This window comes from Pan troglodytes, chromosome 17, assembly GCF_028858775.2.
Source record: "Pan troglodytes isolate AG18354 chromosome 17, NHGRI_mPanTro3-v2.0_pri, whole genome shotgun sequence".
NCBI classification, from domain to species: Eukaryota; Metazoa; Chordata; class Mammalia; order Primates; family Hominidae; genus Pan; species Pan troglodytes.
The window spans coordinates 41,943,652-42,004,599 of NC_072415.2; the positions used below are offsets into that span (position 1 = coordinate 41,943,652).

At 39.3% G+C, this 60,948-nt stretch overlaps 1 protein-coding gene and 1 pseudogene across 1 annotated transcript; one reads left to right on the top strand and one right to left on the bottom strand.

Moving 5' to 3' along the window:
• The first annotated feature begins 21,444 nt into the window (after positions 1-21,444).
• On the top strand, positions 21,445-54,459 carry MEP1B (meprin A subunit beta). The gene is made up of 15 exons (XM_523904.5): positions 21,445-21,798; positions 23,487-23,505; positions 24,319-24,363; positions 24,447-24,490; positions 27,083-27,161; positions 34,536-34,653; positions 35,817-35,995; positions 38,893-39,111; positions 39,762-39,914; positions 42,147-42,362; positions 44,757-45,200; positions 46,723-46,902; positions 48,647-48,773; positions 49,417-49,621; positions 51,902-54,459. Exons 1-15 carry the CDS (start codon positions 21,736-21,738, stop codon positions 51,914-51,916), a joined length of 2,106 nt encoding a protein of 701 aa, XP_523904.3. The 5' UTR covers positions 21,445-21,735; the 3' UTR covers positions 51,917-54,459.
• Positions 27,654-29,129, bottom strand: LOC107969465 (clustered mitochondria protein homolog; annotated as a pseudogene).
• Positions 54,460-60,948: the final 6,489 nt, after the last annotated feature.

Sequence of the window (60,948 nt, forward strand, 5' to 3'; positions counted from 1 at the left end):
CTAAAATGAAGAAATATTCAATAGAGCCAAATTCAGCATAATGGATGATTAAGAAAGAGATTGAAAAGTATCTTCTTTGCAGAGCAATTGGAAAAGTTACAGCAGATTTTCTCCGAGATGCTACTTTCTCTGATGTTTTATTCTCAAATACTTTGGCCATGTTCTGTTATAGCCATCTTGATGTAATTAATTTTCCAACAGCCATCCCTTTTGGCCTTTTGGCAGTGGGATCTTGATTTTTTGCGGTGGTTTTTGTTTTTGAGACAGAATCTCACTCTGTCACCCAGGCTAGAGTGCAGTGCTATGATCTCGGCTCACTGCAACCTCTGCCTCCAGGGTTCAAGCAATTCTCCTGCCTCAGCCCCCGGAGTAGCTGGGATTACAGGTGCGCGCCACCGCACCCAGCTAATTTTTATATTTTTAGTGGAGATGGGGTTTCACTATGTTGGCCAGGCTAATCTTGAACTCCTGACCTCAAGTGATGCACCTGTCTTGGCCTCCCAAATTGCTGGGATTACAGATGTGTGTCCCGCACCCAGCCTGGCAGTGGGATCTTAAAGGACAGGGCTGTTAAAAACTTGTACCCTTGGCATGGGCAAGGACTTCATGTCTAAAACACCAAAAGCAATGGCAACAAAAGCCAAAATTGACAAATGGGATCTAATTAAACTAAAGAGCTTCTGCACAGCAAAAGAAACTACCAACAGAGTGAACAGGCAACCCACAGAATGGGAGAAAATTTTTGCAATCTACTCATCTGACAAAGGGCTAATATCCAGAATCTACAAAGAGCTCAAACAAATTTACAAGAAAAAAACAAACAACCCCATCAACAAGTGGGTGAAGGGTATGAACAGACACTTCTCAAAAGACGACATTTATGCAGCCAACAGACACATGAAAAAATGCTCATCATCACTGGCCATCAGAGAAATGCAAATCAAAACCACAATGAGATACCATCTCACACCTGTTGGAATGGCAATCATTAAAAAGTCAGGAAACAACAGGTGCTGGAGAGGATGTGGAGAAATAGGAACACTTTTACACTGTTGGTGGGACTGTAAACTAGTTCAACCATTGTGGAAGACAGTGTGGCGATTCCTCAGGGATCTAGAACTAGAAATACCATTTGACCCAGCCATCCCATTACTGGGTATATACCCAAAAGATTATAAATCATGCTGCTATAAAGACACATGCACACGTATGTTTATTGCAGCACTATTCACAATAGCAAAGACCTGGAACCAACCCAAATGTCCATCAATGATAGACTGGATTCAGAAAACGTGGCACATATACACCATGGAATACTATGCAGCCATAAAAAAGGATGAGTTCATGTCCTTTGTAGGGACATGGATGAAGCTGGAAACCATCATTCTCAGCAAACTATTGCAAGGACAAAAAACCAAATATCGCATGTTCTCACTCATAGGTGGGAATTGAACAATGAGAACACTTGGACACAGGAGGGGGACATCACACACCGGGGCCTGTTATGGGGTGGGAGGGGGAGGGATAGCATTAGGAGATATACCTAATGCTAAATGACGAGTTAATAGGTGCAGCACACCAACATGGCACATGTATACATATGTAACAAACCTGCACGTTGTGCACATGTACCCTAGAACTTAAAGTATAATAATAAAACAAAACAAAACAAAACAAACAAACAAACAAAAACAAACTTGTACCCTTGGTGCCCAGGTCAGTGCTCGGCACTTGAAGACACACAGCACCATGTTTGATCAACAATTAAATTACAAAGAGATTTAAAACATTTTAGACATCCCAGCCATTTGTTTCAGGCTTTTCTTAGTTTGTCCCATTGTTTTTCATGGAAACTTATCAGAAATTGAAATATTATAATACCAACTGTATCCTTCAGTTCTCCAAAATTCTGATTTTAGAACCAGAAATAAATGTTAAGTCACAGTTTATAATGAGACAAGTCAGATTTTGGATTAAGGGAAGGTTGATTTGAGGCCCAAATAAATCTTTAGTTGGGAAATGCCACTGCATAATTGATAACTAGCCTAGATTTCTTTTATTTATTTATTTTCTTAGAAGGTTGTGTTTTACAGGATCGTTAATCCTGAAAGGTCCTTTTTTTTCCCCCCTCTCAGAAAGAAACATTTAATAGGGACTTACGAATAGAAGTCATGTCTCAGGTAGACCTGAGGCTAATCCTGAACTTTGATTACTATGCCCACCATTCACTAAATTATGCTCTTGTGGTCTAAGAAAAATGTCATCTGACTGGAGATTCCTCCTCTGAGCACATCGTATAAAATAGCTCCCCTCCTCAGCCTTGCTACCTACTTTGCTTGAGTTCTATTTCTTCACCGCACTTATGACTCCCTGAAATTGTGTTCCGTGGTAATTGGTAATTGTCTTCTCTCCCACGGGAATGTAAGCTCCACGAGGGAAGAGGCTTTATCTGTTTAGTTTACTGCCTCATCCCCAGGATTGAGAACAACACCGGCATAAAACAGGTAAAGGAAATAAGTTAAATGGATGATTATGAGCTTTCTAGAGCAATAAGTTGATTTGTTCTTTTTATTAGGCATATTATCCTTTTAGAATCAGTTTCCAAAAACTGGTAAAGACAAGAACATGAGTGCTGAGTATGAGGCCTGCTTAGTGCATGACACTAGCCCATTCCCCAAGTTAGCCCCTTTCTCCTTTTCGTAAAGTTAAATAGATGGGTCTTGGCTGTGCCCCAACCCTTCCCTGCCCCACTCCTCCCCACTCTCCCCAGGCCTCCCTCTCATCTTCTCCTCTCCCCTGTCTCCACTGGCTCCTGCTTTGCTGCCAGCATGCCAAGGCTAGGTCTAAGCTTTGTTAGAACCTGCTGCTCCCTTAGTTACCACCCTACCTTTCTCCTTTCTCTCACTCCCCAAATCCTAAATCATGAGGATAGTGCTGACAACACTCTTTTCTTTCCATCAATTCCTCCCTGAAACTTTTACAATCTGGCTCCTATTCCTAGATATTTCTGGAACCTCCTTCTTATGTAACTATCCTAAATGGTCTCTGCATCCCATCTATATTAGTCTGTTCTTATGCTGCTATAAAGAACTGCCTGAGACTGGGCAATTTATAAAGGAAAGAAGTTGAATTGACTCACAGTTCCAGAGTGCTTGGGAGGCCTCAGGAAACTTAGAATCATAGCAGAAAGGGAAGCAAACACGTCCTTTTTCACGCGGCAGCAGGAGAGAGAAATGAGTACCTAGTGAAGGGGGAAGCCCCTTATATAACCATCAGATCTTGCGAGAACTCACTGACTATTATGAGAACAGGATTGGGGAAACTGCCCCCATGATTCAATTATCTCCACCTGGTCCCTCCCACAGCACGTGGGGAATTATGGGAACTACAATTCAAGATGAGATTTGGGTGGGGGCACAGCCAAACCATATCACTATCTTAACCTTTTGGAACCCATTTGCTAAACAGGCAGCAGAGTAATCAACCTAAAAGGAACACCTGATCATGAGAGTTTCCTACTTAAAAACTGCAGAGGCTTCCCATCTTTTTTAGGATCAAGTTCAAGCCTCTTTCGAATGGCATCCTCAGCTGACATGGCTGGCTCCTGACCGCTCTGCCCCCCTCATCTCTCAACATTTCTCTGCTGGGCATTGATTGGGTTCTTTGTCTGAATCCATTGTTTCATTCATGCATGCAGCAACTCTTTCTTTACTGTGATTCCTTTGCTCTGGGTGCCCTCTGTCTAAAATGTCTGAATTTCTTCTCTCATCTCCATCCAGCTTACTCCAGTTGATGGTTTAATACCCTGGTCTTTTAATTTTTTTGAAATAATGAAGGATCTAGATGTCCCAATGTCATCAGTTGACAACCCATCATTTCTCTACTGATTTTCAGTGTCACCTCCAGCATGTGGTAGATTCTTACATTTGGGTCTCGTTTGGGGCCTTATATTATTTAATATTCTATTAATATATCCATTCTTGTGTTGTTACTATTTTTATTATTATAAATTTCAAATGACTTTTAATATCTAATGTGAGGGAAGGCAAGCCTCTCCACCTTTTTCCTGCATAGCTACTAATATCCACCACCCCATCTGTCAATTTTTTTTTCTTTTTTGAGACTTTTTTTTCAATTTTTTTCTTTTTTTTATTTTCCTGAGTCTCACTCTGTTGCCCAGGCTGGAGTGCAGTGGCATGATCTCAGTTCACTGCAACCTCCACTTCCCAGGTTCAAGTGATTCTTGTGCCTCAGCCTCTCGAGTAGCTGGGATTACAGGCACACACCACCATGCCTGGCTAATTTTTATATTTTTAGTAGAGACAGGGTTTCACCATGTTGGCCAAGCTGCTCTCGAAATCCTGACCTCAAGTGATCCACCTGCCTTGGCCTCCTAGAGTACTGGGATTACAGATGTGAGCCACCGTGCCTAGCTATATCAGTCAATTTTTTTTTTCAAATTTTCTTGACTATTTTCAGATGCTTACTTTTCCGAGTGAGCGCTAGAATCTCCTTTTTCACATTTCTCCTTCTTCAAAACAAAAAAGGGATTTAGATTGAAACTACTATAATTATAAATAATTTTATAAAGTATCATTTTATTGTTATAAAGTCAAAAAGAGGAAAATGGAGGAGCTAGCAATTGTTCACCTATAATTTGTGTAGCCCTTACCATTAATTTGTTCTGTGCGTTGGTTTTTGATAAGGTAAAATTGTTGATAAAATGATGTATTATCAAGAAAATTTGTCCAAGACTTAAAAATTGGCTAAACAGAATGCACGGTAACCTTTCAGTGGAGTTCTGTGCACTGTCCAGAGAATGTTATCTGATTTTATAGGGATGGGTACCTTTGATTGTCTCCTAATGACTAGGGCAGAATTGAACTTGCAGGAAACTGGTAGTCACGGCAAACAATTCTTGTCAACAGAAACGCAAATGCTTTTGTCGGGTAGAGATATAATTGATTTCTGCCGTGTAGAAAGATAACCCCAAATGCTACATTTCATTTTCTTACGTAATATTAATAAGTTTTACAACCATTAGCATATGCATTTCAGCATTCCTAATTGCCTCTCTATATATGACTGTTGTTCAAATTTTCTCTTAAACTGGTTCTTACATCTTACTGGTTTCTTTCTTGATTAATTGAATACAATCTTTGACATACATACATTTTATATTTGCATGAGGGTCATAATATGAGCTTCTAAAATATTATATTGTAATAGTATTGTACCTTAACAAAACTATGTGAGAAATGTGATTAAACCAAATTCCTTTGCCTACACTCTTTAAAGAAATTCTTCTAGAAATGTAATATATGCTTATAAAGCAATTCAACAGTACAGAAGCCACCATGCTTAGACTTACATTTCCGAAAGAACATATTGCCTAACCCCTTATTTGAAAACAAGAACAACAGACATGCTAAACTTCTCAGACAATTTAATCATAAACAGATAAAATTTATGACAACGTTGCATAAATAGGGAAAGGCCTTTGGGAGGCAAATTGAAAGATTTATGCTCAGTAGGAGTATTTTATAGAAAAAGAGAATATTTATATAATCCTTGTTAGATTAAATACAGAAATTTTACAAGTTGGTCAAAAGCAGCTGACAGTAACACAGGGGGCAGGGAACTAGATTCCCACAACAAATCTTAGTCCTATTAAACCTCCTCAGGGCTGGGCGCAGTGGCTCACACCCGTAATCCCAGCACTTTGGGAGGCCGAGGCAGGTGGATCACCTGTCAGGAGTTCCAGACCAGCCTGGCCAACATGGTGAAACCCTGTCTCTGCTAAAACCACACACACACACACACACACACACACACACACACACACACACGAAAAAATAGCTAAGTGTGGTGGCGGGTGCCTGTAATCCCAGCTATTTGGGATGCTGAGGCAGGAGAATCACTTGAATCCGGGAGGCGGAGGTTGCAGTGAGCCGAGATCGCACCACTGTACTCCAGCCTAGGCAAAAGAGTGAGACTTGGTCTCAAACAAACAAACAAACAAAAAAACAAATAAACCTCCTTAGAAAATGGCTTATGAGTTTTATCAGGATGCTAATTTCTTCCCAGGAAGAAGTTCTTTCCAAATCTAGGCTTTGGGACAATTTTGTTTGCACAGATCTTACATTTTAGTGTAAGCGTGAGGAAGAACATCAACGTTTTGATTTTTCCCTGTCTTTGGTGCCTTTAAATAAATGTATCAAATTTCAAATATTTTTCAATTTTTTTTCATTTCTTTTAATTTTTAATTTTTGATATGTAGAGATGGGATCTCGCTATGTTCCCCAGACAGGTCTTGAACTCCTGGGCTCAAGTGATCTTCCCACCTCGGCCTCCCGAAGTGCTGGGATTACAGGAGCGAGCCACCATGCCTGGCTTTTTTCACTAAACTGGGTCTTCTTTACTGTTCTCAGAGAGTGAGATGCCCAGGAGAGGGCAGTGAGGCTGAAAGTGAGGGCTTAGAGAGGGCAGCGGGAGGATTGGGAAGCCCATGGGAGGAAAGGGGAAAGGGATGCCAATGCTGGAAATCTTCCCAAGTCCTGAACTCTGAGACTGTGCTCCTCACGGGAGCCGAGAGGACAAGTCACAACTTCTAGTCGTCATGGTTTTGCAACCTAGGAAGACTTAACCCCCTTTCCATCTTGTTTTGAAGCCCACCTTACACCCCATCAAACATATTAAAATGCAGACATTCCACATCACATAAATAGATTCTTCTTCCCATAAAATATTGGGCATATTTTTATAATTCTGCCTCTGAAAATATTTGGCTATGAGTAACTTTTAATCTTTTATAGCCTTTCTTCATAATCATGTTTACTTGAGGCTTCTTGCAAAGTGAGAAAATCTGACGTCATTTTTTTATGCAAAAATTTTATGAATATTAAATTTAATGACAGATGAGTTTGACATATTTGGTAGAATGTTTAATTAGACATTTATTGATTTCACATCTGTAGCTTTATTTTTAGGTAGGAGCAAATAATTTTTCCCCCTAAGTCTGTCTCAAGCATGTTTGTAGACAGCATTGTTCAAGCTCATTGGCCCTGGGCCCTGTTTCTATGGTTCCTAATGGATAAAACAGCTTGCTGACAGTCCCCTGACTTGATGGTTTGGGCTGCTTCCTGGAAATGTCATGAAAAAACTGCCTATCCCTTCATGAGAATTCAGGGCAATGTCTAGGCAGGGACAGCGGGGACAATTGAAAGAGGCAGCTCCCATTCTAACATTTTTGAGCCATGGACTTGTTAGTCTAATGAAGCTCATGGATTCCTCCTCAGAATAATGTTTTAAATGTGCAAAATAAAATATACATAGGATTACAAAGGAAATCAATTCTTATTGAGATACTGTTAGGAAAAAGAATAAATTTGTGATATAGTAATACACACGTTTCTTTTTTTAAGCTATTAAATGACAAGATCTAGCTGTGGGCCTAAGAACTATAGTAATTTCAAAGTAGCAATGAGTACAAATGATATTTTGAGATATAGGACCTTATTGTGACCTGATATGAAAATATTTGATGTTTCCATTGATGACAAAGTCATAGGTACTTATACTATGACTATGACTTGTTGCCTATTTTCTTTTAAAAATTTCTATTTATGTATCTATGTATCTATTATCTATCTATCTATCTATCTATCTATCTATCATCTATCTATCTATTATCTATCTATCTATCTATCTATCTATCTATCCTCTATCTATCTATTTTTAAAGCCTACAGCACACAATATTCCCAGGCTGGCTCTCATCCAAATACTAACTGGGACTGACCCTTTTTAGCTTTTGAAATCAGACGAGATTGGGTGGATTCAGGGTGGTAAGGATGTAGACGTCTATTTTCACAATGGAGAGAAATGCCACATTTTAATTACAAGCTAATGAAATTAAGGTGTAATTATTTTTTTATTTCTCAGTCTCAGAACCTGTGATTTCTATCCATGGCTGTGGGCCCCAAATTAAGATCAACGGAGGTGAAGAATGCCCCCACGTTAGTGAATTATTATGGCAAGAGGATTATAGATACCACATGACTCTCTAGCCTCAGAGATCCTGAAGCAGAGTCTATGGATCTCTCAGCCCTCAAAGACACTGTCTTGAATTCTCCTGATGTAGTATAAGTGGAACAAAAAGTAAGTGGCTTCGCTGATACAGAGTGTTAGAAATTTTCACAGGATTTCTAATCTCCTGTTCTAGGCCGAGATTATGGCTCTCAAGTCTGCTTTCTATTCTCTCACCAAATGGCCCCCAGAAAGCTCTCCTGAGCCACCCTACCTTGGAAGCTTTTAATTTCATTCTAAAATTTATGTACTTTAAAGTTCGTACTTCACAGCAAACCACCCACTAACCCACCTTCCCATCCATCCATCCATCCATCCATCCACCCACCTATCTACCCATCCACCCATCCATCTACCCATCTACCCATCCACTCATCCATCCATCCATCCATCCATCCATCTGCCCATTCACTCATATATCCATCCATCTATCCATCCATCCATCCATCCATCCATCCATCCATCCATCCATCCACCCATCTACCCATCCACTCATCCATCCATCCATCCATCCATCCACCCATCCACACATTCACTCATCCACTCATCCATCCATCCATCTACCCATCCACTCATCCATCCATCCATCCACCCATCCACACATTCACTCATCCACTCATCCATCCATCCATCCATCCATCCATCCATCCATCCATTTAGTAATGAGCCCACGCAATGAAGGTATGAATGTGTAACTTACCCCCCTTTTCAAATTCTCCCCTTGTTCATAACCTCATAGTGAGAAATATCTACATTAGTGCAAAGGATTGTGTATGATAAAGCCATCCTCAGATGTTTCTAGCATAATTGAAGCAAATCAAGTCATTGCACTATGCAGTTTTTGGGCCAATTTGTGAAAACTGGTGGTTATTCTTGGCTTCTGGTCCTCAGATCTGAAATGTCTAATACTGATGGTAAAATTGCCTATCCCACATGTAAGTGTAGTCATGATTTCCAAGCTTGTTCATTATTTCTCTTTGTTTTTCTTCTTTCCTCTCTCAGATGAAGATAGAACAGCAGCTTGTACTTCCTGTCTGTTTTGTCATAAAAAAATGATAACCTAATATTCTGTGTCTGTACGGTGGTGTTCTTTCGTGTTCTGGGCCCTGGCATACCCCTTCAGAACTCTCATCTGGTAGCTGACTCCATGGAAACACTTACCTGTGGCTTAAATTAAGACATTTGAACTGGGAAGCAAATGTTTTTCTTTCTCTTTTACTCTAACCAAAACCTGCAATGAGTCACATCTCACCCACTCCATGCTCACCTGGCCTTTCTGGCCACATGGAGCAAAGTCAACAATCAAGGCCCACCACATGCAGCAGCTGTCAAAGCAGAAGTCCTCAGTCATTGAACAGCTGAGTATTATCATAGATCCTAGGGTTCCCACAGTGCATATGTAGGGGAAGCAGCTTCTTCTCATCACCATGGTGGGGATCTGAAAACCCAGTACATGTGAAAATCTCGCCTTGACCCACTTCCCCATCCAAGGGCAGAGTTTGCAGTTCAGAATGGTGCAGCTCCCTCTCTCCCTCTCAGACCATCAGGCCCTTTGGTGACTCAGTAAACCTTGCCAAAACTAGGCTCTCTGTTCTCTTCTCTACTTGGACTGACCCAAGAGTCCATCCTCCCTTTTAAATTGGCTTCCAAGGTCCAGACATAGACTATGAGCAAGTATTTCACTGCTTGACCTTAGCACTTGGTGGATACCTTTCTTATAACTGATCAGACGAAGCCCTTACAGTCTACTTAAATGCTTGTGCCCCCTGTAAACTATTTAAAAGCAGGGATCATGTTAATTGTTTCTATGTCCCCAGTATCTAGCACAACGCCAGGATGTGGTTCTCCATAAATATTTTGAATGAATGCATGAATATGTTAATTAAAGAACACTTTAGTTTTCTCTAATAATTCCCTTTTGCATGAACTTCCTTACATACATGTCTCTGGTCCATATTGTAGTGTTTGTTCTAATTTTCAGGCACTTTACATATATAATTTTTAATATGCTAATCCTGTCCTTTTATTACTTCTATTTTATACATAAGAAAGTTGAGGCTGGGCACAGTGGCTTAGGCCTATAATCCCAGCACTTTGGGAGGCCGAGGTGGGAGAATTGCTTGAGCACAGGAGTTCAAGACCAGCTTGGGCAATATAGGGAGACCCCATCTATACAGAAGAAAAAAAGTTAGCTAATGCAAAGCTGAACTTCTCAGCTAAGGGTTCAAACCCCAGTCTTTTTTAGTGCAGCTCTATCTTCCCATCACCATGAGGCAACAGTTTCAAGTTGTGGTCCATAGACTCTTGAGTGTCCCTGAGACTCTCTCAGAGTCCACAGGTCAAAACTATTTTTACAATAATACTGACTCTTTTTGTCTTAAAAAAAAAAACTACGTTGACAACTGTACCTTGGTGCAAAAGCAGTGATAATGGTAGTCATTGTATTTTTCATCACTGTGCACTTACAGTAAAAACAATAATAACAAAAGTCTCACTTTAAAATGTCCAGATGATGCTATAAAAATTAATTTTATTAAATCTAGACCCTTGAGTACACATCTTTTTAATATTCTGCATGACAAAATGTAAAGTACACATTTGGAAGAAAAGCATTTGTGTGATTGAGTTGTGGAAAAGATGCCTTTTTCATGGCACACTATATTTACTCGAAGAACAACTGACAGACAAACTTTGGTTATCAGGCATTTGTCAGAAATGTACTTGAAAGTGAATGGAGGCCGGGTGCAGTGGCTTATGCCTGTAATCCCAACACTTTGGGAGGCTGAGGCGGGCGGATCACAAGGTCGGGAGTTTGAGACCAGCCTGACCAACATGGTGAAACCCTGTCCCTACTAAAAGTACAAAGATTAGCCGGGCATGGTGGCACACACCTGTAATCCCAGCTACTCAGGAGGCTGAGGCAGGAGAATTGCTTGAACCTGGGAGGCGGAGGTTGCAGTGAACCGAGATCACACCACTGCACTCCAGGCTGGGCAACAGAGGGAGACTTCATCTCAAAAAAAAAAAAAAAAAAAAAAAAAAAGGAAAGAAAAGAAAGTGAATGGAGTGAGCCTAAAACATCAAGAAAATCAATTGATGGTATTTATTGGCAATGAAAAAAATTAAGCTTTCAAGAGAAAGTTGGAATTTTGGAAAGCTTGTATCTGCTACTATGAACTTGACAGTTTCCCAGATACGTCTAAAGTTTTCTGATGAAATTGGTGGTGATATTAACAAAGTGATTTATCTGATAAAGTATAACTAAATGTGTCAACATTTGTAAGATCTGCATAACTCAGTGAGCCTAGATTTTCTAAAAGATGAATGATGTTAGAAAATCATGCATAGGTAAAGGATCCATTCAAATGTAAGATAGACCAATAGATTTGAATACAACAGCATATGAAATGGACTTAAAAATAACAGAATATGAAAAGTTCACTGATGTGGTTTAAGAAACTACAGCTTGTTGAGTTTGGGTGTAGTACTTAAGCAGAACAGCCACAATTACCTAAAAGGCTATTTCAGCTTTTTCAACTACATTTCTCTTTGAAGTCAACTTGAGCACAGGAGATGTGCTCTCCATCCACCCATCTACCCATGGGTGTGTGACAAGTTTTTTTTTTTTGCTTTTGTGCAGGATGTTTTCTACTGCGAGGTACAGCGAATGCTTAAACAATGCCATGGACCCCCTCCTACTTCAGGAACACATTGTAGTGGAGTCTCCACGGCAACAGTGTAGTCTTGTAGTAAGTGTGTGACCCTGTTTACTTTTTGGCCTCTTTCTGTTGTTGCACTGCAGGTAGTGTCATTTACATCCTTTGGAAAATGTTTGTTATTCTAGTAGTTTTCTCAGAAGGCACACACTGTAAAACAAAACAAAAAGTCAATGCAGTAGAGGAGAAGCAAGATGATGCACAGTGTTGGGTGCACAGAAGATGCCACCGGCTAGTGGTTAAACTTGATTAATTGAATCTTGGTGATCCTGTATCAGGGCCTATAACATGTACACCTGATACTCTCAGCTTACGTGTTTTTGTTAAAATATTGAATGGTTTTTATTTATTGGATTAATTTTTTTTCTTGGACTTTATTTTTTAGAGACTACTTATTTTAGGTTCATGGCAAAGTTGGCTGGAGGGTACAGAAATATCTCATATATCCTTCCCCCCACACATGCATGGCTTCCCCACATCAACATCCCCAACAAGCGTGGTACATTTGTTACAACTAATGAACCTACATTGACACATTGTTCTCACCCAGAGTTCATAATTTACATTAGGGTTCAGTGTTGGTGCTGTATGTTTTATTTTGACAAATGTATACTGACATGAATCCACAACTGTAATGCACAGAATAGCTTCATTCTTTTAAAAATGCTTTATGCTCTGCCTACTCATCCCTTCCTGTTCTCTGTCCCTTGGCAATCACTGAACTTGTCACTGTTTTCTTAATTGAGCCCTTTCCAGAATGCCATAGTTGGAATCACACAGTGCATAGTCTTTTCAGATTGGCTTCTTTCACTCAGTAACATACACTTCAGTTTCCTCCATGGCTTTTCATAGCCTGCTAGCTCATTACTTTTTAGGGCAGAATAACATTCCATTGTCTGGAGGTAACACAGTTTATTTATCCACTCACCTACTGAAGTACATATTGGTCACTTCCAAGTTTTGGCAATTAGGAATAAAGCTGCTATAAACATTCATGTGCAGGTTTTTGTGTGGCCATAAGTTTCCAACTCCTTTGGGTAAATACCAAGGAACACAAATGCTGGATGATATGGTAAGGATATATTTAAGAGGTGAAAGATGTATATGCTCTGACAAGAAGCCAGAGCATAATAAGGCTATGTTTAGTTTGGTAAAAAACTGCCAAACTGTCTTCCAAAGTGGCTGTACCATTTTGCTTTCCTACCAGCAATAAGTGAGAGTGCTTGTTGCTCCACATCCTCACCAGCATTTGGTGTTGTCAGTGTTTTGGATTTTGGCCATTCTAATGGCCAAATGTATCTCATCATTTGTAATGGTATCTCATCATTGTTTTGATTTTAATTTCCAAGATGACATATGATGCAGGGCATCTTTTTATATGCTCCTTCACCACCTGTATATCTTCTTTGGTGAGGTATCTGTTAAGGTCTTTGGCTCATATTTTAATTGGCTGTTTTCTTATTGTTAAGTTTCAAGAGTTTTTTTTTTTTTAATGTTGAACCAGCCTTGCATATCTGGGATGAATCCCACTTGTTTGTGGTGTATAGTTCTTTTTATACATAGTTGGGTTTGACATGCTTCATCCCTTTGCTTTTAATCTTTTTGTGTCTTTATATTTAAAGTGGGTTTCTTGGCCAGATGCAGTATCTCATACCTGTAATCCCAGCACTTCACAAGGCTGAGGGTGGGGATTGCGTGAACCCAGGAGTTGGAGACCAGCCTAGGCAACATAGTGAGACCCTGTCTCTACAAAAAAAAAAAAAAAAAATTAGCTGGGTGTGGTGGCGCATGCCTGTAATCCCAGCTACTTGGGTGGCCGAGGCAAGAGGATCGCTTGAGCCCAAAAGTTTGAGGCTGCAGTGAGCCGTGATAGTGCCACTGCACTTCAGACTGGGCCACAGAACAAGAACCTGTCTCAAGAAAAAAAAAGGTGATTTCTAATAGACAATGTATAGGTGGGTCTTGTTTTTTGATCTACTGTGACAATCTGTGTTTTTTAATTGGTGCATTTAGGCCATTGATGTTTTAAGTGATTATTTTATATATGGATTGATATCTACCATATTTGTTACTGTTTTCTGTTTGTTGCCCTTTTCTGTGTTCCTATTTTTGTCTTTCACTCTTTTCTGCCTTTTGTGGTTTTTGTTGAGCATTTTATATGATTGGATCTTCTCTCATTTCTTAGCATATCAGTTATACTGCCTTTTAAACTTTTTTTATTGGCATCCTACAGTGTGCAATATACATTTACAACTAATCTAAGTCTGCTTTTAAATGAGACTATATGGCCGGGAGCGATGGCTCACGCCTGTAATCCGAGCACTTTGGGAGGCCGAGGCTGGTGGATCATGAGGTCAGGAGATCAAGACCATCCTGGCTTACACGGTGAAACCCTGTCTCTACTAAAAATACAAAAAATTAGCCAGTCGTGGTGGCGGGCGCCTGTAGTCCCAGCTACTCGGGAGGCTGAGGCAGGAGAATGGCGTGAACCCGGGAGGCGGAGCTTGCAGTGAGCTGAGATCGCGCCACTGCACTCCAGCCTGGGCGACAGAGCGAGACTCTGTCTCAATAAATAAATAAATAAATAAATAAGTAAATAAATAAATAAATGAGACTATATGACTTCATGGGCAGTGTGAGCACCTTATAATAACAAAATAATCCCAGTTCCTCCTTCTGATCCTTATATCATTGCTGTTATTCGTTTCACTTATATATAAACATACATAAGCATATATATGTGCATACATAATCAAATACATTGCTATACCATTTTTGAGCAAACTGTTATCTGTTAGATCAATTAAAAATATGTATAATAAAAGATTTTATCTTACTTTCATTTATCCCTTCTCCCATGCTGTTCCTTTCTTTATGTAGATCTAAGTTTCTGATCTATATAATTTTCTTCCTCTCTAAAGAACTTCTTTTAATATTTCTTGCAAAGCAGGTGTAGTGGCAAAAAATTTCACCAAGTTTTGTTTGTTCAAAAAAGGCTTTATTTCTCCTTCATTTTTGAAGGATAATTTCCTAAGGTAAAGAATTCTTGGCTAGTTTTTTTTTTTCTCTCTCTCTCTCTTTCTGAACACTTTAAATATTTCTTCACTCTCTTCCTGCTTGCATAATTTCTGAGAATTCTAATGTAATTCTTATCTTTGTTTCTATATAGGTAAGATATTCTTTTTCCTCTGTCTTCTTTCAGGATTTTTTTCATTATCTTTGATTTTCTGTTGTTTGAAAATGATATGTTTGGGTATAGATTTTTGGCATTTATTCTGCTTGGTATTCTCTGAGCTTCCTGGATCTGTGTTACGGTGTTTGACACTAACTTGGGGGAAATTCTGAGTCATTGATTCACATATTTCTTCTGTTCATTTCTCTTTTTCTTCTCCTCTGGTATTCTCATTATGTGTATGTTGCATCTTTTGCAGTTGGCCCACAGTTCTTGGATATTCTGTTTTGGATTTTTTCCCTCAGTCTTTTTTTTTCTCTCTCTGCTTTTCAGTTTTGGAGGTTTCTATTGAGATATCCTCCAGTTGTGAGATTCCTTTCAGCTGTGTCCAGTCTACTAATAAATCTATGAAAGGGATTCTTCATTTCTGTTACAGTATTTTTTATTTCTAGCATTTCTTTTTGGGTCTTTGTTAGAATTTCCATCTCTCTGCTTATATTACCCATGTCCTCTTGCATGCTGTCTACTTTATTTGTTAGAGCCCTTAGCATATTAATCATAGTTGTTTTAAATTTCTGGTCTGATAATTCCAACATATCTGCCATATCTGAGTCTTGTTCCATTGCTTGCTCAGTCTCTTCAAACTGTGTTTGTGCTTTTTAGTATGCCTTGCATTTTTTTCTTGATAGCTGAACAAAATGTACCAGGTAAAAGGAATTGCTGTAACTAGGTCTTTATTAATGTGTTGGTAAGGCGTGGGAGGAAGGGAAGCATTCTATACTCTTATGATTAGATCTCAGTGTTTCAGTAAGCCTGTGCCTCTGGACTGTGAACTCCACATGTACTTCTCAGACCTCCCCACCTCACCCCCATAGGTGGGGCAGGATGGCTAGAGTGGACTGGAGTTGGGTAGTTCCTCCACACGGAAGGGCAGAGTCAGATAGAATTGGGTGTTTTCCTTCCGTCAGGTGAGTTCCAGCAGGTTTTATCAGAACCTAAAGCAGAAGAACATAGTGCTTTTATGGTTTTCAGAATAGTTTCTTTCCCCTACCTTTGATGTAATCATGAGGGAATTTTTCTCTGATGTTCACTGTGAAGACTTGATGAGGCTCCTGGAGGTAAAACTTGGAAAAGCATACCCTCCACCCCTTCCCCATGACAGGTCCCCCTGGAGTTTTTATCACTCAGATTTGTCCACAATGACCCTCCAGGAACTTGTCAGTTACAGTTCAGGTTTCCTTAACCCAGTGATGGTTCCTTACGGCAGATTCTGCTCTGTTGTGATTCTGGGTATTCACCTGTTGGTCTCTCCCACTTTAGCAACAGCATTTTGTCCTCTAACCTAACTTTTATAAATCTAAGAAGAATTGGTTATTTTTCAGCTTGTTCATATTTTCACTTATTGTTAGGGCAGAGTGGTGACTTCTTACATGCCAGACTGGAAACTGGAAATCCCATGAATGGCTTTTTAAACCATGTTAGTGTTGGGTACACACAATCCCATCCTTGGGAAACACAAGAAAAGAAGCAAAAAAAGTAACCGTGATGGTTAATTTTATGTGTCAACTAAGTTAGGTTATGCTACCCAGATGTTTGGTCAAACACCAGTCTAAACATAATTGCGAAGGTATTTTTTTTCTAATGATGAAATTAACGTTTAGATTACTCCATCCAGATGTGGGTGGGGCTCACCCAATCAGTTGAAAGCCTTAAGAGAGAGAAGAGTTTCATTTTCTTCCTCTAGGTCTTTAGAGGAAGAAGAAGTGAACTGCCATGGTACTGTAGCTGCAACATCAACTCCTGCCTGGGTCTTTAGCCTGCTGGCCTACCCTGCAGATTTTGGACTTGCCAGCCTCCACAATCATGTGAGCCAATCCAATCTATCTATATACACATCCTATTGGTTCTGTTTCTTTGGTAAACCTTGACTAATATAGTAACATACTACAATTTTGAAAAATGGGGTAAAAGATGGTAATTTGGGGGAGTGACTTGGGAGATCTGTGTGAAATATGTGATTTAGTCTGTCCAATACCAGGCAATGCAGATGTCTTAGGAAGATGTCTTATGAGCCCTTCCACCCCTTAGTTGCCTGAGTTCCAATTGAATTTGTGTTCTCAGCTTCGCAGGGACTTCTGTAATTACTCTATCTTCATTTTCTTCTTTTTCCTAAACCCATTTAATTTAATTGAAATTCAAATAAATACATAACTTTCTAATCTGTTAGGCAAATGTTTGTAAGATTTCATAAAGAGCTAGTATTGGGAAACTTATGACATAACTTACAAAAACTTTTTAAGAATCACATTCCTAAGAGAAATATGCTTTCCTGATGGTGCCAGGGGACCTCAGAACAGTATATAAATCCTATCATCTCAGCATTGGGTTTCCTGTTGATGATATTGCCTGGGGAAAAATGAACACCAGAGGTGGACCAATGACCAAAGGCAGAAAGGTTCCTGAGATCAGATTCCTAATGCCATGATGAAGCTTGTAAAGGCTTTCTAGGGGCAGGATACAAGTGATGAAAGCTGGAGGTATGTTAGACCAGCCAAGTGTAGCTTCTGCAGTAGAGCTTCATTGACAACCTTAGAAAAGAACAAACTGTAAAAGATATCTATTTATTGTAGGCAAAATACATTTTTTGGAAATTGGATTTCAGCCATGCCTCAATGACTTCCATGAGATTCCTAGTGAGGCTCTGCCCATGTCCTGTAATTAGGGTTCAAAACAGACTCCAACATCCTGGGAATGATTGCTTCCTGTTCTTCCTGCTTCCACTTTTCCTAACTTCAAATATGAACTGCTTGTAGCAACACAGAGAATTCACTCAGGTGTTTCAGTTACAAATCTTGGCTCATAGAAACAGCTGTGCTTAATAAATGTCTTTCCTTTTCTTTTTTTTTTTTTTTTTTTTGAGACAGAGTTTCACTCTTTTCGCCCAGTCTCGAGTACAATGGTGTGATCTCAGCTCACTGCAATCCCTGCCTCCCGGGTTCAAGCAATTCTCCTGCCTCAGCCTCCCAAGTACCGGGATTACAGGTGCCCACCACCACTCCCAGCTAATTTTTGTATTTTTAATAGAGACGGGGTTTCACCATGTTGGCCAGGTTGGTCTTGAACTCCTGACCTCAGGTGATCTGCCCCACCTTGGCCTCCCAAAGTGCTGAGATTACAGACTTGAGCCATTGTACCCAGACTGTCTTTATTTTTCTATAATCATACTTTTTTTCTTTTTCTTTTAAAATTTTTATTGATATATAATTGTTCATATTTTGGGAGTACATATGATGATCTGATACCTATATACAATGTATAATAATCAAATTAGGGTGATTAGGGTATCCATCAACTCAAACATTTATCTTTTCTTTGTGTTGGGAACATTTCAAGTAATCTTTTCTTGCTATTTAAAAATATATAATAAAGTGTTAGCTATAATTTACCTACTGTACTATCAAATACTAAATCATTTATTTTATCTAACTATACTTTTGTACCCCTTAACCAACTTCTTTTCATCTCCTCCTCCCTTCCCTTCCCTTCCTAGCCTCTGGTAACTACCAATCTACTTTCTACCTCCATGAGATAAATTTTTTTTTAGCTTCCAGATATGAGTAAGAACATTCGATATTTGTTTTTCTGTGCCTGGATTATTTCACTTATAATGACCTCCAGTTCCATTCATGTTGCTGAAAGTGTCAGATTTCTTTTTTATGGCTGAGTAATATTCTATTGTGTATACAGACCACATGTGCTTTATCCATTTATATGTTGACAAATACTTAGGTTGATTCTATATCCTGGGTATTACAAATAGTGCTGCAATAAACGTGTGAGTGCAGGTATCTCTTCAATTTACTGATTTCCCTTCTTTTGGATATATCCTCAGCAATGGAATTGCTGGATCATATGGGAGTCCTATTTTTAGTTTTTTGAGGAACCTCTATACTGTTTTCCATAATATCTCTACTACTTTACATTTTCACAGTGTACAAGACTTCCTGTTTCTCCACAACCTTTCCAGAATTTGTTATCTTTCGTTTTTTTTCTTTTATAATAGCCATTCTAACTCAGGTAAGATGATATCTTATTGTGGTTTTGATCTGCATTTCCCCGATGATTAGTGGTGCTGAGCATTTCTTCATATAGCTATTGGCAATTTGTTTGTCTTTTTTGAGAAATATCTGTTCAGGTCTTTTGCTCATTTTAAAATCAGATTATTTGTTTTTTTTGGTATTGAGTTGTTTTAGTTCTTTATATACCCTGGTTATTAATCCCTTGTCAGATGGATAGTTTGCAAACATTTTCTCCCACTCTGTGAGTTGTTTCCTCACTTTGTTGAGTGTTTCCTTTGTTGTGTAGAAGCTTTTTAGCTTAATGTAATCCCATTTGTCTGTTTTTGCTTTGGTTGCTTGTATCTTTGAGGTCTTACCCCCCAAAAATCTTTGCCCAGACCAATATCCTAGAGCATTTCTACAATGTTTTCCTTGAGTAGTTTTATAGTTTCAGGTCCTACATTTAAATCTTTGTTTGTTTGTTTGTTTCTTTGTTGGGTTTTTTTTTTTTTTTTTGAGACAGAGTCTTTCTCTGCCACCCAGGCTGGAGTGCAGTGGTGCGATCTCAGCTCACTGCAACCTCCGCCTCCTGGATTCCAGCAATTCTCCAGCCTCGGCCTCCAGAGTAGCTGGGATTACAGGTGTGCACCACCATGCCCAGCTTATTTTTGTATTTGTAGTAGAGACAGGGTTTCACCATGTTGGCCAGGCTGGTTGCGAACTCCTGACCTTGTGATCCTCTTGCCTCGGCCTCCCAAAGTGCTGGGATTCCAGGTGTGAGCCACCGTGCCCAGCCACATTTAAATCTTTAATCCATTTTGGGTTGATTTTTGTATATGATGAAAGACAGAGATCTATTTTTATTCTTCCGTATATGGATATCCAGTTTCTCAGCGCCATTTATTAAGAGATTGTCCTTTCCCCAGTGTAAATTCTTGGCATCTGGTTTCTCTGGGTTCTCTACTCTGTTCCATTGGTCTGTTATAATAATTGATATTTTAGGTTCCCATTCACATAGATGTCAAAAATTTAATTGTGGCTAATTCAGGATTCACATTTTACTTTTAGGCTTGTGCCTAACCTTAATTAACAGTCCCAATGCATTGGGAAGGTCCCTTATGATCCCTGAGGTCATCTATCCTCATAGGCATCCTCTAAAATATCAGTCCCTCTGTCTGGTCCTTATTTGTGATTCTGTGCAGCCTGCAATGGAGACATCCTTATTCCTATCCACATGGCTCTTCAGGCATGACAGCTTTTTCTGATACTTCTGTGCTTCCCTTGGCCCCAGGAGTTATTCTCCTCTTCCTAAGATGTGCCTTCTTCTGTAGAGTCCCTTTGCTTCCTTGTAGCTCTAGCCAAGAAACAGGACCATTTGATTTTGGATCCTATAATATATCTAGGGGATCTCAGGGATCAAGTGAAGAACTGACTATAACTACAGTTTTCAGTTTTCCCATTTAATTCTCATCCTACCCTCATAGGGTGGGAAGTGCTGGCTTGTACTCAAGAAGCAACCTCTCAAACTCCTTGTCTATGCTACATGTCTCTTGATAGTCTTCCTATTAGCACAAAATGGGGTGAAGGCTAAGCTGGAGAGGGGAAGGGGAAACTAGAAAAAAATTAGGTTTTTTTTTTTTTTTTTTTTTTTGAGATGGAGTGTCATTCTGTTGCCCAGGTTGGAGTGCAGTGGTGTGATCTCGGCTCACTGCAACCTCTGCCTCCCAGGTTCAAGTAATTCTCCTGCCTCAGCCTCCCAAGTAGCTGGGATTACAGACATGCACCACCACACCTGGCTAATTTTTGTATTTCTAGTAGAGATGGGGTTTCACTGTGTTGGCCAGGTTGGGCTCGAACTCCCGACCTCAGGTGGTCCACCCACCTTGACCTCCCAAACTGCTGGGATTACACGTGTGAGCCACCATGGCCAAAAATTAGTATTCAAAAAATATTATCCTGCATCTTAAGTAAGTTGAATATGAAGCCATGGGAACTGAGAGAACAGGTTGTTTTTAAAGAGAAATTATCCCAAGAAAAGAAGGAAAAAGTGAGAAAGAATTAAGAGATGGATTGGGAACATTATTTTATTAGAAAATCAGTGACCATTCCTACTTTTATGACCCATGTCCCACCAGTGTTTGCTTGATGGGAATTTTTAGGGATGAGATACATTGCTATCTTACTACTTTATATGTGAATAACCGGTGTGCCTGATTTCTAGCACATTAATGGATTTTATAACTCAATAAATTATAGGCACTCAATAATTTTTATTAAATGAGTGAATGATAAAAAGCAGTGGACATAACTGGATATATTAAAGCAGCATGGGGCTATATGAGAGGAGGAGTTTCATAAGATCAAGATTAAAAATTAATTTGATATATATATTTTTTGCTTAAGTGGTGTTTACTAGTCTTAGGGACCAGTACACATACATTAGAGAATGTATTCATTAAGAAGTCTCAGCCAGGCACTTAATTGTTGACACAGGAAAAAAAAAAAGCCAACAAACCAACTCCGCAGAGCTGTGTTAAAAATACTGGACTTTCATCCCTTGATTGGAGGTATTATTACAGCATCAAGCTGACCTGCAATATGGATCATTGAGATCAAAGGCTATAAATTATAATGTTTGCCTTTAAAGAAGTCAATTCAACCCTGAATGTCATAGTTAGCTACTTTCAACTGGAAGCTACAACATGGATTTATGGAATCTGTCTTGGTTTCTGTTCTTGGATGCTCTTCTTGTGATTTCTGGCTTGGTAAGGAAACAGTATATAGAAGATAATTTAAAAATTTTGGGGCAGTTGATATTGATTGTTAAAGAACAAGTGTTTTTTTTTTGTTTGTTTGTTTTACATCTTGAAATGTTGATCTCAAATGAGTGTTTCTTCTTGGAGATTAGGGGTGGGCAGTGTGTAGGGAGTGACAAATAGCCACACCAGAGTAGAGACATTGATATAAAGTTATGTTTTCCTTTCAGTTTCATCATTGTGTAACAAGTTTTCTTTTGATGAGATTATAAATGTGTATTTTGAAAATCATTCCATTTTTACTGCTGAATGAAATGCAGATTGCTGCACAGTAACTTGAGACATGAATGAGTGTCACAGGCACCGTCAGTACTTACAAAGTTTTATAACGTGGTATTTCTCTTATGCTTCTTCATCAGTTTAGACTAATCCTTCTACAGTTTGGACTAATCTTTTCTATCAGGTAGTTTGTATCACAAACCAACCCAAGGTTTTAAATGAAGTTTCAAATGGCTAGTGGAAAACCTTCAGTTGTTATTTTAAAATAACAATTATTATATTGGGGTGATATTCTATGAATAGGAACTAGAACATTGCATACAAGAGATACAGATGAATACATGTTAAAGTGTAATTAGGAATAAATCCTTGATAATTTTATTCTGTAGGTGCACTGGCATTCCTCTATGAGTGTATGCCTGTGTGTGGTTATAGTGTGAAACATGCAAAGCACTTGTTAATGTCAAAAATGATGGTAACCATCCATCCAGTTCATTCCCACATTTTGTTAAACGCTCCAAATGATTCTAGTATTTAGATATGTAAGCTGTATTTGAATAAAATTGTACTTTACACTTTTGTGACAATTTATTATAGCTTACAATGAGCCTTCTTTCACATTATATACTGTAACCCTCACAATACCCATGCAAAGCAGGTACTGACCATATCTTATGGATAGTCTGAGTACCTGGAAGGTGAACTGAATTACCCTTAGTTAGTAGAACCGGTAACATAACCCAGACAGTCCTATGAGCTTTTTAATTCAATCACACTAAGACATTTCTCAGGTTTACTTAGTTGTTTTTTTTTTTTTCCTTTGGACATGTAGTCTGAGTTTCATTGACCATTTGTGGAGAATCTATTTTCAGAAAAAAAATTAATCACAAAATGTACCCATTGTTTTTCTTAAATATTTGTATTGTCTTTGAAGGCAGAATTATTCTGGGAGAAACATGAATGCAAAATAACTTGATCAATGAGTCTTGAATAACATTTCTTTTTAAAGAATTGTTATAAATTACAGTATTATTTCAACATTGAGAATAAATTATTTGGTTTTTCAAACATTGCTCCATGAATGCTTTAGAAAATCGTGTGTAAAGTGAGCACTTATTTGAGAGCTAGAGTCTTATGTTCTGCCTTTCCTCCCCCCAATTTTTGAAGTTGGTTTCTTGTTTCCTTCACCTTCAAATTGATTTAACAGGCAGTTTCATTTTCCATATGAAATGAGAAGACCCTTTGGTCAAAAAGTCATCTTAAACTTCAATTTAGCCATCCTAAATACATGTCAGGAAGTAATCCATAATATTAATGACAAAACAAACAAACAATAAATGGTTAGATATAAACTGAATCCAAGAAGACCATTCCTGGGCATTATAATAATATGTTTTGTTTATGTGTTTATTTCCCAGCCAACTCCAGAAAACTTTGGTGAGTTTATTTTGAGTTTTGTTCTAGGTTATAGAGAACCTAGGACATATTTAATGCTAAACATCATACATAATTACATATGCATAATTGATGCATAATTGCATTGAACTTTGATCTAATACTGGATTCTTTTGATTTATGGAGGGACATTTTATTGTCCATGTTCCAGGGTTCATATGCCCAGCAAAGAAATAGATGGTATAGGAAAGGCCAAGCACAGTGACTGACACATAGACATCCCATAAATGCTTGCTATTATTGTTTTTGTTATTTTGTGTCAAATCAGATGGACCTAATAATAACAGTCTACTCAGTATTCACTTGCATACTCGGAGATTTGGCCATATTAGATACACCTTTGCAACTTAAAATAGTAATTCAAGTTTAACTTAAGAATTTTGCTTGAGAGTTCCAAGGTATACTACTAGCAAGTGATATACATGTATGAGTAGATTGGGCTAGTTTGACCAAATTTAATCATTTGTTTCCTATTTAATCTAGTCTTCTAGTCTTTCAAATTATGCTTAATAATATATAGAGCAACCAATTTCTTATTCCCGAAGTCATTTGACATTCAAGGAATGTCGATAGGACAGAATACATACATAAAAGCTCTTTAGAGCCCAACCTGGCTCATAGGAGATTCTCAATCAATCAATCAATCAATCAATCAATGTATGTTGAGTCTGAATCTAGTAGTCACTTACCTGAGGCCAAAAGAAACTTGCTTAGTTCTGATTATATAAATGATAAAGGTTTTCTCCTTTTATAAACATAATGTTCAATTTTTTGTTGTTGTTGTTTTAATCAAAGATGTAGATGGCGGAATGGACCAGGACATATTTGATATCAATGAAGGTTTGTGGATTTTTTTTACATAATCTCTTAAGTAGAGAGTTTGAATCCAATTTGCTAACATGAATTTTTATCTTTACTCTTAGGTTTGGGACTGGATCTTTTTGAGGGTGACATCAGACTTGATAGGGTGAGTTGAAACAGTATAAGGAAGAATCTTCCATTAACCACTGCAAGCCAAATTCAGAGTAAATGAGAAAGATTAGACAGCATGAATTTTGTTAAGCCTAACTATCTCTAAGGGTGCAGAATCATGGTGACACATTTATTCAATGAATATATTATACTCAAAGAAATGCATATAATTGTGTCTTCATCTTTCATTACTCAGATTTCTGTGTGGTTCAAGCCACCATAACTCATTACATATGTCTTAGTCTTATTGATTTGATTGATTTTCATTATTGGAGCAATATGACATTTGATTTTAAAATAGGACCTCACAGATTCAATCTAGTGGAGGCAAAATTAAACTGAATTTGTAAACATCTTCAATGAATCAGGCTTTTTACCCCAATAAATAGATTTTGTGACTTCTACCCTGGCCTTAGCTAAAAATAATGTTGCCAAGTTAAGACCCTCCCAAACCTATTCATAAAGAGTGCTGATTCTCATCTAAGTCATCATGCCACGCAGATAAACACAAGAACCTTGCAGGTAGATTAGGGGGACTAAAAAGTTCACTATCATGAAAGCACTGTTTTTTTCAGTGTTCTCTCACAGCATGGAAATAAGCACTATTTTTCAAAAGACAAGATATAGTTTATTGCCCCCTAGATTGAAAAATATTAAGAAACTTACTACTTACTATCCCTTTTGGTGATGATAGAGAGAAACTAGGATGCTTGTCTAGGAATGTGTTTAGAACATGTTATTATACTGGAGAGTGTATAAATTTGAAAAAAAGAAAGAAGGCAATTTGAGAAGATCTAGCATAGTTTAAAATATATACACCATGTGGCCTAGAAATTACCCAGTAGATCTTTTCCTGTAAAATTCTGCTCTTCCTTCCAACACAGTCCTAAGTCACTCCCTTACTTCCTATATCATAAGCACCAACATCCCTCACAGTCCTCCCACCCTCAGGAAACACAGCTGCAGTGTCCCAGGCTTAGTCCTGAGCCTACTCTTCTATCTGTGCTCTCTCTTGATCTCACCTTGGTCCAGGGATTCAAATGTCATCTCCATGCCAATGAATCCAAAGGCATATCTCTGGTCCTCTCCTTTCCCTGAGCTCCTGACTGGTCTATCCAAGCACTAATTTGCCAGCTCCACTTGAATGTCTACAAGACATCTCAAACCTAAGGTGTCCTCTGATCAGGTGAACTGTGACCTTCCCCCCAAACTGTTCCTCCCCACTCTCCTCTCTTCATAAAGTCATCCTCACAACCTGACTCTACTCAACTGAACACATAAAAACCTCGAGCGTCACCTTTGCTTCTCCTCTCTCCTTCACTCCCCATCCAGCCCGTCAGCAAGTTCTATCATTTCTAGCTCTAACATACACTGCAAATCATCCACTTTTCTCCATCACTCTAATTCAGGCCCCATCATCTCTTGCCTGGCCTTTTCCATTAGCCTCCTAATTTGTCTTTCTATTTCAGATATTGTTCCCCTATAATCTTTTCCACCTTGTTACTTGTCCTTATCTCTCACAGCAAAGTCATTTTTCAAACAGGCAGTGACTTCATTTCACCTCCTGGCTTGAAACTCTTCCACAGTTGCCTATGGGTTTAGAATCATCTCCGGATTTAGCCCCAGCCATCTAAGCCTAGCATGCCTTAGCTCCCGCTTCTGTCCTCCCCTCTCCCCTCCCCTCTCTCTCTTTTCCTCTCCTCTTATCTCATCCATGTTCTCTCTTAGACTCATCAGGCTACTGGTCTCAACACATATTCAAAACATCCCAGGCATACTCCCACCTCAGAACCAGAACAACTAATGTTCCCTCTGCCTGAAACCATCTTCCCAGGACCCCTTTCAATGCTGGCTCTGTCTTGCGATCCCTATTTCCCCTTAAATATCATCCCTTCAGAGAGGACTGTCCTGATCACTCCATCTCATGTACTCCGTCATCCCTGTGCCCTTGTTCACATCTCTCTTTCTAATTTCCTCCCTATTGCATTCATCCTGCTTAAACATTTTTTTTTTTTTACATACTCTTTCTCTCCTCCACTAGATATAAGCTCCAGGAAGCCAGAGACCTTTATTACCAAGGAATCTCTATTCTCTAGGACAATATTCAATTTGTGGACTGAGTAAATACATTAGTAAAATATTACTCATTTTCTATTATACAGTTTAAAATCCTTTAAAAATTTTTGAAAACTTTGGCCCAGCTCATGTGTGACTTTTTCTGATATTGTGAGATCCAGATTATCAAGGTCTTGCTATCACTGTTTTCTTGCAAATTTTTAATCTTTAAGTGTAGGAAACTAACCTATAAATCTACCAATATTTGTAGTTCAGTTTTCCAACAGTTATTTTTTGCATTATTCCTTCTTCAACTGTATTAACAAAATTAATGATAGAAATTAGTAATTTCTTCCTAGAAACTTTGTTATATTATGATAAAAGTAGGGCTCCACACACACACACACACACACACAATTTGTTTGTGCGAACTGGGAGAGCTTCAAACTTCATTTATTTCTAGATTAACTACAGGTTTCCTAAGTGTTTGCCTTATTTGTTTAACTAGCCCTTTTGCATTTATTTTTGACAGGCACAAATTAGAAATTCCATCATTGGAGAAAAGTATAGATGGCCTCATACCATTCCATATGTTCTAGAAGATAGCTTGGGTTAGTATGCACCTTGGAGTATTCATAACTAATGTCTATTTCTGACAAAATAGACAAAAAATATGATTATAATGTTTCAAAGGGTGGGCTTATATGGTCTTTAAGGTTTTGTTTGGTTTGCTCCTTTGTGTGGCTATGTACATTTACTTTGAAAAAAAAAATAAGCAAAAAGAACAATGAAAGTAACCTAAATGACTCTGTCTGAAATATTTACAGTGTCTTGACCAACATAGCAATGAGTTCAACCAACGTTTATGGAGAGCCTACTCTGTTATGCTAGGGACATAACGATTAGGGAGCCAGTCTTCTTTTGTGGGGGAGGGGCTCTGCATCATATATTCATTGAACCAGTGCAAAAACATCTTTTGGAGAGCAGACAGGCCAGGCCAGGGTCCCAGGAGGATGCTATGCTGGGGGTGCGGTGAGGGTGAAACATGGAAGAAGAGGGCCTTGCTTCCTCTTCCCATGGCAGGTATGCTCCTTTCTCCTAGAGTCTGGATCCCTGGTGAGTGAGGCCACTGACTGATTGTCCGTCTGCCTGTCCCTCTCTATCCCTGCAAGTTCGGGGAAGAAGGGTCATTGGCAGCCCGGGGCTGGGAACCCAGGTCCTCTGGTGCCCCAGCTGGCTTGGGCTCGGTGGCCTTGGGCTCCTTGGCCTTATCCCTGTTTCTGCTGGCCTTCTGGAGCTGGTGTCACTGCGCCACCTCGGCTTTCAGACTCTCCAAGTCTTTTTGGCTGAGAGGAATGAAGAGGATGCCATTGATGCCTTTGAACTGCTCCAAGACGCTGGCCATGCTGGGGGCTGTGAAGTTGAGGGGCGGGATGTTGTTGCTGGAGCCGTTGCGGTAGATCTCATGCATGGCGCGCCGCAGGGCCACGGCCAGCTGGGTCAGGCACTTGAGGTACTCAGAGCTCTCCTTGGTCTTCTCCTGGTCCTCGCCCAGCTGGGTCTTACGGAGGGTGTGCAGCCAGCCCTTCCTTCTGGTGCTGCAGGGCCGACCGGAAACTCAGCTTTGCTCTCATAGACCGAGGTGACGAGGTGGTGGCCAAGGGCCACCTTGAGAGCTTTGGGCCCTTGGTACTTGGTGCTGACGGCCAGCACGTTGTCCAGGAAGCACAGTGACAGGTCGTACTCCATCACCCTGTGCAGCACCCGCCTGATGTTGTCCAGCACGCCACCTCAGGGTGTCTTCCCCAAGCACCAGCGCGTGAGGTAGTGGGCGCCCTGCAGCAGGCTGAGGGCCGGGGACAGCTGCCTGCTGGTGAAGCAGTGCAGGGCCAGGTGCATGTTTTCCTGGATGGTGTTGGGGTGCTCGATGCCCATCACCCGCACGCTCATCAGCACTGCCTTCTGCTGGCTTCTCAGGGCCTCTGCGTACTTGCCCATGATGTAGTGGAGGCGGGCAAGGAGGCGCAGGCAGGCTCAGATCTCCGCGTGCACTGCTCCCTACACTTTGTTAAACAGGTGCAGGGCCTGATTGATGGGCTCACAGGGAGCCAGTCTTTATTTTAAAGCAGTGGTTTACCCTATGATCAATTATACATATGAGAAAATACATAAAATAACCAACTAAATTTGAGGAACTGGCATTGTTTTATCAACATTTTATTTTGCCAGGTCAGGAACTTAACAACCCAACATGATAAAAGAGCTTTCATCATCCTCTTTTCATACAGTAAATAATGTTATTAGTGTAGTATTAAAATGTTAAAAAGTCAGAAGAATCAAATCCAAAACTAAGAACAGCTTTTCTATAGAAGAAATTTAAATATGTTGGAAAACTCTAAACATGGTCTTCATTTTAATCTATGGACTAGTGACAATTATGTCACTGACCAGCATTAGCTTAGAAATTGCTGTTTGGGAAAAGTTTGAGTAAAAACCCTGCTATAGTTTTTTAATTTTTAATTTTATTTTTCATTTTTGTTTTTTTTTTTTTGTTTTGAGACAGAGTCTTGCTCTGGAATGCAGTGGCACAATCTCAGGCTGGAGTGCAGTGGCATAATCTCGGCTCACTGCAACTTCTACCTCCCAGGTTTTGGTGATTCTCCTGCCTCAGCTTCCCGAGTAGCTGGGATTACAGGCATGTGCTAGCACACCTGGCTAATTTTTGTATTTTTAGTAGAGACGGGCTTTCACCATGTCGTACAGGCTGGTCTCGAATTCCTGGCCTTAAGTGATCTGCCTGCCTTGGCTTCCCAAAATGCTGGGATTACAGGTATGAGCCACTGCACCCAGCCTGTTATAGTTTTTTAAAATTTCAACTTTTATTTTAGATTCAGTGGGTACGTGTGCAGGTTTGTTACATGGGTGTGTTGCATGATGCTGAAGTTAGGGGTACAAATGAACCCATCACCCAGGAGTTGAGCATAGCACCCAATAGGTGGCTTCTTCAACCCTTTTCTCCCTCCCTTTCCCCTCTTGTAGTCCCCAGTGTCTTTTGTTCTCATCTTTACATCCATGTCTATGCAATATTTAGCTCCCACTTATGGGAAAACATATGGTATTTGAAAACCCTGCTATTTTTCTTAAAGATCATGCATTTCAGTGGAGACTCACATAAATCAAAAGTGAATTATGATAGAATGGAATAAACATTATGATTAGTGATGTGTTCAAAGAGCTATGGGAGCACATTGGAGGGGCATTAAACTCAACCTGGATAGAAAAGCATATGCATTATAAGCAGAGGACACTATATAGCAGGACTGCCATGAAGATTGTGTAAGTTGTACACCGTACAACTGACATGACCTCCTGGAGCTGGTGCTGCCATGCCACCTCAGCTTTCAGATTCTCCAAGACTTTCTGACTGAGAGGAATGAATGAAGAATGCCATTAATGATGTAGAGCTGCTTCAAGAAGCTGCTCTCAGGTGGCTGGGCCAGGAAACAAGTGGAGCTGATACCAGGTTTATGTTCTTTCTGTTCACCAGGAGGCATTTGTTTCTTTGTGTGAAAGTGCTGTTCACCCATCTGGCCAGCCAGCAACTGCAGCACCTGCTCAGAGGTAGTGCCTCTTTCTAATTGGCACACAGGCACCATGTGGGCTAGTGTGGCCTCTGATAGCAAGGGAAGGGTGCTTTAGCCAGATGCATCACGATCTGCTAAGTCCTGAAGAAGGGAGAAAATCCTGAGCTGGAATTTAGATTGAGAGTGGGGAGCTAGGAAGTTGAGCAGGTAGGCGGAACCCAAATGGGGTAGGACTTGGGTCTTCCCGGTGTTAAAGAACTTGTCGTGTATACTAATAACATGGTGCCACCAAAAGTATTATTGTGGCAGTGAGATTGTTAAAATTGCAGTTTAAAATAATCACTTGGGTTGAAGTATAGAAGATGTGTCATTAGTGGGGTAAAAAGAAGGTAGGGAGACCAGTTAGCAAACTACTGAGGAAATTCAGAGAAAGAATTAAGAGATTCCTAACCAAGATAAATCTAAAAGCTATTTGGGATGCATTTGTTAGATTTAGTGATTGACTGTAAGAGGTCAAGAAGAAGGTGGGTGTAGAGAAAGAGATTCTAGTGCTCAGGATTCAGTCCTGGGTAGCTGAGGGCATGGTAATGTCTTCAACAAGAATGGAGAATTTAACCTTGAGGAGCATGAGACAGAGAAGCGCGGTGGAAATTAGTTTTTGGCATGCAGAATTTGAAATGCATCAGAGTCACTGTGGTGGAGATACCAAATAAATTGTTGGTATACGACCTGGTCATTCAAGGTCGAGAAATGTTTGGGAGTTATTAGGATGTAAGAGATGGTTGAAGCCGTGAGTATGGATGAGCATTTCACACAGTGCTTTGCATAGAGCAGGTGCTCCATAGATAACTGGATTTTATTGATTTATCCTGGAAGGTTGTGTTGAATAAGTAAGAAGATGGTCGAGAATGAAACTCAGTGCCATTTTTTGGAACTGGTATAGAAGGAAGATCTAGTGGAAGTTATTGAGAAGGGGGAATTGGCCAGAAACATAGATAAAAAACTAACAGTAGGGCAGGGAAAGCCAGGGCAGGAGTAGTTAGCGGGGTTGGAAGCCATAAAGAGCACAGGGAGCATGAGGAGAGAAAGATGTTCATTGACTTTTGGAATTAGGAACCTGAAAGATTTTGAATATACATGTTTTTTGGTTTAGTCTTTTGATTAAAAAATTTTTAAGTTCTTTTGTTTTAATTCTTCCTTTTTTTCCTTTCCTTCCTTCCTTCCTTCTTTCTTTTTTGAGACGAGTTCTCACTCTATCACCCAGGCTTCAACCTCTGCCTCTCAGGCTCAAATGATCCTCCCACCTCAGCCTCCCAAGTATCTGGGACCACAGATGCATGCCACCATGTCCAGCTAATTTTTTGTATTTTTGGTAGAGATGGGGTTTCACCAGGCAATCCACTCACCTCGGCCTCCCAAAGTGTTGGGATTACAGGCGTGAGCCACCACATCCAGCTATATTTCTTTTTTTAAAAAAATTATTCTCCTAAGTATGTTCCATGAAAGATTAGGGAGCTTTAATTTTATATATATCTTAGGCTATTTTTTTTTGCCATGTATTTAACCAAAGCCATCTAACCTTATGAGCTTTATTTATTTTTTAAACAACATAATGAATGCCTTGAGGATAAGAGCTATTTTTCATCTTGCAAATTGGAGGATTACCATAGTCTCTGGCATATTACATGTAATAACATTTTTGAAATAAATTGATAAGCATATGTATATATATAAATGAAAAATGTTAGGTAAAAATTCAGCCTAGATCCTACCATCCAAACTGTGTACATTTTTACATAGTTATAACTATGATGTCTTAAATCTTTTGTTCTAATTTTTTCACTTAATGTTATTGCATTTTTTCATATTGTATAGTCTTTATAATAGAATCAAACTTCAAATTTTTATAGAACAATTTTTTTCAATTATGTAATTTTGATTATTTCTTATTTAGAAAATACTTTTGTTTAATATTGTAGAATTCAACTTGTTTTCTATGTTCAAATTAAGAAAAGTATCCTTACGTTTCAGAAATGTATACCATCTTCAAATGACTCAGACTAAGAAAATTACTAAGCAAGGCCACTCTTACAGGTAGCAAAAGTAAATACCTATGAAGGGTTGATTTCTGGAAGGCCCTATTACTCAGATTCCAGTAGGTCAACCTGTGAAATTCTACCAGTAGGGTTGTAGTCTTTGAGCTTGAACTTCAGATGTTACCTGGCTGGTAGATGCAACTTCCCTGAAAGGAGTAATACTCATAGCAGCCGTTTATACTTTCCAGGGCCTAAGTTATAATTCCTTGCCTTAGCACCAAGGGAGAAAAGGCAGTGGGGGAGGCTGAGGGTAAAGAGTTGGGGATGGAAATGAAGGGGAAGGTGCTAGAAACCTGAAGGGGCTACTAAGGGGAAACAATCCTGAACAGCTGCTTACTGAACTCCTAGGATTGCCAGCAACTTGCCTCATTTTCCAAAGCCTGGCATGGTTCCAAGTGGAGCTTTCTGCATCTATAACGCAAGGTTAACTAAGGCCCTCAGTAAATAAAGGCATATGGAAAACAAAGATCTTATCTTGGTAAAGGGCCTCAGTGTTTATAAAGCTTTCACGTGTTACTTTATTTATTAATTCAAGAAACTATCCTCATTAAGTTTTGATAAATGGCCTAAACTAGTATGCTCTTTTACATTCTGTTTAAAACAGTGATATGGTGGTCAGTATTATCATGCCTTATTTGAAGGAAATATTACATTTGAAATAATGACCCAAATATGATACTTATAGGACAGAACATTTTGAACGTTAACAGCCATACATAGATACACACACACACACACACACACACACACGGCATACTATTTCAGGGTGTTCATAGACCTTCCCATCTCAACGTCCTCAGATTAAAAGCCCAGCTGTGAGGCTTTAAATACATATTATAGCTTCTCAGATTAAGTATGTGGTGGCAATTTATTTTGATTTCCTGTGATCCAATGTCCAATGGATCCAATTTGTAATCCTCTATTCATTAAAATGATAAAAACAATAATGATGAAAAAAGATTTTGATGACATAATATTTAGTGAAAAAATGGTAAAATGCTATGTAGATGACTTTATTTTTTATAGAAATATTAACATATGTATGTTATATATGTATTCAAAGGCAAAATGTATGGTAAGGGTGATTGATTATTCCTGGATGATAGGATTTAAAATTTTTTTATTCATATCAATTTTTAACTTATTTATAACGATAGTGTATTACTTATGTGGTATTGTAAAAGTCTGAACTTAGTGCCTTTTACAACTTATGGATTTTAGGGTCTTCCCTATGTGAATCCTGTTCTTGATCTTCTTAGACCTGCCTCAACAGAGGCATACCAAGTAATCTTCCTTGAATGTCTATGCAATGGTTACTCTAGTAGGGAGAAAGGAAATGAACATTTGACAAATGCTAATTTTACTTGGAACTTCACCTTTACTTTCTCTTACTATCCTCACAATATCCTGCAAAGTTGATTTTATTTCCTCACTTAACTGATAATAACACCAAAGCTCCAAAGGTTGATTGAATTGGCAAAAGTTTTATGTCAAAAGTGAGTGGTGAGGATAGGGAAGAACTTAGGTGTGTCTGGCTCCAAAGTCCAAGCACTTTCCCCTCTGCCATACTGTCTCCCACCTCCTGGCAGGCTCCCATCTTTCACGTCACTAGGACCTGGCCCATGTGATGCCTCTCCATGTGCATCTGATACAGCCCGTTCCTCCTGGTCACTCACAAGTTTCTTTTCCTGCATGTTGTTTCTTCCACACCTCTGCCTTCTTTGAGCTCCATATCCATATCACTCTTATATCCAGAGCATTGGCTCTTACCCCTATTTTGGGCCCTGAACTCACTTGCAGACCTCATGAAAGCTCTCTCTAGAAAATGCACTTTGCATATGTAGATATGCACACACACACACACACATACACACTTTGCATACTATTTCAGGGTGTTCATAGACTCTCCCATCTGAAGATCCTCAGATTAAAAGCCCAGCTGTGTGGCTTTAAATACATATTATGGCTTCTCAGATGAAGTATGTGATGGTGATTATTTATTTTGATTGCCTGTGATCCAATGGATATGTTCTCTGAGGTAAAGATGCATTTTTATTATTTAGTAATGCACCATTAGTGAGTGCTAGAGAAATATGAGGCCAAATAAGGGATCTGAAGAATAAGCAGATACTGTATATGATATTCAATGGGTACTGAATTCTAATTTTTGTAAAAATAAAAGACTCAACATTCATGAAGGGACTAACTCATGATAAGCAATATATTGCAGTGGCCTGCTTCCATGGAAGATTTTTCAGTGGTGATTGTTTTAATAAGCATATTTTTGTTTGTTTTCTTCCTTCAGAAATGAATGCTAAGGGAGTTATCCTCAATGCATTTGAACGTTATCGCCTTAAAACATGTATTGACTTTAAGCCTTGGGCTGGAGAAACAAACTATATATCAGTGTTCAAGGGCAGTGGGTAAGTTGCAGACTTAGTCTTCTAAGGCATCTAAGGAGAACTCTAGTGCCTGGGACATTACATTGCAGCAATCATCCTAGGCTCTGACCTTTAGGAAGGGGTGGGGACTTTCTTGCTAGTTGCTGGAGAGTAAAAAACAACTGGATCTAGTTTTTGTAGACATAGAAATTATATTCCCATACATGTAACTGCCTTTAGACAAAGTGGAAAGTGGATGGGATTGCAATGCCATCAGACCCACAACCTTGTGAATTTCAGCCCGTTTGTAATTTACATACTCTTTATCCCTTTCAAGTAAAAAACATGTGTATTTATGTGTGTCCATGTCTGTGCTTAAGCTTATTTTAACCTAACCACTCTTATTTCTTGGGTTAAGAAGGCGACAGTATTATTTGTCTTGAGCTCAGCAATTCTGAGTGGTTGCTGTCCCTGTAAAACCCTTGTTAATGGGCACAGGCATAACAAGGAGGAGCTCAAAGACTTTGAAATTCACAAGAAAAACCAGGTCTAGACCACCTTGGGGATGATTTGCTCCTATGTAATATTTGGTGTTAGGGCAAGTTCTTTAAAGATCACCTGGTCTGTAAGGTTTTTTAATATTATACAATACCTGGTATATTAGGCCATTCTTGCATTGCTGTACAGAAATACCAGAGACTCGGTAATTTATACAGAAAAGAGGTTTAACTGGCTTTCAGTTCTGCAGGCTTTATAGGAAGCATGGTGTTGACATCTGCTCAGCTTTTGGGGAGGCCTCCGGAAGCTTATAATCATAGTGGAAGGTGAGGGTGGAGCAGGCATGTCGCATGGCAAAAGCAGGAGCCAGAGAAAGAGTGGGGAGGGGGAGGTGCTACACACTTTTAAATGACCAGATCTCATGAAAACTCACTATCGCGAAGACAGCACCAAGCCATGAGTGGTTCGTCCCATGACTCAAATACCTCCCATGAGGTCCCACCTCCAGCACTGGGAATTACAGTTCAACATGAGATGTGAGTGGGGACAATTGTCCAAACTATGTCACCTGGGTTATGAGAGAAACGCACAGTGTTCAGATGTAAGAGCAAAGGTGGGTAATGAAGTCAACTAGGCAGTGGCGATTCTGCCCTGAGACCTCAGATTGTAACATCCTCTTCCCCCTTTCTTGTAAACTCTCCTGTAAGCTGCTGGTCTTCAGTAGGAAATAGGCGGGTTGGGAAGCAAGAACTTTCCATCGGGGCAAACTGTGACCGAATAGCAACAGTTCAACACGAGTTCCTCCACGCTCTGGGATTCTGGCATGAGCAGTCGCGTTCTGACCGGGATGACTATGTCAGGATAATGTGGGACAGAATTCTGTCAGGTACATTTCTCTTTTTTTCCTATGTTTTTAGTTAAGGACTGAATTTCTAAGCATGTGTCCTCTCTTGTCATCTGTGGCAACTGTTAATAATCTTAAAACTTTGATGTTTTGAGGTCTTAATTCATTCAGCTTGAACTCATTCTGAGTTATTGGAGCACTAGTATTCCAGAACCCATATGAGCTAGATATGCTCTAGAAACTGGTTTTGTGGTTCTTAAAGCATATTCAGTCCCACAATATGTTCATGAGTATTATGTGGAACGGAGTCTGTGGCCAAATTAGTTTTGCAAATCCCCAAGTCTTAGTCCATCTTGCACTGCTATAACAAAACACCACAGACTGGGTAATTTATAAAGAACTGAAATTTATTCCTCATTGTTCTGGTGGCTGGAAAGTCCAAAATCAAGGGGTGGGCATTTGATGAGGGCCTTCTTGCTGTGTCACATACCATGGCAGAGGGCAGAGGTCAAGGGAGAGTCAGAGAGAAAAAACAGGACCAAATCTGTCCTTTTACAAGGAATCCACGCCTGCAGTAGCAAACCTACTTCTGCAGCAATGGGATTAATCCATTTATGAGACGGAGCCCATGCCCTAATTACCTCTCATTAGGCCCCACCTCCCAACACTGTTGCACTGGGGATTAGGTTTCCAATACATGCTTTTGGGGGGACATATTCAAGGCATAACACCTAGGTTAAAAGAAATTAAGACTTACTTATCCTGCTATACTGCTCTGAGTGTTTATTGGGTTGACAGGAATTGTAAATCTCTAAGAAAAGGAGCATTTCCCAAAATGATTTGATCATGGTCTTCTTTTTTCTTTTTGCAGAGTAGCTTGTAGAGTATTTGGATTTATTGTTTCATGGAACAATTTTCAGTAATAGTTGAGTAGCATGAACTGTTTGTGATTTTGTGTTCAAAGTCACAAAGTCTTAATAACCATGTCTGACTAGAGCTCATGTTTTCCACATTCCACAGTGACACTCAGCTTCCTCATCTGTCCTGCCTGTGTGGGGCGACACAGAGGAAAGGGCATTGCTATTATGTCTGAGGCACTGTGAGGAGTGCCCTATACAAGGTCCCCTGACACCACACTTCTTGAAATCACAGCTCTTGCTCTTTATCCCCCGACTCTGCTTATCTCAAATGGGGTCAGGCATAGCAGCAAACTAAAAGATTTCTAGAGAAACAGCAGTGTTTAGCTTTAATCCACAGCCACACTCCTTAGGATTCCCAAAGTCTTATTTTTGATCTAAACTTCTGCTCACATTTCATAACACATCTTTATGTTTTGGAGATCAGAACCACCTTAAAGTGTCCACAGAATCATTCCATTTCAAGTTGAAATCAGTTGCCCATTAGTATAATGCTAAATGGCCTGAATGTCTTCTCTAAATATATTCATTTTTGTTTTTTATTATTATTTTAAACTGACAAATCATAATTGTATATACTTATGTGGTACAGTGATATTTTGACATGTGTACACAACGTGGAATGACTAAAACAAGCTACTTAACATAGCCATCACCTCACTTATCATTTCTATGGTGAGACATTTGAGATTTATTCTCTTAGCAATTTTGAAATATACATTATTATTAACTATAGTCATTATGCTTTATTTATTTATTTATTTTGAGACAGAATCTCGCTCTGTTGCCCAGGCTGGAGTGCAGTGGTGCGATCTTGGCTCACTGCAACCTCCACCTCCTGGGTTCAAGTGATTCTCCTGCCTCAGCCTCCCGAGTAACTGGGATTATAGGCGCCCGCCACCACACCTGGCTAATTTTTGTATTTTTAGTAGAGACAGGGTTTAAACATGTTGGCCAGGCTGGTTCATTGTGCTTTAAATACATCTACACCTATTCCAGTAACCATGAATTATGGTTAGTCAATAACTGCATGTCAATGCTTTTTAATGACTCCTTTGTAGGATAACTAGAAAGTTATCATTCCCAGGTTTCATCTCAGCATCCCTTCAAAGCCTTCTTACTTCCATCTCCATCTACTGTGGACGTCCTCAGCCTGCCATCATTGCTGGCCAATGCCCTGACTGGTTCAACAACACTTTTTTTTTTTTTTTTTTTTTTGAGACAGAGTCTTACTTTGTCACCCAGGCTGGAGTGCAGTGGCATGATCACAGCTCACTGCAGGCTCGACTTCCCAGGCTCAGGCAATCCTCCCACCTCAGCCTCCGGAGTAGCTGGGACTACAGGCATGCACCACCACGCCTGGCTAATTTTTAAAATATTTATTTTATTTTATTTTATTTGAGATGGAGTCTCATTCTGTCACCTAGGCTGGAGTGCAGTAGCGCAATCTTGGCTCACTGCAACCTCTGCCTCCTGGGTTCAAGCAATTCTCCTGCCTCTGCCTCCTGAGTAGCTGGGATTATAGGTGCACACCACCACAATGGACTGATTTTTGTATTTTTAGTAGAGACAGGGTTTCACCATGTTGGTCAGGCTGGTCTCGAACTCCTGACCTCATGATCCGCCTGCCTCGACCTCCCAAAGTGCTGGGATTACAGGCGTGAGCCACCACGCCTGGCCTTAAAATATTTATTAGAGATGAGGTCTCACTTTGTTGCCCAGGCTGGTTAGCAGCACTTTCTAGAATCCTCCTTTCCACGAGCAATTTTTACAGCCTTAGACTAAATGCCAATGTCCTAACTATGGGCTGCAATAGAACCTTAGATATGTTCAGTGTGACTGCTGGTATCACAGTTCTAAGCTTGAATATTATATTGTAAGATGGGAATAATGAAACTGTTGTTAGTTGTAGCAAAAATTGCTTGAGTTTATTATATTCTCCATTTCTAAGTGAGCAGTATTTGGAGTAAGATAAGCTGAATTTTGTGAACATCAAGTAAAGATTTTTTATTTATCCTTTAGGCAGAGAGCACAATTTTAACACCTATAGTGATGACATATCAGATTCCCTGAATGTTCCCTATGATTACACTTCAGTAATGCACTACAGTAAAACTGCATTCCAAAATGGAACAGAGCCGACAATTGTCACAAGAATCTCAGACTTTGAGGATGTGATCGGCCAACGAATGGATTTCAGTGACTCTGATCTCCTAAAGTTGAATCAACTGTATAACTGCTGTATGTGACACGTTCTTTGAAATGACTTATATTTTCCTCTGTTATGTAGGAAAAAATGATGGTCTGTGCCATTTTGTCAAGCATTGGTGGGGTTTCTGCGATTATAGAGATTTGATATTCAGGAAATAAACAGAATAGCACTCAGATCTCAATCTACAACTTGGAAGCAGCATTTTTCTTTTCACCACGTCTGGTGTTGAGATCTAAAAACAAATTGGGTCCTGTAGGAATATGCCTCAGGCAAGTTTTTAAAGCTGTTAATAATTCAAACGTCGGTCAGATTGATACTCACACTTCCTTTTAGCCAAAATGATATGTCTAGTTGTAATATGAATGGGATCAAATAATCTGGATTGTGGCTTAATGATTCGAATAACTAGGGGAGTATAGACTCAGGTTTCTACAAATTAGATAGTTTTTTTTTAAAAAAAGACTTCGGGCAGGGAGCTTATTCAGATATACAGAATTAATTACCTTCTTTGTAGGGGTTCTGCAAATAAAGAGGGATCTTTAAGCCACCATCATCCAGAATCAGCTAGATGTTCCCTGTAATACCAACCTGGCATTTCTAATACTGTGATAAGTTCAGTTTTTGTTACTTAGATTATCATGTTGTATGAGTGTCAATAATTGTTTTTTGCTTTTTGTAGCCTCTTCCTTGAGTTTTATGGACTCGTGCAGTTTTGAACTGGAAAATGTGTGTGGCATGATCCAAAGTTCAGGAGATAATGCTGACTGGCAACGGGTTTCACAGGTTCCCAGGGGGCCAGAGAGTGATCACTCCAACATGGGCCAGTGCCAAGGTAACAGGAGTGAGATATTCCTAGACTGTATACTCAGTGGCTACAGCCACATACTTCTCTATGAAAGAATGGGATTTTATCTCTAATTTCTATCAGAATTATTAATGATTATTCATTAGGTTACTACTGAGAAATAGGCCTTGCACCTGATAAAGACATTGTTAATTTCTTTGCTTTTCCTTCCTGAGTTTATTTTTCTTTCTACAAGTCAGAGCTGGGCTCTGTGATGCCTCTACCAGTGTGTTCCCATAGAAGAGTGTACCAGACTGGGCCTCCGGCAAGGCCTCTTAACTCAGGGGCAGTACTATTGTTTCCTAGAAGTTTGCAGAATACAAGAGACTCTTTCCAATGGACAGCACTAGGCTGCGAATTATTGTTTCAGAACTGTAGCTGGATGTGATTATATGCTCCTGTTACAAAAATATCTAAAAAGCAGAGTTTATTTAATTTTCTTCAGATGCGTATCCTTTTCCATTTTCATTTTGTTTTGCCTTAAGTAGTTATTTGGCTACAAGGACCAAATTTTTACGTATTTGCTTATTCTGGCAACAAATATGTAAAACTAGACTTCAGAACTTAGGGCCAGTGCTTAATAGCTCAGATGATCTAGGCAGGAATTGGAGGCCTCTAATGGCAAAAAGGTGCTTTTCCTTTTATTTTTCTTTTTAAATGCATATTTGGATAGTGGATAGTGGTCCTACTCAGACCAGAGGAAAGTAGATAGGGAGGGAGGGGGAAAAGAAGAAGAATCCAGACCAGGTAGCTCTCACTTTTTTCTGTTTTTGAAAACTAATTTCTGTGGTAAGGGAAAGGTTCCCTAATGTTGTCTCTTTCATAAATCGCCTGCTCCTAGAACCATATTTAAATGCCCAACACAATTCCCTGCATATAGTGGAAACTAAGCGAATACTTGAAATAAGGTAAAGAAAATTGGGCCGGGTGCAGTGGCTCATGCCTGTAATCCCCAGCCTTTGGGAGGCCAAGGTGGGTGGATTACCTGAGGTTGGGAGTTTGAGACCAGCTGGGCCAACATGGTGAAACCCTGTCTCTACTAAAAATGCAAAAATTAGCTGGGTGTGGTGGCGCATGTCTGTAGTCCCAGCTAGTTGGGTGACTGAGGCAGGAGAATCACTTGAACCCAGGGGGCAGAGGTTGTAGTGAGCTGAGATCATACCATTGCGTATCAGCCTGGACAACAGAGTAAGATGTTGTCTCAAAAAAAAAAAAAAAAAAGAAAGAAAATATATATACACTCAAACCAGAATTACTAGCTGTGCCTTCTTTAGAGATGGCTTAGAAGGTTAAGTATTGCAGATAATGAAAGCAGATAAGTGGGAGGTGCCTCTGAAATTATCAGGTTCAGTTATTCTCAATTTTTTCATTACAAGTATCATTTTAAAAATATTAAAATGTGAATCTCCCCAGATGGTTGCTGTAGTTACAATATCTTCTGAAAGTTGAATTTCTTTCTTCCTTTTCTTTTTTTCTTCCTTCTTTTTTTGTGACAGTTTGAAGCCAAAGAAGTTAGAAAGTGTTTAAAAAAAAAAAGGCGGGGGCGCGCAGGTCAGCCAAGGCCCTGATTTCCTGGCTGGACTCTCACCTCTGTCCGCAGTGTGTGTTCACCTCTCCAGAAAGACCTAGAAGTTCACGTTGAATTACCCTTGGGAGACACAGATGCTACAACTCTTTACCCACCCAAGTTTCAAACCCTTGTTTTGACTTAATTTCCATTTTCCTTTTTCATATTCTCAGCGGGGGAACAACCCTCTGTAGCATCTTTTTCCAATGGTAGCTCTTCCCACTTGGAGCTGGACCAGGGTTTTGGACACTTGAAAGGTGTCCCATGTAGAATCTACCTTTTAGCCCTGCTGTTTGGGCTTGACCTGCAGCCTTACAGTGGATTTTTAAAAAGTTAGCATTTGATACTTAAACTTGCTTTATCTTTATAGCTCATAACAAATGAAGATAAGCAAGGATTAGTGCCCACGGAAAACTACTATTGTAAGTAAACGTTTTATAAATAATAGAGAGGTTTGAGTTTTATACTGTTATGTCAATCTGCTAGCTTTTGCAAGTGCCAGATATGTAGCTTAGGCTTCTGTCATTTCTCCCTGGCGATTTATATATGGATGTTACTTATGCCTCGTGTAAAGAATCTAGCACCACCATTAACAAACACACATTCCTATACCCAGTATCTGTTTTTCTCTCAATTCTGCTTTTCTTTAACAGGTTCTGGTTTCTTCATGCATTTCGATAGCAGCTCTGTAAATGTGGGGGCCACAGCAGTGCTGGAAAGTAGAACGCTGTACCCTAAAAGAGGATTTCAGTGCCTGCAATTTTACTTATATAACAGTGGCAGTGAAAGTGATCAACTGAACATCTATATCAGGGAGTATTCTGCAGACAATGTGGATGGCAATTTAACCCTTGTGGAAGAAATAAAAGGTACAATGTCAACATCCTTATTGTCTGGATTCAAAATGAGGCAATCTTAGGTCTTTTCTTTAGTTAATGCAACAATTTACAATAGGGCAGGGGCTACTGAGTCACTACACTTCAACTAAGAACTAGATTCTTGTTTTAAGCTGTGGAAAGGAAGCTAGAATGAAGATTCTTTCTGAGTGCTCTGTTATGTAACACTCACTTAAGAAACTGTAGATCAGTCTCTGGCACTATGGAGGTCAGTTCTTGGCAAATAATAAAAATACAAGGCTGGGCGCAGTGGCTCACACCTGTAATCCCAGCACTTTGGGAGGCCGAGGCGGTCGGATCACCTGAGGTCACGAGTTTGAGACCAGACTGGTCAACATATAGTGAAACCTTGTCTTTACTGAAAAAATACATAAATTAGCTGGGAGTGGTGGCACACGCCTATAGTCCCAGCTACTTGGGAAGCTGAGGCAGGAGAATTGCTTGAACCCGGGAAGCGGGGGTGGCAGTTGAGCCGAGATCACGCCACTGCACTCCAGCCTGCGCGACAGAGCAAGACTCCATCTCTGAAAAAATAAATAAAATAAAATAAAATAAAAATAAAATACATAAAAATACAATGTGAACTAGCTTAGGCAAAATAGGATGGGCTCCTGGCTAAAGGTTAGTTACAGCCTGTGAGACAGATGAGGGAGACACTGGCTTGAGGGGGAATTATTAATAGATCTGTCTCTGAACATTGCTGGGGACCTCTTGTTTTATCTCAGAATGGCTTTCTTTATAAGACTGGTACTTTGGTTGTTTCACTTCCCAGCCTACATTTGACCAAATTTGCTATCAGTCTGGAAAAAGGACTCTTCCTCTAATATAAAGCTTAAAAAATAAATCCCGGTGAAGAACTGGGATGCTTATGTCTTAAGTTAAACACAGCTTCTGGAGCAATTCCTGAGTGGGAAATGGGTACCCACCCTTCATACCAATAATGTGTCAGAGAGGAGAGCCATGTTGACCACCTATGCAAGTAGATGGTTAAGGGGGTGACTGAGAAAGGGAGGGGCTGTGGGCTGGCAAATACATTACTGTCTATTCCACTTAATCATCTCATGACTTGAATGAATTGAGTAATTCAATTTGTTCCACAATTGGATCCATATTATGCAATATAGTATGCCATTTTCCTCCTGTTTTTAACAATGAGAAACAATCTGAAATACAGGCGATATTTTTCTTTGTGAACACCTGTAAGCAGTAAGGTTCTTAATCTCACTAAGCATATACACACATTATACATATATATTATTTATGTAACAATATAAAATATATAAAGAATAATTATATATAATATATATTACATATATAAAAGCCTTATATATAAGCCATATATGTTACTATAAATATTATATTTTATGTATTAATATCTAAATTAATACAAATATTGATATAATGTATCTGTAATATATATAATTGTCCAGGATTGGAAGGGGGGTCCTTTCTATTAGCAATCTGTGGGTTCGTCATTGATACAAAATAACACAAAAAGGCACTTAAGAAGCTTGCTTATTTTCTGTCATTTGGGTATGTCTAGCTTATTTTCAAGTAGCTGTGTTTCACATTAAGTGCCAACATATTTTTGTTTTAAGACTTTGTGTTAACCACTAGTTTGACATGAATTCCTCAGCTGTTGTTCATCTGGGGGCCTCTGCAGATTATTTAGTATACTGCTTCTTATTTGAGTATGTGATATAAGAAAATCAGACAGAATGGCATATCATGTGCTGCTAGCGAGGGGTATGGGCTAATAGTTGGGGAGGAAGTGCAGGTTGGAAAGAAAGGAGGTGGTACCAAATATCAGATAAATACTTACAATGCTGAGTTACTGGGAAGTGATCTAAAGAGTAGATTGCAGGATGTGGGCTTTCTAGGGTTTGGTGGATTTTGTTTAATATTACCAAAAAGTTGATTGAAGACTTTGTATGTGAGGGAAGTATTCCAATCAAACTATAAATATATTAAAGAAGCCTTTGCCTGAGTATCACAGGAATCTTGGGTAGAAGTGTTACAAGTGTTGGGTTTGCTGGCCCTTTAATGGAGAATGGCAGGTAACTCATAGGTAGGGCATGAAGTACTCATGAGCTAGATGTTGTTATTTACTCACTGATCTCTAGGAAAGGGTGATCTATTTGAGAAACAGCTAGACAAACATTCAGCTATTCCAGAGAACAGTGTGACCCCACAGAAGCACCTTGAAGTAAATAATTCTAGGCTGGAGCTTTGGCAAAACCATACTTCTGACCTGTAGAAATAAATCGGCTTTGGATGACCCTTTGTCTAAGAAGGCTAGAAATCTAATGTTGACATGTACATGATTTGAACTTCTTTGTCTTTGAAATAATAATGACTCTTTTGCAGAAATACCCACTGGGAGCTGGCAACTTTATCATGTAACATTGAAAGTGACCAAGAAGTTTAGAGTGGTGTTTGAAGGACGCAAAGGCTCTGGTGCATCACTGGGTGGTCTGTCTATTGATGACATCAATCTTTCGGAAACACGGTGCCCTCATCATATCTGGCATATAAGGAATTTCAAACAGTTCATTGGCAGCCCAAACGGAACTCTGTATAGCCCTCCATTTTACTCTTCTAAAGGTTATGCCTTTCAGATTTACTTAAATCTAGCCCATGTGACTAATGCAGGGATATATTTCCACTTGATCTCTGGAGCCAATGATGACCAATTACAGTGGCCATGTCCTTGGCAACAAGCCACAATGACACTTTTGGATCAAAATCCTGACATTCGACAGCGTATGTCCAATCAGCGGAGTATAACTACAGACCCATTTATGACCACCGGTTCGTAACTCATTTTCTTTATTGCTAATAAACAATCATTGCTCTAGGAGGGACAGATAATTTTGGGAATGAGGGATTGCATAGTTAGTTACCTAGGGAATTTTGAGCCCCAAATCTTAAGAACAGATATTTAGGGGAAAGGTTTCAAGAATTGTGGACTGAGTCTGTCAGACAGGAGCTCATCAGAAATGTCAGCAAGGACTCCAACAAATACTGACTGTATTCCTAAGAATTGATGGCCCTTCTCAAATTTCCACTTCTGTGCAAGAAGTGTTGGTTTTAGAGTCTGACATGCCTGAGTTCAAGTCCAAAGTTTGCTTCTCATTAGTTATGTAATCTTGAGCAAATAATCTCTTAGGGCCCCAGTGTCCTCAGCTGTAAAGCCAGGGCTGTAGTAATCATTCCACAGATTTGCTATGAGAATTAGTACAGGTCAAGTGTGGAAGCTGTGGAAAGGCCTGCGGTGGAGAGGCCCTCAGATGTTGGGTTCTTCTAACTCATGCTACCTTGTTCACGTCACTGGGATTGTCAAAAATAATTCAGCGTTTGAAATGGGGGTAGTTTTTGACCAGAAGGAAGGTATTGAGCAGGTGCATTCAAGTGTTGGTGGGAAGGGTATGAAAATGCATTATAATTTCTTAGTAAAAAGTTACAGAGGACTTGCTAATCATGACATCATTCCCCATCTTTCCCATCTCAAAAAGAAGCAACCCACTGAAAGCAATGATCACACTACTAATTTTAATAATTCTTTGCTTCTGAGACCCTAGTAAAGGAAAAAATGGAATTATGGCAAGCTGAATAATTTTGCCAAATGTGAATTCTATATATGAAAAACATGGACCAAATCGACATAGAAAAAAATCCAACTTAATCTCATAGGAAAACAATAATATTCACCAATGGAATTGTAGGGACTTGACATTCAGAATTTCTTCACTTTTTCCTAAAGTGTTTCTTCCTAAATGACATTAAAAACAGCTCAGGGCTCGGTAGGTCATTATCTTTTCCCAGAAGCAGTGCTTCTTGTTGTCTTCTACTTCTCAAGCACTTTGCTCTGTTAGGTGAATAATTCAGTTAATAAGATAAATCATTCTATGCTGATATTAAAAACTCTCTCAGCAACATATTGCTTTAACTGGACAATCTGTAACTTTGTAAAAGGACTCTCTTAGTAGCCTTGAAGGCTATTCTAAATTATTCTAATAGATAGGAGGGTTTCTATACTGGCCAATAAGTAAAGATATGATATTCCCAGGAATATCTGGTACCTAGGAAACTTCTGGTACCTCTCCACTCTTATTCTAGAGTGTGGTCCTCCCTGCCAGGCAATTTCATTTCCTCCAGGACAGTATAAATGAACAAGCCCCAGTGATTTGCCAGGGAATACATCACAGGTCAATAGCATCATTTAATTATTTCGAGTTCCAGCCTAATTGTGTTTCACATTGCCTGTTCTTTCCTACCACCAAAAGCTACGATGATGATAAACACACTCCATTAATATAAATTGCTTTTTCAGATAATGGAAACTATTTCTGGGACAGGCCTTCCAAAGTGGGAACAGTGGCTTTGTTCCCTAATGGAACTCAGTTTAGAAGAGGTGGGGGCTATGGAACCAGTGCCTTTATAACCCACGAAAGGCTGAAAAGCAGAGATTTTATAAAAGGAGATGATGTTTATATCCTACTGACAGTGGAAGGTATGTCAATAAAAATAATTTTATAGAAACTAGTTTTTTTTGTTGTGACCACTGATTATTTTCTGTTTTTTTTTCTGCATTCCACTTTTAGATGTATTATATAGAGATGTGGGGGGAATGGGCATGAATGGGGTTTGGGAGGAATATGAATTATTAACAATATGAAAATAATTTAATTTGAAACAGTGAGGATTCCAGAATAAAGAATTTAATGACCACCACATGAAGCTATAGTGGAAACCTTCAGGTTGGGAAATTTCTTTAGAAATAAGTTAAAATAGGCTGGGCGCAGTGGCTCATGCCTGTAATCCCAGCGCTTTGGGAGACTGAGGCGAGTGGATTACGAGGTCAGGAGATTGAGACCATCCTGGCTAACACGGTGAAACCCTGTCTCTACTAAAAACATAAAAAATTAGCTGGGTGTGGTGGCGGGCGCCTGTAGTCCCAGCTACTTGGGAGGCTGAGGCAGGAGAATGGCGTGAACCCAGGAGGCGGAGCTTGCAGTGAGCCGAGATTGCTCCACTGCACTCCAGCCTGGGTCAAAGAGCGAGATTCCGTCTCAAAAAAAAAAAAAAAGAAAAAAAAAGAAAATAAATAAGTTAAAATAGAACTATTATACTCTAGGATTCCTGAAATAAAAGTATCACACAAGCACATGAAATTAAATGACTGGAAACGTCTGTGTCTTATCTGTTTCAAAGGTACATACATGCATACATATGTGCATATATATACATATATGCATACATATATGTATATATATATACACATATCTTGACAGAAATGACATTAATCTCTTGTTAGATTAATGTTAAATTTCTTACTCCTGGCAGCCAATAAATACATTTTGCAGCAATTCTGGTGGTTTCCATTTTTTATGTGGTAGGATTTTAACTCATTTTCTATTAAAGACCCACTTGGATGTCAGTAAATCAGATTCTTGTTTGTGATGAAAGGTGGTGCAATTAAAACCCACAAAATTTTGACTCCAGTGTCCATTAGAGTAAATCTAGATGATAACTCTTGGAGAAATTATTCAGAAATAACTTTTGTTAAGAGAGAAAACATTTTATGTAGCAGAGAACAAAAATCAGTAAGCATCAGTTCTCTTTGACCATAGCGATTTCAACCAGAAGCAATAACAAATACTGCAAAGAACCTAACACTGGTTGTCAGGGCACTTGGTGTCTTGCTCCAAATCTCCACCAACTTGCTCTACCAAGCCAGAGACCTGTGACCTTGGGCAATGCCCTCAATTACTTTACATTTCTGAGTTTTGGTTTCCTTATCTGTCTCTTGAAAGTTAGTATCAGTGGCTTGTACCCTTCTGGGCTCCCACAATCCAGGCTAGCATGTGGTTGAGTTGGAGCCCCAGTAGGCTGGCCTAGTTTCCCTTTGCCTAGTTCTTATCTCGCTGCCTATGCATGTCGCTAGACTGTGCTTCAAGGATACCTGAATTTCTCACAAGCCTAAAATCTGATCATTGTTTATTCTGAAACTTAAGATTGGGCTTGGCATCATGGCTCACACCTATAATCCCAGGACTCTGAGGCCGAAGTGGAAAGACTGTCTGAGCCTGGGAGCAAAGACCAGCCTGGGCAACATTGCAAGATTCCACCTCTAAAAAAAAAAAAAAAAGAAAGAAAAAAGGAAAAAAGAAACATTAAAAGAAAAAGAAACTTAAAGATCAAATGATTATTAAACAAAAGCTGATTTCCATCCACACTCTTCCCCATCTTCCTAGACATATCTCACCTCAACTCTACACAAATCCAGCTAACACCAACCCCTAGTGTTCAAGACCTCTGCTCAAAAACCACCTGTAAAAATGATGGTGTCTGCACTGTTCGAGATGGCAAAGCTGAGTGCAGGTAAGAATGATTTGGAAGAGATCTCTCCATTCTTTGGTTAGAAATTTTATTTCCATAATGTAGGATTAATTACTAGATAGTTCTTATGAATGAAATCAGTTGATTCTCATCTCACAGCCATTCATAGAATTTTTTTTTATTCTCCTTTTGGGGCTTTGGATAACCTCAAGAACTATCTTTGTGATAGCCAACACAATTTTTTTATGAAAAAAATAGAACACTATATTCTAATTGTCTGAAAAAGTCCTCATAACAGTCCAGTCATTTTAAGTGTAGCTACCTCCATTTTCTAGATGAAGATACTGACGTTCTGAGGAGCCCTTGGCCAAGATGTGAATCTGGAGGGTGGCGGGCATGGGACACTGAGAACTAAACTTTCTCTGTCTATCTGTGCTATCAGCCTTTCCTAACTTGGAGATACTGTTTTAGTATCAGATTAGGAGGAATTCCATTTTTTCTTTCCATTGCTTATACCTGTGCTCTAGATGCTAGTCTCTCTCCAGTCCAGAGTGGGTAAAATAGTTTCATATAGCAATGACCTATTGGTGATCAAATAGACTAAAGGTGATCCACATCTTTAACTGTGAAGATTTCTGGAGTTAGATATCAACTCATAACTCTGAGTCATGCTCTCAACGTGCAGGTGCCAGTCAGGGGAAGACTGGTGGTACATGGGAGAAAGGTGTGAAAAGAGAGGCTCCACCCGAGACACCATAGTCATTGCTGTTTCATCTACTGTTGCTGTGTTCGCCTTGATGCTGATCATCACTCTTGTCAGTGTCTATTGCACCAGGAAGAAATATCGTGAAAGGATGAGCTCAAATCAACCAAATTTGACTCCGCAAAATGTAAGTTGAGGCTGATGTTTGATTATTCACAACCTATTGGTGAAATCTTATGGAGAGGAACTAGGACATTTTTTATATACTTTGGTTCTTGCCTTCTTCTTTCTGTTTCCTATGCTGGGACAACTGATATCAGATTATAAAAGTTCCTATTACTTCCACTGTAAATCAACGATTCTTAAACTGGGATTTATGGAGGTTCATTATCCTCCTGGAATTGTATCCAACATTGTGTACAGTTGTGTGTGTGGGTTTTTTTCCTGGAGTGTGGGGTGGTCTGTGACCTGAAAGGCACAACTGATTTTTGCCTGAAAGTTCAAACCTTCCTGGTAAAGGGGAGAGGTGGCCTGCAAGTGTTTTTGTTCTAAAGGTCTTGTAGTGGTGGTGAGCTGAGGCCATAGGAAGGGGATGCAGGCATGTTTGGGGAAGCTTTTTCATTAAAGAAGGTTCCAGTTCATTCTGGCTTCATGTGGAATAACTAATTCTAAGGCAAGTTTTCAAGTAAAGGATTTAAAGTCTTGCCTCAAAAAATCTCTAGAATGCTAATAGACTCCTGAAACGATCCTGTTTCCAGTGGGTCCCTTGGGAAGCTGACTCTGAGATGGATATTTGTACGCAGGAGGTTTATTGGGGAGGGCTCCTGGAGCACATATAATAGGCTGAGGGCGCTGGCCTGGGCAGAGGGTGAGGTTGGACTGTGATGTGGTTGCAGCTGAGGCCTCAGCCCATCCTTCAGGGAGCTCTGGAGTGGGGATGACTCCCTCTTAGGCACGTCCTGAATCGAGGGAGGGGGCCAGGCCTTTGTACTCCCATCACTGGAAGGGGGCTGCCCTCAAAGAGGGGGCATAAAATTGGGCAAGGCAACGGCCTTTGGGGGAGGGCATTTCTTGCATAACAGCCTTCATTCAAAGGGCAGGACAAAGCAGCAGTTCCCTAGCATCCACTACATACTCCAGCAGTAGAGTACAGAGTTTTACATGCAGATTCATATTCCTTGCAAAGAAGCACAGAGAAAGTGGCATAAAATCTGAGCATTACTTAAAAGTGAAGCCCTAAAATTCTTCCATTTCTATTTCATTCCAATTGGAGTCTCTGAAAATTGCTACTGAAGCCAGTCAGAAAAAATGCCCAATTAGAATATCTCCAAAAATAAAAATACTGCAATTGGCTAAAGCAAGAGTACATTTTCTTAAGAAAAACGATTATTCAAGACATACTATATTTAAAGCTATGAGTTTTTAAAGGGGACAGCCTGGTATCAAGATATTATTATTTTTTGGCCAAGTCAGTCAAAACATGAACAATGATAATGAACTGAAAGCAAATCGTTGTATTATCGTAGGCTGTTGTCCTATTTCCTCAACATCAGGAAGATGTTTAATGCTAATAATAAGGCAATAGATCAATTACCTCACAAAATTATTAGAAAAGTATTTAAAATATAAACAGGTTGTTTTGTTTTAAGACAACTTTCAGCTTATTTTATGACTCAAAATAAAAGGGAAAGATCAGTGAATACTTGGCCTGGTAGGTCAACCTGATGGCAGCTGTGCCTGCAAGTTCGGTCTCCTGGGCCACTGGGATGAGCCAGGAGTTGGTGCATGGAAGGTGGAAGAGTGGCAGGGCAGGAGAGGACAAGTTAACTGGGTGGATGGGATTGCCAGGATATTTCCCTAACAATGAATGGGTAGTGTAACAGCTGTTATAAGCGCTCTAACTTAGCAAGTAAAAACTGGAAGGAGTTAAAGAAAAATGACAAAACCAAAGAGAAGAGAAAGAAGGAAGCTAGGAAGCTAAGTCAATAAAGCAGGGAAACCATGACAGTATCAGAGACATGGTAAGGATAGTAAGTGGAAACACACATGCACACACACACACACACACTCCATAATATTACAACAGAGCTGTTTTGTTTCTGGGCCATTTAAACACATTCCTAAGGACAAGGCAGTTGACTTACATTATCTTAGGCTAGGCATTTCTACAGTTAATTCACTGGTAACAGATCTCCCAGATGTCGTTTAGATCTTAAATCAGAATGACCTTTTTTTCTGAGGCGAATGTATGTGTTCACCCTAATGTTTTAGCATCTGAATCATGTGGGCCCGAAAAACCAGGGCTCTAAATGGAGACCAGGAGCAGGAGCCATTGCCAGCTAGGAGGGAGGCCAGGAGACTGCTGATGGGGACTTCATTTAAAGACCAGATCGTTTTATTATGATTCATTTAAATAGCAGTTTTTAAATTTAGAAATTAAACCATCAATTGTTCTTTCCCCTTTTAGCAGCATGCTTTTTGAAGATTAACTCGACAATATGGCCAGCAAATGAAATTAAAAAGGATTCTTCATCATGGATTTCGCCTAAGTGATATTACAGCCACCTCATTCTTCTAAAAGTGGATATTTTTCTGTAAATAGCTGGAAATACTATAAATCACTATTTTGGTCAAAGTCAAATTGGTGAAATGCTGTTTGTGTTTCCTTCTTTTAAATGAGAGAAAAGCAATTCAGGCTCTTCTGGAAGTATAATATTGTCTAGAAAAAAGGGAGAGCAACAGTTAGAGATAGCTTTTCAAATTACTGATCCTTCCATATGGGGGCCAAGTGTGGTGTCCTCACAAGTGATTCCTTAGAAACCCGCTAGAAACACCCAATGGGAATGATCATCCATGCGGAATCACAGCAGTTTCAGTGCCATCCTTTCCCAGCATTGGGAAGGGTAATGAGACAGCTCCCCACTCTCTGTCAATATACATTCTTCTCCAAAACTGGCTACTCTCTTGTTTTCTTATATAATCCCTTTGGTACATGAGCTTGGTTTAGAATTTGTTTGAGCATACGACTGTAATCAGCAAGAAAACCTTTCACTCTTTGAGTGGCAAGTCTCAAAGTTTTGGATCTCAGGAATCTTTACACTTTAAAAATTACTGAGGATCTCAAATAGGTTACTGAGGATCTCAAATAGATTACGGAGGATCTATTTTGCTTATGAGCAGTTCATTGATTTAAATAAGTGTTTATTAGAAATTCAAACCAGGAAAAACTTAAAGTATGTATTTATTAATCACAAAAAATAAGCCCCTTATATGCTAACATAAATATGAAAAGTCGCTATATTTTTCAAAACAGGAGAATATTTAGCAAAGAGAGGGGCATTGGTTTACATTTTTTGGGAAAATCTCTAATGCCTAGCTCAATAGAAGACAGCTGAGTTTTCACAGATGCTTCTGCATTTATTCTGTTGTGATATATTAATTTGTTTGAAGGATGTGAAGAAAATCTAACCTCACACAAATATGTACTTGGAAAAAGGAGGCATATTTGAATAGCTTTCTCAGGTAAATATGAATATTCTTTTGAAATAATTTTGTTAAAAGTTGACAATGGTAACTTCTTAAAGGTTAGTTGCAATCAAAATCTGAAACCATATCAATGAACTTTTGTATTCCGTCCTGTAAAATCCATTAGTCTATCTTGTATTTTGAGTCTTTCAGCTATGTCTCATATTGCAATACTGTGCATTGATCATTTAGAAAATATTGGTTCACTGAGTTCTGCAGCTTTTACAACATTTGACACATTTCATTATGCAGTATGAAAACAACATTAGTTAATTGCACTACTGATCTCATTTTAAAGTCTTTCATGCCTGTAACCCCAGCATTTTTGGGAGGCCAAGGCAGGTGGATCACTTGAGTCCAGGAGTTCGAGACCAGCCTGGACAACATAGGGAGACTCTGTCTCTACATATAAAAAAAATTATCTGGGTATGTTGGCACATGCTTGTGGTCCCAGCTACTTGGGAGGCTGAGGTGTGAGGATTGCTTGGGCCCAGGAGGTCAAGGCTGCAGTGAGCTGTGATTGCACCACTGCACTCCAGCCTGGGGGACAGAGCAAGACTCTGTGTTGAAATAAATAAGTAAATAAATGACTAACCCCCCCCAAATTAAAAAAAATATATATATTTTTAAAGTCTTTAAGTCTTGGGAAATTGTTATGCTCATGGTGGCAGAAACAAATTTTCCAAAATTTTAACTTTTGTTTGAAAGATTAAATTTTATCGTTGGCAACAAATCCCGTCTTTCTTGTAGCATCAGGCTCACTTTACTCAATTTTTTAAATTCAAATTTTATTTTGAGAGAATTGTAGTCACATACAGTAATATGAAATAATTCAGAGAGATCTGTCTACCCTTCACTCGGTTTCCCCTAATGGTAACATCTTGCAGAACTATATATACTACAATAGCATAATCAGGATATTGACATTGATACAGTCAAGACACAGAACATTTCCACCATCACAGGAATCCCTAAAGTTGCCTTTATAGAGCCACATCCATTTCCCTTTTCTCCCACCTCCCGTTTATCCTCTGGCAACCATTAATATGTTCTCTATATCATTTTGTTTTTTTTAAAACGTTCTATTAATAGAACCATTCAGTGTGGCACATTTTGGAATTTGCTTCCCCCTGCCCTCTCAACTTAATTCTTTGCAGATTCATCCAGGTTATCATGCCCGTGAGAAGTTTATTGCTTTTTATTGGTGTTGTCCATGATATGGATGGACTAAAGTTTGTTGAATAATTCATTGTTGAAGGACATCTGGGTTGTTACCAGTTTTTTGACTATTACAAATAAAGCTGTTATAAATGTTTGTGTACAAGCTTTTGAGTCTTCATTTCTCTGAGATACTGCATGTTTAGTTTTTAAAGAAACTACCAAAATGATTTGCAGAGCACTATACCATTTTTGCCTTCCCAGCAGCAATGGATGCATGATCCAGTTTCTCTGCATTTTCTCCAGTTCTTGGTGTTGTCATGATTTTTTAAAAATACAGTTTATTTTTTAGAGCAGTTTTAGATTCACAATGAAACTGAACAAAAGTACATATACCTCTGTTTCCACAGATACACAGCCTCCCCCGCTATCAACATCCTGCACCCGAATGGTACATTTGTTACAATTGATGAACCTTCATTGACACATCAGTATCACTGAAAGTCCACCATTTACATTAGGCTTATTCTTGGAGTTGTACAATCTATAGGTTCTATAAGTGTATAATAACGTGTATCCACCATGGTAGTATCATACAAAATAGCTTCACTTCCCTAAAAATCCTCTATACTCTGCCCATTCATCCTTCCTCCCCACCAACCACTGGTAACCACTGAGTCTTACTGTCATCATAGTTTTGCCTTTTCTAAAATATCATAGAGTTGGGATGATATGGTATGTAGCCTTTTTAGATGCATCTTTTTCACTTATCGTATTTTTTTATTTTAGCCATTCTGATAAATATGTGGTGATATTGCATCATGGTTTTCATTTGCAGTTCCTAATAGCTAATAATATTGAACCTATTTTCATGTGTTTATTTCCCATCTGCATATTCTCTTGAGTGAAATATCTCTTCATGTCTTTTGCTCATGCTCTAATCATCTAATCAGATTTTTTTTTTTTTTTTTTTAGGCAGTCTCACTCTGTCGCCCAGGTTAGAGTGCAGTGGTGCAATCTTGGCTCACTGCAACTTCCGCCTCCTGGGTTCAAGTGATTCTCAGCCTCAGCCTCTTGAGTAGCTGGAATTAGAGGTGTGAGCCATCATTCCTGGCTCCAAGCTTTTTTGTTCTTACATTATTGTATTTTGAGAGTTCTTTATATATGCTATATACTATTCCTTTGTCAGATATGTCATTTAGAAATACATTTTCCCACTCTGTAGCTTATCTTTTTATTCTCTTAACAAGGTGTTTAGCAGAGCGAAAGTTTTAAATTTTGATGAAATCCAATTTATCAATTTTTCCTTTTAATGGATTGAACTTTTGGTGTAAAGCCTAAGAACCCTCTGCCTAGCCCTACATCCTGAGGATTTTCTCCTATATCTTAAAAAAAGTTTTATAATTTTATGTTTTACATTTAAGCCAGTAATATAGTTTGAGTTAATTTTTGTATAAGGTGTGAGGTTTAGGTTAAGACTCATTTTTTTGGGGGGGGGGATGCTTATGGATGTCCAATTGCTACAGCACTATTTGTTGAAAAGCTATCTTTCCTCTATTGGTTTGTTTTTGCATTTTTGTTTAACATATTTGTGTGGGTCTATTTCTAGATTCTCTATTCTATTTCATTAATCTATGCATCTATTCTTCTATCAACACCATAGACTTTTGATTACTATATAGTCTTGATTATATAATCTTTCTCTGCCAATGACATACAGTCTTGATTACTACACATATACTATAGCTGTGTTGTAAGTTTTAAAATTGGGTAGACTGATTCCTCCCACTTTATTATTTTTTCTTCAAAACTGTTTTAGTTATACTAGTTTCTTTTTCTTTCTACATAAATTTTAGAATAATCTTGTCTATATCTGAAAAAAGTTCTTGCTGAGATTTTGACAAGAATTGAATTAAATCTGAATATCAATTTTGGGAGAATTGACACCTTTTTACTAAGTTGAGTCTTCCAATCCATGAGCATAGTTTCTCTCTCCCTTTCTTATGTTCCTTTTTGATTTCTTTCTTCAGCATTGTCTAGGTTTCAGCATACAAGTCCCGTGCATGCTCTGTTAGATTTACATCTGTGTGTATCTCATTTTAGGAGAAACTATTTTAATTAATTTATTTATTTAGAGATAGAGTCTCGCTCTGTCACCCAGGCTGGAGTGCAGTGGTGCGATTTCGGCTCACTGTGACCTCTGCCTCCCAGGTAGCTAGGATTGGCCTCAGCCTCCCGAGTAGCTGCCTCAGCCTTCCGAGTAGCTAGGATTACAGGCGCCTGCCGCCACACCTGGCTAATATTTTTGTATTTTTGTAGAGACGGGGGTTTCACCATGTTGGCCAGGCTGGTCTCAAACTTCTGACCTCAGGTGATCCACGGCTTCTGCCTTCCAAAGTGCTGGGATTACAGGTACAAGCCACCACGCCCAGCAATGAAACTATTATTATAAATGCTATCATATTTTAAATTTTGGTGCCCATGTGTTTATTGCTAGTATATAGTAATGTAATTGATTTTTATATATTGAACTTGTGTGCTGAGCTAGCTTAATTCTAGGAGAGTTTTTTTTTTTTTGGAGATTCTTTGATTTTTTTTTTACTTAGACGATCATGCTATTCACAAATAGGGACAGTTTTATTTTATTTTTTCTAATCTGTATGCCTTTTATTTCCTTTCTTGCCTGTTGCACTGACTAGAACTTCCAGAACTACACTGAATAGAGTGATGAAAGTGGACGTTCTGGCCTAGTTTTCAGTCTTGGAAAAGCATTCAGTCTTTCATTATTAGGTATAATGTTATCTGTAGGATTTGTATAGATTCTCTTTTTCAAGTTGAGGAAGTTTTTCTCTATTTCTATTTTTCTGGAAGTTTTTATCATAAATGAGTGTAGAATTGTTTTCAATGCTTTTTCTGTACCAATCTATGTAATCATGAGATTTTTATTCTTTAACTGGTTAATACTGTGGATTACATTGATTGATTCTGAATATTGAACCAATCTTACTTCCTGGAAGAAGCCACACTTGGTCATGGTGTATGATTCTTTTTATGTATTGGTGAATTGTATTTGCTTATATTTTGTTAAATATTTTTGCCTCTAAATTCATAAGGGATATTGGTCTGTTGGGTTTTCTTTTTTGTTTATCTTTTTGAGACCGAGTCTCACTCTTGTCACCCAGGCTGGAGTGCAGTGGCATTATCTTGGCTTACTGCAACCTCTGCCTCCCAGGTTCAAGCAATTCTTGTGCCTCAGCCTCCCAAGTAGCTGGGATAACAGGCACCCACCACCACACCCAGCTAATTTTTGTATTTTTAGTAGAGACAGGGTTTCACCATATTGGCCAGCCTGGTCTCGCACTCCTGGCCTCAAGGGATCCACTTGCCTCTGTCACCCAAAGTGCTGGGATTACAGGTGTGAGCCACGGCACCCGGTCAGGTTTTCTTTTTCAGTACTGTCTTTATCTGGTTTTGATATCTGGATACTACTAGCTTCTTAAAATGAACTGGAAAATGTTGGCTCCTCTTCTGTTTTGTTGGGGGAGAGGGAAGGGATTGTGTAGAATTGGTGTTAATTCTTTAAATGTTTAGTAGAATTTTCAGTAAAACCATTTGGGCCTGGAATTTCTTTTGGGGGAGTTTTAAAATTATGAATTCGACTTTTTAAAATAGTTACAGGGCTAGTCAAATTATCTATTTCATATTTCATGAAGGTTATAGTGGCTGTTTTTCAAAAAATTTGATCAACTTCTTCAAAGCTGTCCAAGTTATGTGTGTATTGTTGTTTGGTGGAATTGCTGGGCCACATGGTAATTTTGTGTTAACTTTTTGAAGAATTATCAAATTATTTTCTATAGCAGCCGAACCATTTTACGTTCACACCATCAATGTGTGAGAGTTCCAAATTCACCATATTCTTTCCAATATTATTTTCTATTTTTAAAAGATGTAACCATCCTAGTGGGTGTGAAGTGGTATCTTGCCATGGGCTCACCATTACTTTTGCACTAGGAGTTCAAATGTAAACACAGTGAAAGAGGCCAATAACATCTTAGTAGTAATAGGAAAATATTTTGAATCTCAATGACCCATGGAAGGATCTCAGAGGTTGCAGGGTCTGTGAACCACCCTTTCAGAATAACTGCCCTAGTTGAACTCTATGCAGGCAGTAATAGTAGACCTTTCTTTACCTGGCTAGTGACATTTCAGATGATTTTTCATGGCTTCTTACCTTTCATAAGGGGTAAATATGGGGGTAGTGGTTAAGACCATGAGCTTTTGCATCAGATAGACCTGAATTTCAATCCTGGACCAGTAATTACTGTTATGCAATTTTGGGAGGCTTCCTAATTCTCTGAGCCTCAATTTCCTCAGCTGTAAAATGGGAACAATAATCACTGCACCATGGAATTCCTATGAGGTTAAATAAAATAATAAGTACAGATTTTTTGGTATGTAGCAGACATTCAACAAATGGTAGATATAAAAAGTAGGTAGTTTTAAAAGTGTGATGTACTTTATTACCTAAACAGGAACAATTTTGAGGGTGAAAAAGGTGATGTCAAAAATGACTGTGGGCTGGGTGCAGTGGCTCAAGCCTGTAATCCCAGCACTTTGGGAGGCCAAAGCAGGCAGATCACCTGAGGTCAGGAGTTTGAGACCAGCCTGGCCACCATGGCGAAACCCCATCTCTACTAAAAATACAAAAATTAACCAGGCATGGTGGTGCACGCCTGTAGTCCCAGCTACTCGGGAGGCTGAGGCAGGAGAATTGCTTGAACCTGGGAAATGGAGGCTCCAGTGAGCCAAGATCACACCACTGCACTACAGCCTGGGCTTCAGAGCAAGACTTCACACCAAAAAAAAAAAAAAAAAAAAGACTGTGGACAGCAGACTTTGGCTGTCCCTGGCAAACCTGGAGCTGTGGTCACCCCCAAAACAGGAAGGTGTAGCAAGTCACTTTAGTGACAGAAGAATAATTGTGGCCCACATGCTGGTGGTGAAGGTGGAGAATCTGGAGCCAGATGGCTTGGGTTTGAATCCCAGCCACACACTAACTAGCTGTGTGCATTTAGACAAGTTACTTAAAGTCTCTATGCCTTAATTCCCTCATCTCTATAATGAGTAATAAAAATACACATCTTGTAATGTTGTTGCAAGAATTAAATTACATAACACATGTAAAGTGTTTACAACAGTGTTTGGCACACCATAAGCTCTGTGTAAGTAAGAACGGCTAGTGCTAGAAGAGGAAATATGAGGGGATGATAGAAAGCAGGGGGCGGTAGAAAAGCAGGAGGAAGAACATTAGAGAAAAACAGATTATTCTCAGTGAACTGGGGAAAGGAAGAAGGAGGATGAAGAGGGGGAACTGAATAAAAGTAGTTTTTCAATAGATGATATGGTTTGGCTCTGGGTCCCCACCCAAATCTCTTCTTGAATTGTAATCCTCACTTGTGGAGGAAGGGACCTGTAATCCCCATGTGTCGAGGGTGGGAGGTGATGGATTACGGCGGCGGTTTTCCCCATGCTGTTCTCCTCATAGTGAGTGAGTTCTCACGAGATCTGATGGCTTTATAAGGGGCTCTCCTGCTTTGGTTTCCTTTTTTTTTTTTTATTATTATACTTTAAGTTTTAGGGTACATGTGTACAATGTGCAGGTTAGTTACATATGTATACATGTGCCATGCTGGTGCGCTGCACCCACTAACTCGTCATCTAGCATTAGGTATATCTCCCAATGCTATCCCTCCCCCCTCCTCCCATCCCACGACAGTCCCCAGAGTGTGATGTTCCCCTTCCTGTGTCCATGTGTTCTCATTGTTCAATTCCCACCTATGAGTGAGAATATGCGGTGTTTGGTTTTTTGTTCTTGCGATAGTTTACTGAGAATGATGATTTCCAATTTCATCCATGTCCCTACAAAGGACATGAACTCATCATTTTTTATGGCTGCATAGTATTCCATGGTGTATATGTGCCACATTTTCTTAATCCAGTCTATCATTGTTGGACATTTGGGTTGGTTCCAAGTCTTTGCTATTGTGAATAATGCCGCAATAAACATACATGTGCATGTGTCTTTATAGCAGCATGATTTATAGTCCTTTGGGTATATATCCAGTAATGGGATGGCTGGGTCAAATGGTATTTCTAGTTCTAGATCCCTGAGGAATCGCCACACTGACTTCCACAATGGTTGAACTAGTTTACAGTCCCACCAACAGTGTAAGTGTTCCTATTTCTCCACATCCTCTCCAGCACCTGTTGTTTCCTGACTTTTTAATGATTGCCATTCTAACTGGTGTGAGATGGCATCTCATTGTGGTTTTGATTTGCATTTCTCTGATGGCCAGTGATGGTGAGCATTTTTTCATGTGTTTTTTGGCTGCATAAATGTCTTCTTTTGAGAAGTGTCTGTTCATGTCCTTCGCCCACTTTTTGATGGGGTTGTTTGTTTTTTTCTTGTAAATTTGTTTGAGTTCATTGTAGATTCTGGATATTAGCCCTTTGTCAGATGAGTAGGTTGCAAAAATTTTCTCCCATTCTGTAGGTTGCCTGTTCACTTTGATGGCAGTTTCTTTTGCTGTGCAGAAGCTCTTTAGTTTAATTAGATCCCATTTGTCAATTTTGGCTTTGGTTGCCATTGCTTTTGGTGTTTTAGACATGAGGTCCTTGCCCATGCCTATGTCCTGAATGGTAATGCCTAGGTTTTCTTCTAGGGTTTTTATGGTTTTAGGTCTAACGTTTAAGTCTTTAATCCATCTTGAATTGATTTTTGTATAAGGTGTAAGGAAGGGATCCAGTTTCAGCTTTCTACGTATGGCTAGC

Coding starts and splice junctions, on each gene's coding strand:
- MEP1B (XM_523904.5), top strand. CDS start 21,736: ATGGATTTATGGAATCTGTCTTGGTTTCTGTTCTTGGATGCTCTTCTT. Junction 35,996..38,892: donor GTGGGACAGAATTCTGTCAG/GTACATTTCTCT, acceptor TTTATCCTTTAG/GCAGAGAGCACAATTTTAAC. Junction 46,903..48,646: donor TATCCTACTGACAGTGGAAG/GTATGTCAATAA, acceptor CCATCTTCCTAG/ACATATCTCACCTCAACTCT.